Source organism: Dipodomys spectabilis, unplaced genomic scaffold (assembly GCF_019054845.1).
Source record: "Dipodomys spectabilis isolate Male_0828 unplaced genomic scaffold, ASM1905484v1 ptg000210l, whole genome shotgun sequence".
NCBI classification, from domain to species: Eukaryota; Metazoa; Chordata; class Mammalia; order Rodentia; family Heteromyidae; genus Dipodomys; species Dipodomys spectabilis.
Genome location: NW_024870887.1, coordinates 6931087 through 7003175, shown reverse-complemented (window position 1 = coordinate 7003175; position 72089 = coordinate 6931087). Strand labels below are relative to the sequence as shown.

General features: G+C 44.6%; 1 protein-coding gene across 1 annotated transcript; it reads right to left on the bottom strand.

Annotated features, from left to right (window-relative positions):
• Window positions 1–24527: 24527 nt before the first annotated feature.
• Window positions 24528–55174, bottom strand: Ehd3 (EH domain containing 3). The gene is made up of 6 exons (XM_042696691.1): window positions 54615–55174; window positions 42999–43175; window positions 40566–40663; window positions 30076–30488; window positions 29366–29530; window positions 24528–26672 (listed from the first exon to the last, which is right to left on the bottom strand). The coding sequence occupies exons 1-6, from the start codon at window positions 54839–54841 to the stop codon at window positions 26145–26147; spliced, it is 1608 nt and encodes a 535-aa protein (XP_042552625.1). The 5' UTR covers window positions 54842–55174; the 3' UTR covers window positions 24528–26144.
• Between the last annotated feature and the right edge of the window lie 16915 nt (window positions 55175–72089).

Genomic DNA, 72089 nt, shown 5'->3' with positions numbered 1-72089 from the left:
ATAAGATCACGATGACAAGGTCATGGGCAAAAGGCAAATCTTGGTCACAGTAGCCCACTTTACCCTGATTGGATTACTTGGAAGCAAGTGGAGAAAACCAAGGGTATAAATGATGTATTAATTCCAGAGAAAAACTGATATTGAAACTGATCTCGCCACATTGGGGCTGCTTTTACAAGTTTGTCCCTGGTTTCCTCACTATCAGTCATATGGGGAGGGAGCTATCTTACTTTCACAGGTGAAGGATGTGGATTCAGAAACCTATGTCTAGAAAAGTTAGCTTGCAGCACGTAAACAGGCCATGAGAGAGACAGAGAGAGGGAGGAAGGGAGAGAGAGAAAGTGAGAGAGAGAGAGAGGAGAGAGAATGTGGATCTTGGTTCCATCTTAGAATATTTTTGTATCTCCATCATTTATATCAAGCTGCTACCTATCAGTAATACCCAAGGAATGGAGAAAAGGACTTCAAGTTTTAAGGCCAGTAATTATAAGAAGAGATCCTAGGAATGAATGGGGAAGGAGAGAAAGTGGGTGCTAAGGATGGAGTCAAAGAAGTAGAAACTTTGGAATTCAATTCAAATTCCAAATTCCAACTTCAGTCCAAGTTGCTATGAAGTTCAGAGGTTATAACTAACTCTTTTGAACTTCTACTATTTCCTTGTCTATATCAGAAAGATAGTTATATCCCTCTCCCTCTCCACATGTGATTATTACAAATACTGAATAAATAGGATGTATAAAATGTTTATTAGAACATTTTTTCTCTTGTTTGGTAGCCATAGTTCCAATCATTTGGTTCTCTGGATCTTATCTCTCGCTGACTTTATAATAGCTCTTAGCCATGGCTGGGCAACTTACAGAATAGTTCCAAGCTATACATGAACTTACTAGCATATAAATCAGGAAGAGAACAAATAGCCATTTAATCAGCTAAAACCTCAAACAATCCTTTCACACATGCCAACAGTTCTTTCCCATTCAGCTTCTCCAGAAAGCCAAGTTCTCCATCTAATACTGGAGGGGGGAGCCAGTGTGGGACCTTTTGTCCTCAAGTCAGAGATGTTTGTTCTGAGGAGGTCTCATTTTATCTTTTCCTCAGGACATCTTGGCTTTTATAACATATAGTACCACGCCTGGGTGGGTTCCTGTGGACAGTGATTGTCTTGGTATCTTGGATCTGATGGCATTGTCCAACCTCAGTAGGTCACACAGATGCCAAACCCACGTAAATCCTATATATGTACTAGGGGAGAGGTGAAGGGAAATATGAAACAAAAGAGAGCAGAGATTATCTAGACACACAGAGTGAGTGAAAGGAATGCCAGATCTAATGCAGAAGGAAAAGTGGAGGAAGTAGTAGCCAAGGCAGAGTTAACACTAGAGTCTCCCCACAAGCAGCGAGTTCAGGAAAACTATCTCTGTTCTCCTGGGAAACATTCCCACCCCAATATAAGACACTGGGACCTGTGAGGTTTTGGAAGCTATTATTATTATTATGAGCAGCAGCATCCCTCCTCCTCCTCCTCCCCCTACCCCTCCTCCTCCTCCCCCTCCCCTTCCTCCTTCTCCCTCTCCCCCTCCTCCTCCTCCTCAGCAGCATCTTCATCATTCACCTCTAAAGAGGATATTGCCTCATGTGGATGCAAGAGCTGGGTTCAGGAAGAGCGCCTCTACTCCAGCCACAGAGAGCAGCCTGGCCCAAGAAGAGACTCTGCTTGGCAGTCCAGATGTGGAGATCAGAAGATGTGAATACTAGATGGAGCCCAAATCTGCAGTTCTTTGGTGTTACTGGGTGTTTTTTTTTTGTTTGTGTTTTTCTTTTTTGGTACTGGGGATCGAACTCAACCTGTTTCACTTGCTAAGGCAAGGATGTTGGCACTGAGCAATGCCCTAGCCCTTCCTAGGTGTTTTTGAGAGAATAAAACATCCTGCTGGCAAATGATGGGAAGGGAGCTCTGGGTGATAGGTGATTGTGAGCACTTACTTAAATGAGGAAGGGAATGGAGTCAGGGAGACTCATAGGAATAAAACTGAAGAGGTGGATTTCGATGGCATCTTTGTGTTGCTTTGACCTATTTTTTATTTATCAACCTATAACATTATGAACTTACAACCTGAAGTGAAATTTGCACGGCAGATTCCACTGCTCATTTTCAAAGGCTCAATACAATAGGACTTAATGTGTTCACAGTATTGATCAACCTCCACCTCTATTTAGTTTTGCCATACAACTAAACTTCCACCCAAAAAGCATTTTCTCCCCAGTCATATCTCCTTTCATCTTCAGGTAACCGGTGATTTATCTTCTATCTTTATGGTTTTATTTTGGATAGTGCTTGTAAGTAGAGTCACACCATATCAGACATTTTTTGTCTGGAGTCTTATGCATCACTTGATATTGTTAAGGCTCATCCACAGTGTAATACACATCGATACTTCACTCATTTTCATGTCTGAATACTACTCTATCATGTGGATATACCGCATTTTGTTCATCTATCCATGATGCCTACCAAACTTGTGCTTTTACTGCTAATTCAGCCATCTAGACATGTGGACTATTTCCACCTTTTGGCTATTGCAAATAGTATGAATATAGGTATGTAGTATTGGTAATCTGTCTTTTTTCTCCTTCAAAGGATTAAGCATCTGTGTTTCTTTGTTCAAACTTATACTTGAAGCTGGGTGCCAGTGGCTCATGCTTCTAATCCTAGCTACTCAGGAGGCTAAGATCTGAAGATCATGGTTCAAAGCCATCCAGGGCAGGAAAGCCTGTGAGATTCTTATCTCTAATAAACTACTCAGAAAAAGCCAGAAGTAGTGCTGTGGCTCAAGTGGTAAAGTGCTAGCCTTGAATAAAAGAAACCCAAGGACAGATCCTAGGCCCAGAGTTCAAGCCCCAGGATTAATTAATTAATTAAAAAAGAAAGAAACAAAGAAAATTATGCTTGGTTAATATGTAATCTTGGTAACATTTTAAAGATGAATATAAATGTTTTCATGTGTTCTCTTAGATACTATGGCATGCTAGATTTTCTAAAACATATTGAAGAAGACCCCAACTTTAGTTAGTGGTGAGCCATGAGCCTCCATAGGCAGCGGAGCCTAAAGACTGGTTGACCCGCCTCCTGGGAAATAGACCTGACTCAGCACCAGTGGTGTGAATGGCAGTGTGGTGTGATGGTAGGCCAACCTAGGTGGGAGTCATAAGACAGAACTGAGTTGAAGTGATGGCTCTGTTGTGCTCAGGCTACAGAGCAGGTATCTGAATCTCATTCCTCTAAAGGGATCATGCTGGCTGCTTGCCTTCCTCATGGAGCTATAAAAAGTCCAAGGCACTGGAAACAGATCACACATTGTGCAATGACTATTATTTCAGTTACACACACAAACACACGCACACACACAGACACACACACACACACACACACACACACAAGGTAACACTTCTGACTCACTGTTGAGAGCATTTGGTGTTAGCTGCAATTACTTGCAAGTGTTAGAAAACAGAGAATGACCAGAAAGGCTCCTGGGGAATGAGAGGGAAATGAATAGTTGGGCTCCAAGGGGCAGGAGCCAGACAAGGTCTGGGGACCGGGGCCAGGAGATGATGACCAGGGTGAGTCAACAATGGTGTTTTTCTGATGTTATGGCATTCCACTCAAAGTTCAAAATCCCATGAGAGGGGCTTACTGATGTGTTGGCTTTGATCAAGGGATGGTGAGAATTCTTCACTGACCATTCTGCTCGGTTGCATACTGGGGAAGAGATGACTCTCCAAGTTGAAATCAGGGAGCTGTTGGCAGAAGCAGGGGGGATATTAGGAGGCCTCCTCAAGCCTCAGCTGCCCAGTGGAAATGGGCCTTTGGACCTCTTCTGCATCTTGGGACTATTCTTGGAGCAGAGTACCAGATGGGGTAGCTAGGGAGATGGGTGAAGTCTAAGAGCTGGCACTGTGTGTCTGTCTGTGCCATTCATTTTATGTCCAATAACCCAGGCCTCAGAAGCCTGCACCAAATTGCATCCAGCAACTAAAAATACCCAGACCTCAGGGAGAGAGAGCATTTCTAAAGCCAGTCAAGGTCTTCAATGTATGTAGGAAATTATTCATCACACCCTGTGGATGAGCTGTCTTTACACTTTAAAAATAAGCAAATGTGAGCCAAGACCCACACAGCCCCTCCTTTCCTTGATTCTTCGTCTCGGAAATAGTTGGTAACCCCCCACCGTCCATGCCCCTCACTTAGAGATTGCCCCACTCCCTGGAAAAAAACAGGAATTTCTTATCAGATCAACAGGAAATTCTATTTTTACATGATGTTCAAATTAAAAATATCACACACAGAGAAAAACCTCTTCCATATCGAAGCCAGGCACTGAAATTATCCCCCAGCTGAGAAGCTCTGTTCCCCAAATCTTACGTCTGGGATCTCTTAAGACTAGCTTTTGACAGCAGAGGAGACAGAGACACCCCAGCTTAGTTTCTTCCTAAGCCCATGTGGCAGCCCTGCTGTGACAAGCATTAGGGGAATCTAAAAGGGGAAATGCTCTCTGTTGAGCTGTGGGTGGGTTTAGAAAACATGGCCCCTAAACTAGGTGATCAGAAATGATGCCAAAGTTGATTGAGGCCTGCTGAGTGTCAGGTATTGACTAAACTGGGCCCGACTAGTAGATTTCTTTTTTAAAAATTAAAAAAATAATGGGGCTGGGAAGGTGGTTCAGTGGTAGAGTGCTTGCCTCGCATGCATGAGGCCCTGGGTTCAATTTCTCAGCACTAGAAGTGGTGCTGTGGCTCAAGAGGTAGAGCACTAGCCTTGAGCTGAAGAGCTGAGGGACAGTACCCAGGCCCAGAGTTCAGGCCCCACGACCGACAAAAAAATAAAAAATTAAAAAAATTTTAAAAAGTCTTTAAGTGGTTGTACAAAAGAGGTGCCAGCCGGGTGCTGGTGGCTCACACCTGTAATCCTAGCTACTCAGGAGGCTGAGATCTGAGGATCGCGGTTCAAAGCCAGCCCGGGCAGGAGAGACCGTGAGACTCCTATCTCCAATAAACCACCAGAAAACCAGAAGTGGTGCTGTAGCTCAAGTGGTAGAGTGCTCGCCTTGAGCTGAAGAGCTGAGGGACAGCACCCAGGCCCAGAGTTCAAGCCCCACGACCGACAAAAAACAAAACAAAACAAAAAGAGGTGCCATATCACAAAGCAGTTTATGAACACCATGCATCTCGATCAGTTTCATCCTCTTCAACATTCTTCCCTCCTTTGACCCACTCCTTCCCTTCGTTTCTTTTTTTTAATTTTGTGGTTTATACAATGAATTCTTTTAAAATTCTATCTTTTTTTATTATTGTGGAAACAGCATACAGAGGGGTTACAATTACATGGGCAAGATAGTGAGTACATTTCTTATCAAGCATTGTTGCCTCCTCCTTTGTTTCCCCTTCCCATCCCTTCCCCTCTCCACTCCCCTACCCCCCCACCCCGCCAAAGTTGTAAAGTTCGTTTTTCGACATAATGTCTTGTACATCTCATTGTTGTAATGGATCCACCTGTATCCCTATCATTTATTTTTATTTATTTGAATATTTTTATTTTCCTTAAGTAGCCATACAATAAGTTGCCATTAAGCAGAGCAATTTATGAATGCACTCACTGCTTCTTGATCAATGTCAGCGCTTTTGATTTTCTTACCCACTCCTCCTGCCTCACCCCTCCCCTCCCTTTTCTTAAGTTTTAGGTTATGCATGGACTTTATTTTGGCCATTTAACAAAGCAATTTATGTAGCAATACATCTTGATCTGTGTCATCCCTTCAATATCATCACGCCCCACCCCGCACCCCGACTCACCTCTTCCCTTATTTTCCTCAATTATGTGGAACATACAATGCATTCTTGCCTGTGTTCTACTCCTTTCCCCAGTTTACAATGAATTCTTGAGTGTGCTGCTCTCTCCCACTTCCCCCCTTCATTTGTCTAGTCTTCTCCCCTTGGCTCTTAGCCTCTCACTTACATGTGCACATTTTCTGGTGTTGATTTTGCTGGGCTTTGGTCCAGTCTTGTACTATTTGAGCCCTCCATAGAGTCTATTATATTTCAGTTAATTCATTTGCAACTGCTTGCCTATCACCCAACCTAACATATTTACTTATAGATTTATAGGAATATTCTATCTACCACAAATGAAGAAAGCCGTGTAACCTTTGTTTCTCTGAATCTGTCTTACTTCACTTAATATAATTTTTCCAAGTCTTTCCCTTCCTTATGAATGCTACAATATCATTCTTTCTAATAGATGAGTAAAATTCCATATATATATATATATATATATATGTATATATGTATATATCACATTTGTTAGATCCATTCATCCATTGAGGGAAGCCACCAATGCACAATATCATCAACTCTTCAGCATCATCCCTAGTTTAGAAAGAAGAGTGCAGAAGTTGAGAGAATCTGGATACCAGGTCAACTTGATTCTAGAGTTCATGTTCTTTCTCCTAACCACAAGTATTTTGTTCAGTATCTTGTCTAAGTTGGAAACAAAGCTAATGGTCCCCCAGTGGCTAGTGTGGTCACTATCAGTTAGATTATGGGTAGCCTTCTGGGAATCCTCTCCTGAAGAGAGAATGTCTATATTTATAAGGGCAACTGCTTTTGCTGGATGTTAGCACAAAGGAATACCTTTCTCACAGAGCAGCAAGAGATGCTCAGCTTGCTTGAACTTGCCAGTCACATGATACCTGTTTTAACCTTGGTAATGTACCTTTTGGCCTTTGTCTGGGATACCTTATTTTCTGAGTGTTTTCTGTTTTCCTTCTATCCCTTTCTGTCCCCTTCCCTCCCTCACTTCTCCTCCCCTCCCTTTTTGTCCCCTTCCTCCTTTCTTTTCCTTCTCCTTCCCTCTCCCCCTTTTCCCTCCCCTCATCTCCCCTTCCATCCCTTCCCTTCTCCCTTATCTCCTCTCCTCTCCTTTTGAGTGGCAGTAGGGAAAATGGGACATGTGCAAGAGAGCTTTTGTTTGAAAAGTCTTAGCACCTTAGACAAATGGCTTGTGGTTGGTGACAATTGATGGTATTGCCTGATGAAAGATGAGGGACGATGAAGACAAACAGGAAGCAGTGAGTGCTAATGACAGGAAGAAGTGGGTGCCATCTACTGAAATGGGTGGAGATATGGAGCTGGTTTGGAGAGATGAAGGAGCCTCAGGTCTAGAGATGGGAAGTGAGTCTTTCTACTCCCTTTCCTGGGCTCAGGGTATGGAGGCAAGGAGGATGGGCTGCTGGAGTTTGAGCTAAACAAGTCCTTCTGGATGGGAAGTTTCAAGCCAGTATCCACCCAAACCCTCACAGAAGCTGTGAGTCTGCCCTTGAGCTGTCTAACCGATATTCTCTGAGCCCGAATGGACTTATCCAGTCGTCTTGGTGTTCCAGAGGGGTGGGGTACTTTGTTTTGGATTTGCTTAGAGATACCTTGACAGATGTGTAATTTAAGTGCCTTCCTGGGAAGGAAAGAGAGTCATTTGGTCCCTCTTGTTGTCCAAGGGCAGGGGATGTAGCAGCTCCATTCTGAACCCCACTGAGAGAAGCTGGCTGAGGGAGAGGTAGGACAATCTGTCCAACCTGAAGACATGGTCAAAGGCACAGGCAACATCTAGTGCCAAACTAAGGAGATAGTGGAGGACCATAATCCTCTCTCTAAGAAGTATCTGCTCTGCATCTGAGACTTACTGCTTCTAAGAGACAAGAAGTGGCGATGACAACTAGAGGTGATGGTGAGTTTACCCCACTAGTCTCCTCCATGGGTGGTTGAAGAAACATGTGTCCATTGGGCAAAGATGGAGAGCTCTAGCTTCTAGGTGCCCAGAGCTTGTAGCTTGCCCTGACATTGAAACATTCCTCTGGCTAGGACACAAGTCTCTGTTTGTCACTGTGTGCATTCTGGCTGTTTCTGAAGCTGCATCTCTCATTCAAAATTAATCTAGAAAAGATGTTGACATGCCCTCTCAGCCCCTGCTGTTTGCAATTCTCCTTCAAGACTTTGAATATGATTATTTAAAGTAATAATGAAAAGCAAAACAGGAAATTCTTATCCGTTTGGGCAGGAAATTCTTCAGCTGTGTGGCAGGTCCTGCCCCCGGTGCATTGGGGGGTTGGGGTTGTGCCCTGAAGGAACTGTTTGGAAGTGATTTATGGTCCAAGATGGCGCCACTCCTTCCTCAACCAATGGCGTAGAGAAGGGTGGGATATTGGCACTGTGAAGCAGGATCTGCATAATCTAGGAATGTACATTTCTGTGGATAACATAGTCATTGTCTCCACTATAAGTTATGGGCCTGTTTTTTTTTTTTTGTCTTGTGTAATGGGAAATACCAAGTTAAGGTGAAATTAAGATGTTCCATTTCAGATTTGGATAGTTTTATTCTTTAGTATGTATTATTTGATGTGAATTTGTAGATAATAAGACTTAAGGGAGAGATTTATTCTCATGAAAGATATGTGTCTTCCTTAGATTAGGACTCTATTTGTATCTCACTATTTCTGTCATTATGGGTATTATTTCTTCCATGTCACAGATGTGGAAACTGAGGCTCATTGGGCTTATGTAAACTACTCAAGTCACCTGGGTAGTAAAGGGTAAAATCAGAAGAAATAAGTTTCCACAAGACAATGTGATCTGAGGGCCCTGGCTCCAGGGCTTTACTCTCTGCTGTGTTCTCTGGACCTGGTAGACTGCCTGGCTACAGTAGCTACTTGAGAAATATATATATATATATATGTATATATATATATATATACACATGCATATGTGTGTGTGTGTGTGTGTGTGTGTGTGTGTGTGTGTGTGTGTGTGTATAGTGTGTTAACCCTAGGACTAGGCACTGTCCCTGAGCTTTTTAGCTCAAGGCTAGCACTCTACTGCCATGTGAGCCACAGATCCACTCTGGATTTTGGTAGTTAATTTGGATTTTCCTGCATGGTCTGGTTTTGAACTGCAGTCCTCAGATCTCAGTCTCCTGAGTACTAGGATTGTAGATATGAGCTACCAGTACCTGGTGGAGAAATATTTTTTGAATATTTCTCATTATAGGAGTGGGGTTGCCATGTATTCCATTATCCTGTGACTTGAACCATTAGGACTTCACATTAATTTTAGAATAAATCAGAGCCCAAACTGGCATATCTCATGAAAACATCAAGAGATGGTTGGATGGCACCAAGAGCTAGTTTCTGGCAGTTTTCTCCTTCTGTTTTATTGCCTGCTGGGTGTGATGTCTTTCGGATGGCTCCTTGGCTATTACCATGCGTTCCTTACCTTCCGATTCCTTATCTCAGAATCTGACTTAGGACAAGGTCATTTTTTTTTTTTTTTTTTTTTTGGTCCAGTCGTGGGCCTGAACTCTGGGCCTCAGCTCTTCAGCTCAAGGCTAGTGCTCTACCACTTGAGCCACAGCGCCACTTCCAGCTTTTTTCTTTTTGCTTATGTCGTGCTGAGGAATTGAACCCAGGGCCTCACGCATGCAAGGAAACAAGGTAATTCTTGAGGCGGTCTAGGGCCCGGTGCTGAGCTGAGGATCTGGGTTTGAATCTTCCTTGTTCACATACCTTCCTCTCTTTCCCATCCCCCTGAGGATGTGCTTCTTAGGAGTTGGAAGATGTAGAATCCAGTAATAGGGCAGCACTAACTGGCAACCTATTTCCTTCTAAGCCAGTTTTTCCATCTGTATTTTGTTTTACTGGTAAAAGAATTTGTTGTTAACTGACTTTTTTTTCTTTTAAAAATATTTTTCCTTTTTCTTTCTTTCTTTTTTTCAAGGTAATGAGTACATTTCTTATCAAGCATTGTTGCCTCCTCCTTTGTTTCCTCTTCCCGTCCTTGCCCTCCCACCTCCCCCCTCCACCAAAGTTGTAAAGTTCATTTTTCAACATAGCATCTTGTACATTTCATTGTTGCAATGGGTCCACCCATACCCTTATTTAAACAATTTGTTTTTTCCCCCATCCCTTCCCCAAATTATGGTGGGGGAGGGACATACAAAGCAACAAAAAAAAATCACCTTATAAATATTGTTAGCTGACTTTTAAATGCCTTTATCTGAGAGGGCCTGTGATCTCTGGTTCACTCGAGTCCAGCCCTCTGGACTGACTCACATCTGTCTGCTTTACTTGTTTATAGCTGAGGTTGAGTCTTCAGACAAGGTGGCTCCTATGGCTTCTTCCAGCACCATTACTCCTGAGTTCATGAGTCTAGGACAGTTCACCGTATATGGTTGGACCTGATTTAGGAGGTTTCTTAGTAGCAGTGGGAGTTCTCCCCATCACAAGACCTTCCATGACAGCATTCTGTACCTATTGCCCTGACACCTTGCCTACATTCATGTCTATTGGATGTAAGGTATATTAAATAGGTAGGTGTCAACTTTGGAAAGAAGTATGGAGGTTCCTCAAAGGCTCCACATAGAGCTCTCCTATGACCCAGCAATCCTACTTTTGGGCATTTATCCAAATGATCACAAACAAGACCATACTAAAGCTACCAGCACAACTACGTTTATTGCAGCATTATTTACCATAGCTAAGATATGGAACCAACCCAGATGCCCCTCAGTAGATGAATGGATCAAGAAAATGTGATATATATATACAACGGAATTCTATGCCTCTATCAGAAAGAATGATATTGCCCCATTTGTTAGGAAATGGAAAGACTTGGAAAAAATTATATTCAGTGAAGTAAGCCAGGCCCAAAGAAACATAAGCCCCATGGTTTCCCTTATTTGCAATAATTAGTATATGTCTGAGATAAGCAGAAAAGGTCAGATAAGTTGATGTTAGGTAAAATGAACCCCGAGATAAGTATTCAATTTTTTTTCTTTCATGTGATTGTTTCTAACATATTTATAAGATTATTTCTTTGTTACTTTGTATGTACCTCCCCCATGGTATAACCCCTGCTTTCACTGTATTTGATGTTGTTATAATTTGTGGAGGGGAAGGGAAAAAACAAATCTTTTAAATAGGGATATAGGTGGACCCATTGTAACGAGATGTACAAGTCGTTATGTCAAAAAACAAACTTTACAACTTTGGCTGGGGGAGGGTGACGGGGACATTAGGAGGCAGGGGGTGAGGGGAGATGGGAAGGGATGGGAAGGGGAAGCAAAAGAGGGGGCCACAATGCTTGATAAGAAATGGACTCATTATCTTGCCCATGTAATTGTAACTCCTCTGTACGTTATTTTCACAATAAAAAAAAATAGGTAGGTTTCATTAGGTAGCCAATGAAGAGAACACCACGTGCTATTCAGGCAGGAAAAGAAGTTTATTTACCAAACAGCTGTCCTGGCCGTGCATGGTGTAGAGGCATGGCTGAACAAGAAAAGGGGGCCCACCCCTGGGCCAGGACTTATCTTGGCCAAGAACAGGAAGAGGTGTGGCCAGGTGGGGGAAAGGTGTGGCCACACTGGATCTGGATGTGACCTCAGGGTCTGGGACCTTCCTAAGGTCAGATGGGAGGCATGTGACCAGAGGTGGCCTAGGATGTGACCTAGCAGGAGTGGAAGATGACTGCTTCCAGGTCAGCCAGTTACCTAGTAACTGATACTGGGTGGAAACTTAGCCAAGATGTAGGGAGGTGTCCCTTTGCAGACCTTACACTGGACAGCTTCAAATTCCAAACTTGGGTCTGCTGAGCCTGATTTTTATGACTGGCTTAGTTGTTGACTGGCTCTGGTCTGACTGGGCCCAGCAATCCCATATTCATTCATTCATTCATTTATTCATTCACTTGTTCATTCATTTTTTTTTTCACTTATCCAGTAAGTAGTTGTTGCTAGTTTTCTATGTCTTTGTTTATTTGTTTGTTTTAAGGTCCGTGCTCTGAAGCCCAGGCTGGTCTTAAACTCTTGATCCTCCTGCTTCTGCCTCTTGAGTTCTGGGATTACCGACATGTACCACTCACTATCTGTGACTATGATATCTTTTTAACTCATTGGTTCATTTGGTATTCCTATCCTACTTATATATGCCTGAGAATTTGCAAATGCTTATTCCTCTGAATTTAATTCTTAGGCTAATATTTGGCTGTAGGCTTAGACAGTTCAAGCTGTTAGAACAATATACTGCATACTAGGCAGTGTATAGAACAGATTTATCTCTCACAGTTCTGGAGACTAGAAATCCAAGATCAAGGCACTGGCATAGTCAGTGCCTAGAGAGACTGTTTCCTGGTTCATGGTCTTCACATGGTTTGGCACTCTGAAGAATTCCTAAAGCTGGAGAAAAGATGCCCTCAGAAGGAATTGTGTGTCCTAATCACTGTATCCTGAGGTATCACTGGTAAAGGAAGTGGAACCAGGATGGAGGAGGCTGGGGGCAGGGGAAGGAAGCACAGCAGGAGGTTGAGAATGTGGCTTCCACAGGGATGTAGCTGGATGGAAGGAGGGGAGGATGCAGATGCTAGAAGCTAGTGCATATGCTGCATAATCAATCAATGCCTGGCAAGCACTTCCTTGAGGGACTATGGACCACTGGCAAGGGCTTGAGATTTTTAGTAAAGGTTCATAGGGGAGGATATTGCTGAGCTGGAAGCCATGGCTGTACGCACCTATTACTTGATGAAAAGGATTAGGTTTAGGGAACTTTCATCTCACAGGAGAGAATAATAACTCTGATCCAAAGCAGAAGTTCAGCTAGGGGCCTTGGCTTTAGGATTTTTCTTTTGCTTGGATTTTGGGGGGAGGGGGTAGGCAGGGATGAGAATGAGGAGAGTGATAGCTTGACCTTGGGTTGGATGATACAGAGCTTGAAGGTCAGTGACCAGAAGGCTCTAGATAGCAAGAGTGAGCTGACCATCAGCATAAAATAAGGGGGAACAGAAAGAGATGAAGACGTTAGCCCTGGGTCAAGGTTATGGAGCAACTGACAGTGTGCTGCTGTAATTTATAAATCTGTGCTTTTTGCGCCAAAATACTTTTCAGTGTAATAAAAATTGATGTGTAAAAAATATTGGTCTTCCTGTCCCAGGTTAACCTCTCTGTCTCCTTCAGGATGTAGCAATCATCTTGCTACATCCTTTCTCTGTTCTCTTTGTGTTGTGTAGAATGATCCAACTTTGGGTTGGCTTAGGACTTCACTGGTTTTAGCCCTGAAAGTCCTGTGTCCAAGGAAACCTCTAAGTTATGAACAAACAGGGACAGAGGTCATCCTGAAGGTCTTTTATTTTCTTCTTCTTAATCAGTGATCAAGTCCTTGCTGTTTCTTTGTTAACAATTTTGCTTCCCTTGAATTCCTTCCCTATTGTTTTCAATCATCCATGGATCACTAAACTTGTCTTCTCACCTTCTTCATGACTCTAGACCCTTCCCCCATCATACTTCTCCAGCCTGGGAGTTTGGTAATGGTTTTTGCACAATACATGGAGTTCTGGGACCATGTTTTCATCTCTTGGTCCCTATATGCTGCTCTCACGAACGTCCACCAAATCCTGCAAGAGTCAGATGGACAAATGCCATCTATTAGGCAGAGACTGTGGCCTCCACTTTAAGAGATTTTCACTCTGTAGCTGCCCACTCTTATTTGGGTACACAAATTTTCAGATTCAACTGCCATATTAAGTAAGTTTTCAAGAGTTCAATATCTGGGTATGGTATATTTGCACCCAAAGGTATACCAGTGAATCTAATATGTCTTAAGCAAGAATGTATTTCTTAGAGCTTCTGGAAATACCTGGTATTTAGGAGAAGAGCTCTTAGCCTCACATTGGGCTATGAAGGTATTTCCCCGACATCTGTCTTGGCACCATGCCAATCCCTTGTAAGTGATCAGCAAATTCCTGTCCCATAGGTCATCCTAGGACAGCCATGAGCTTATTGAGAACAGGTAAGGACCAGTTAGTCAAGACCTTGAGCTATTGTTGATGTGTAAATGGGAAGAAATCCTTACTAGCTGATACAAGTCTTTTCACTCATCAAAAATTCATTCTTTTTTTCCATTGTAATTAAAGGGCAGAGTATGGCAATAGCAAGCTTATGATGATAAGGAACTAGTGAACAGGTAGATAACAAGTCATTTCATACATGAGCAAGGTCAACGGCTTGAAAAGATAAGCTATTTTTACTATTTTATATCACAAGTCTAGAAAGGACTTTGAAGTTTGCTCTTTTGACCTTATATGTGTAAATAATGTCATGTTTTCTAATCACAGTTTCTATTACTTTTGTTGTAAACACCTTGTGCCCTTTGTTCCTTTAAACCAAATTCTTCCTATCATTTCTTAAGCTCTGTGTGTGTGTGTGTGTGTGTGTGTGTGTGTGTGTGTGTGTGTGTGTGTGTGAGTGTGTTGTTGTTGTTGTTGTTGGTCTAGACACTCTTCCTGAGCTCCTTTTTCTCAAGGCAAGCATTCTACCACTTTCAGCTACAGCTCAACTGCTGGTTTTCTGGTGGTTTATTGGAGAGGAGAGTCTCACAGACTTTCCTGCCTGTGCTGGCTTTGAACGGTGATCCGTGATCCTCAGACCTCAGCTTCCTGAGTAGCTAGGATTACAGGTGTGAGCCACCAGTATCCAGCGTGTGTGTGTTTGTTTTAAAGGCTATATGCCAGCTATAAAGGCAAGAAATGTGTCTCCATCCTGGAAAAGTTTTCTTTAGATATTGAAAGGCAAGATATACAATAGAATGACAATGTGCTGATGAGACCCTAGGTCTTCCACTTAACAGATGGCAACTTTGGGGAGGTGACGTTATTCCTCCTTTCTCACCTAAGCCTTTTTCAAGTTTTCCATCTGTAAAATAGGGGGCATAATAACAGAGTTTGTCTTAGAGGATTATTCCTTGGTTCAAATGGAAAGCACAAAAAGAAGCTAGACTACTATGCCTTAAGTAGTTAGCAAACTTTAATGGTGGTCACAGAAATTCCCTGATAACTTTATATTACAGGTGAAGAGAACTGGTATTTCGTCATTACTGCACAGCAGATTTAGCTACTAACTCAGCCTCATCAACTTCATGGTATAATTTCTGTTGGCTAGCTCTGCCCTGCCTTCATGGATACCAAGAGCTCCTGGAAAGCAAAATAGACTTCAGCCCTTGACGATATGGATGGCACACTGGTCTGCAAGTAAGTGCTGGATACAGAAGGTGAGGTTTTATGGGGGGCTGGGGTCTCTTGGTATTGGGGGCCCATGGTGGGAAGGGAACTTGATTGTAGACTGTTGACCTAAGGCACACTCCTGCTCAACTTCACTTGCTGCCTCAAACTTCAGAGGACAAAACAGGTTGTAACTTGGGAATGGGAAGGTTGGAGGCTCCTCTTCTAGTTGCAAGGCCAAGTCTCATCAACACTGGTGGGTGACCATACTGTCCTGCAAGGCTGGAGGTTTCTTGCTGCCCTTTAGTGACTTCTTTCACTGGGCTCGTTGACACCTGTGCAACACCAAACACCTGCAGATCACAGATTCAGGCAGGTGAGAAGAAAGATCAGGAATAGGAAACACAGGCCTGCCCTCTGGTACCTTAAACCTGGCTTCCAGACAAAATAAAAATACTTGGAATCCTTAACATCCATTTTTTTTGTATGTCATTGTGTGGTAGTGACCAAATACCAGAAAGGGAGAGGTCTTTGTAGACTAAAGGAATGAGAAATGGGGACAGCCAGAGTGGACTTGTTGACTACCTGTGTTCTGTGGGAGTGGTTGGCCTCTTTAGGAGGTATATAGACATGCCTTTACCTGAGCACCACAAATTGGGCAGAGAAGGATGGGCAAGTACCTCGTCTTTGCTAGGCTCAGCATGGACATGAGCTATCTGTGTTCACACCAGGACCCTGGAACCCTGGGTTTAACTACCTACATGGTGCAGTTGTGGTTCAAGGCAGAATGCAATCAACATCCGGATGATAGGTTGCAGAGCTATTATTGATATTGGGCTTGAAGGGTCTGAGAGAGGGTGGTTCTATAATGTGCAAACACAATCTTGAAGTTTCAAATTGCTGCACTAGAGGCATTTTTTAATATCCTTCTTCTAGAGCTGGAGTTGCTTACTAGTAGTAGGATGGGAAGATTCTGATGAAGTGTTTTCAACATTATTTTCTGGTACTTCCCAAAACTTTTACACTACTAAAGAAAGAGGCCAAGGGGCCTCATCTCTTTCATACACATCCACACATGCACATGCACACACAGATGCAGAAATCCTTAACATACTGCAGAACTAATATTTTCAGAGAAAACAGTTGAATTAAAGCCAGAAATTACCATAGCTAAAAGAGCTCTGTATGAACCATTGCAGGCAGCAGGAAGTCAGAGGAAGGACACTGGAAGGATAATTTCACTCTTTATCATTATTTAATTAATGTTCACAGAGTAACTAATCTGCCATTTTTATCTTGAAAAAATGACTATGTCTTGTAACACATGAAGGATACATTTTGTTTAGGGGGAAATTTATTTTTGCATTGGAAAAAAAGAAAGAGTTCACTCCCCTCCCAAAAAAAAATCACAAAACAAATTTATCTAGAGAGTTGCATTTCCTGAGCTGCAAAGAAAAAAACAAAATGTATCTTTTCCTTCTTGTGACTTATCTCCTTTTCTTTCAACAATAAGTTATCCTGGGTTATTTTTTCCCCATGCACAGACAGAATGAGATCAACAGCAAAAGGAGATAAGAGAATGTGATGATCTTCGGGTTCATTCAGGCTCTCAGCAAAAGAACTGAAGTGGGGTGCAGAGGAGACTGGTGGGCAAGGAAACAGAGTTCTCCCCATCTAAGTTACAGTTGTAACAATGAATAAATTGCTGATAATTAAATGACCAGAGCCCAAGACCAAACCCACAGCACAGACAACCTGGCAGCAATTTATATAGGTTGATATATCATCAAAATGAGTTGGACCAAGAAGGTACCAGAAGATCTATCTCCATTGACCACAGGGCGTTCCTTTCTTCCCTCCCTCCCTCCCTCCTTCTCCTTCATCCTCTCTTCCTTCCTCCCTTTCTTTCTCTTTTCTCTCTTTCTTTCTTTCTTTCTCTTCCTTCTTCCTTCTTCCTTCCTTCCTTTCCTTTCCCTTTCCCTTTCTTTTCTCTTTTCTTTTCTGTTTCTTTCTTAGCAATTTAAGATAGTAGAGTTGAGTGGAAAGTGCAGAGTTTCCATGTAACCTTCTCCTCATGTTCCCACAACTTCCACTATCAATATTTGGCACTCCAAGAACATTTTTTTATAGTTGATAAACCAACACTGACACATCATTATCACCAGAAGCTCATTGTTTACACCAGGGTTCACTTGGAATTGCATTCAATGGGTTTTGTCAGAGGTCAGTGAATCTAGACTCTAATTCTTCTCAAGTGCAGCTCAATGTGCACATTTCAAAGTGATTCTATTAATGGGTCCTATTAATCAAATAGTCACTGCTGGAAGTTTGGTGTGGTCTGTGGGTGAATAGGGAACCACATTGGTAGGTATCTGAGGCTGGGTTGATATGATGATTTCCAAGGTACTAAGGTTCTGTAATCTAGGACCCACTCAGAAACAGAGGTATGTTCTAGAAGGATCCAATGCAAACATTCCTCTCTACCTCTCTTGGTGATCTCATCACAAAGGTCAATCAAGATTTACCCCCAGGTTGCTACTATTTTAAGTAGCTGAAGAAGATTTATTCTTTCAACTTCTAAGGATAGCAAAATGTTTGAGACTGTGATAAGATTTGCATGGATCACCAGATTAACAATTAGGTATAACAGATAATTATTCATATAATAAACTATGTATGACTTACAATATGGTTTTGGCATTAAGTGTAATTCCTCTTTACTGACAATGTGGCAAAACTTTATTCTAAGAGGTCCGGGCCACAGCTCCTTTATTCAGAACCAGAAAAGAGTTAGCTTGATCCTGGAGCCAAGCTTGGTCTCAGACTCTCACCAAGCAGTGATTCAGGCAGTTGCTAGCAACCTGTGGGTACTTGGACTTTGAAACCAACCAGAGCTTTCTTGGTTGCTCAGTTCTCTGTCACCTATTGATCTTTCAGTCCTACAAGGTTGTTTTTTTATATATTTTTTTTAAAAATTGGTTGTGGGGCCTGGTCTGGGCCTGGGCACTGTCCCTCAGCTCAAGGCTAGCACTCTACCACTTGAGCCACAGCACCACTTCTGGCTTTTTCTGCTTATGTGGTGCTAAGGAACTGAACCCTGGGCCTCATGCATGCAAAGCAAGCACTCTACCAGTGGGCCACTTTCCTAGCCCCTCAATCCTACAAGTTTTTATTTAAAAAACTTTATCATGATCATGGGAACTTTCTTCAAATACCAAAAAGTCTCAGCCTTTCTAAGCAGTTATTTTAGACAGCTGCCTAATTATGGTATCAGCATTCATTTTATTCCCAAGAAAATATCCTTTGCTCTAATGCCAATTAGTGGATGTGATTTTTTTTAGATAAGTGGGGGCTGGAGCTGCACCCCAGGAAAGGATGCTTGTTCTATCTCACCCATGGACTTCTGTCTCTCTCATATCTGAACATGTCTCAGAGCAGGAGGGACTTGCTTTTCTAAGGAAAGAGGAAAACCTCATCATTTGCTCATAACTACCCTTTGGCTGGAGCTGCTCACGTTGGGACTCTGGGACCATACTAAGCTCCAGCTTCTCCCAGTAATTCACAGCAGTCTGCCAAACAGAATCTGATGCCGTGTGTGGCACTTGTCTACTGGTAAGGCCACTGCACCTATTTGCATGGTCAGCTAACTATCCCCACGAGGTCATCCTTGGATTGGATTCTTACCGAGCAATTGACTACTCAATTATGCAAACAAGTATTTATTGAGCGGTTCGTATTTGCCAGACACTCGGAGCAGTTTGAGTCACCACCTGGCAAGAACAGACTGTGAGATAGAGCTTTGCACACAGGAACTAGAGCAGGAAACAAGCTTGAGCAGAGGGACCACCAGACTTCACTGTAGCCACAGGGCTCAGCTGACCCCAGGGAAGTTCGGAGGCTGGCCTCGTCTTACCACACTGAGGCAAGGAGTCCAGGCCTCCTCTATGCCGCTTTCCCTGGGAAAGTGTGGCAAGGACCAGCAAAAGCAGGTCTCTGCAGTGGAGGGAAATTTCTAGAGACAGTTTGAAGCTGAGGGCTGGTAGCTGGCAGTACTAGCAGCAGTGAAGAGGGATCTGGTGGCATCGTGAAGTATCCATTGCTTGGAGTGAAGCACATTCTGTATCCATAGGCACGTAGTTTTTGGATGGGTAGAACTAAACAAGTATGGAAATGAAAATGTGTGTGGTGTCAGCTGGCAGGTGGTGCTCCCAAAGCCCAAAGGCATTGTAGGCACAGTGGTGGTGGTGGGCATTGGAGTGTCACATTTGAGGGAGTATTTGCATTGTGTCTTGGAAAAGCCTGGCTTGAAGACTTGTCATTATCCAGGCAAAGAGTCAGAATGAAATCCTTGGTGGGTACAGCAGGGCTTCTTTTACATAAATTGTCAGATCAGGATGACAGGCGAGGCACTGAGCCTGTCCCTGTGGCTGAGACGTGACATCTGGCCAAGGGCTACAGCTCAGAGTTAAGTTTGCTTGTTTTCTCTTCATCTCAAGAAGTTCCAGGAAATGTTGCTGGAGAGGTCAGGGCCATCATTATCGCAGGCCTTGGTTCCTGTGGCTCTGGACACACTGGGGTATCTAGAGGACAAGCTACAGCTGCTCTGGGACTGAAATGGTCACTCTGTTCAGGGCAAGAAGCACCCACTGCTTTCTTTGCAGTGAGTTGCATCTCTTCATTTCATTGCAGATTTTTCTGGGATGAGGAAAATTGCCCCCTAGGCCAAGAAAGCTATGGAGGCATTCATCAAGCACATGAGGTCTAGTGAGGAATTCTGCATAGAAGCAGGTGTTCACATAGTGCTGTGACCAGATGCCTGCCAGATTGACAGGAACGTCTCTTCCTGGGCTAACCAGGCTTTCTTGTTAAACTCAGACTTGAGTGACCAGAGCCAGAGTGGCAGCATCTGAAACCCATGGTGATACACGCAGTCTCTTTGTTCTTCTGATCAGCTAATGGTCTCATAGTAAGACCCTGTTCTGGATATGCAGTAACATGGAGGGTGGCAAGAGGAGAGTATGTGAGTGTGTGAGTGTGTGTGTGTGGGGGGGCCTACCAAGGACAGAAAACCCAATCCGAGGAAGAGGGTGATGCATTCCTTAGATGGGATGAGCAGGAAAGAAGACAGGAAAGGAGAAGGACACCTGGACTGGAGTCCGATTTCATTCCTATCATTGTGACACTTACAAGCTTGATTCTTTCAATGGTGAACCAAATCCCAATCCTAGCCTGTGATGGGATTAGGAGGAGGCAATGAAGGTCACCTCTCCATAGTAAGCACTTGAAGTTTTAAGAAATTGGCAGAAAGGAGACTTGACTCACAAAGCAGTGTGGTCCAGACACTTTCTGTGAAAATAAGTATTCCCCATTGGTGTCATATATTTACCATTTTGGAGGACCTGCCTTCATCGCCTCTCAAGTTCCTATGTGGTCTTTATTAGAGCCAGGATGTCTTATCAACCTGTACTGGACCCACCTCAATGAGTCATCCAGATCTTCACAAGCTTCTGTCAGCACTCTGTCAAGGTGTCTGGGAGGCCAGGCAGAAAACTCCAGACTCTGTATTTACTTGGGCAACAGTAGTCCGCAAGTAGTCCAGGACCACAGGTAACTTCTAGCTCATGTTTAGATCTCTGAGAACCTTTCAGGTATTAACATTGAGCATGGCTCTTCCCAGACCCTCCCCACACATTTCCTGACTCTCCTCCTCCTCTGTACCTTTCCGTCTTTGCTGTAGACAGGATTGCCACCTCTTGCTGACACCTGCCTCTTCTAGCATCTGCCAACAGAAGAATGTACCTGTGTAGGGTGTTGATGTTAATGGTGAGCTCTTCTACCTGTTAATTCCTGTATTCTCACAATAGCTCCAAAACACTGACATGACCTCAATTTTCCTCATAGTCATAGGGAAAGAATATATGAAATTACAGAGCATCTTGTGGTTTGTGTCAATGCTGGGACTCAGATCACCTGCTATCCCAGGGCCTACTCCTTCCTGTATATGTTTGTATTTATGTGCCAAACCATCCCCAGGCCATGGCTGCCACCCTGATGTGTTAGTGATACTGTCTGGGGTAGGGTGAGGGGCTCTGCCCCTCATGAAATGCTGATGGATGCAGATAGAATTACTACTTCTAACATGCCCTCATTTTGCGTCCTTGAGGGTCCTAAGTATACTCATCATCCTTGTGGATTCTTAGAAAGTTATTATTGCTTTGAAATTCCCCAGGGTCATCTTCTGTTTTTGGAAAGAAAGAGAAACAAGCTTTTCCCAGCAAGTATCATTTCAGTATAACTCCTCCATCTGGCCCAGCCCCCAGCCCTGCACAATCTAGTAATTCTTCCTGTGGGCCCAGGTTCCCACTGTGTATTTTTTTTTTTTTTGGGTCCGGTAGTGGGGCCTGAACTCTGGGCCTGGACGCTGTCCCTCAGCTCTTCAGCTCAAGGCTAGCGCTCTACCACTTGAGCCACAGTGCCACTTCCGGCTTTTTTCTTATGTGGTGCTGAGGAATCGAACCCAGGGCCTCATGCATTACAAGCCAAGCGCTCTACCACTGAGCCACCTTCCCAGCCCCCCACTGTGTATTTTAACAATACTGTCTCCCTGGACAAGCACACGTGGTAGATAACTATTTCTAGTGCTATGTGGTCTCCCATGAGTGTGTCTGATAGGCAAGATCTAAAGTCACATCCTGAACCTGGCTGCAAGGATGTTTGGGGATTGTAGTTTTATGTATTCCAACCTATATACTTGTCCCTTGGTAGCCCTAAGCAGACACATGCTTATTTCCTACTGCCTAGATTCCTAGAGAGGGCAAAGCTTATCCATGTTTGACACTGTAAATGCAATTTTTTTCTGGTACAGGAGTGATGATGAAGAGTCAGGCTCTGGGACATGGCAGAATATGGCTCAGGTACTGGAAGACCTGACACAAACCATCCATTCCTTCAGTTTCAGGTAGCCTCAGTGCTTAAGGAGGCAGGAACTCTGTTCTAAGAAAGAGCTTACCAAGTCTCCAGGTCATGATGGGAAAGGTTATGGTTGGAAATAAATAGCCTATGACCATCAGTGACTTAAAATGACTAGAGCAGGTATCTTATTCATGACACCTGTCCCTGTAGGTCAGGAGAAGATTTTAGAGAAATTGAGGACTCATCCTCACTAGGCCACATCCTCACTTTTGCGCTCATGGACATTGCCGATGAGGCAGGAAAACCAGAATATGGTAAAGGCCTTCTTGCAAGACAGGGAAAAGTGGCTTATTATCCTTGTCTCACTGGTCCAAACAAGTCACATAGCCCATATAACTTCAAATGTGGGGAGTCACTCAATCCCCCCTGGGTGGCAGAGGACAGGAAAACCACAACTTGGTAAACAGCCCTCATTAGGAGGATCATAGCTCTCCAACTGCTCCCTCATTGCTGGGATAGCTGACATTCTTCCATCACCATTTCTATTTTTTCTCTGGGCACTGAATTCAACCTTGAAGATACGGACAAAAAATTTCACTTGAAAATGATCTGTGAAAAACTAGCAAAGTCCCCAAAGGCAAAATTCTAATCATTCTTTTCCTCAAATATATCAGTGGTTCTGAGTTTGCCATGACTTGTTAAGTTAGGAAGGCTGTATTTAGTTTTGTATAATTGCCCCTTCCCTCCCCCCCGCCATCTTCTTTCAGTGATGGAGGAAAGAAGTTATGTCCAAAAATTTATCCCTGTTATTCCTCTGTCCCAGTTCTCTAGCGTCCTCTGATCATCATCCCTCCAGTTGGAAGCCACCGTCACTCTCATGAGTCTCCATGTTGCCTGTACCCTTTTTTTCACATCTTTCCTTGCATTACCAATCTTTGTATAAATACCTCATTCCCCACTAGCATTTGAGCTCTCTGATCTTCTAGGAAGTCGTTTGGATGTATCTAAGATTGTCCACACCACCCAAGTAGATTTTCATTAAGTGTTCTTAAGGAATGCGTCTCTAGATTTTCCTCAAGAGTCTTTTCTATGATTGCTCAGTGTCTTTTGACTGATGGATGGATGGGTGGATAGATGGACAAATTAATTATAGCTTCCAAATGGGTAAATGGACAAATTAATTATAGCTTCCAAATATGTATAGTTAATTAGCATCTCATATTGAATGAACAAGCCTGCTTGCTCCCCCAGATAGTTCTGAGTGTTCTTCTGACCTAGCTCAGTTATAGGTTTTTGGAACAGAGAAAACCAAATGGGTGGGGGAATGACTCAAGGTTACCCCTCACCACTTGGCAAACATGTCCTATTATACCACACAGTGCCACATGCATGACTGTTCTCGGATTATGATTTAACTCTGCAAAAGGGCAGCCTTGATTGGGTTGGTAGTATGGAGTTTTTGCCTCATCAATCAACTTCATGGTCCAGGTTGATAGTATGGTGGAGAGAGGAACAGAATGACTTTCCTAGAGGTTCTTGTATATGGGACAGTTATGACATGGCTCCACTTTCCATGTAAAGTATTACCCAGGTTGAGATATCCCCAGCCCTCAGAACCAGGAAGGGGTCAGTAGGCCAAGGCAGCTGGAGCAAAAACCTCAGTCATCAGCCTCTTTTTCCAGGGAGGGGGGAACAGAATAAACATGGAATCCCATTGCCTCACAGATCCTTCTTGGATAGTTTTAGATGAAGGGGAAGAGAAAGGGAGATGTTGAAGAGCAGTAATGCAGTGTGTCCAAGGGAATGCTGGGAAGAGGAATTCACATTCCTTCTCCTCTCCTCCTTTTTGGCAGTACTGGAGTTTGAACTCAGGGCTTTCTTCTTACTAAACAGGAACTCTACCACTGTTGGAGCCATTCCACCAGCCCTTGCTTTGTGTTGGTTGTCAAGATATGGTCTTACTTTATACTTGGACTTCGATTGTCCTATTTGTGCTTCTCTTTGTTGCTGGGATGACAGGTGTGTACCACAGCGCCCAGTGTTTGTGTCTCCCTTGTAGTTTGGACGATAGGCACATGCCACTATACCCAGACATGAGTTATGATGGAGTTCCATGCCTTGGCTAGACTTGAATGGCAATCCTCTGATCTCACCTCTTGTCTTTACCTTCCTCTGCTATTTCTTTCCTATTTTATAGAAAAATGGTACCTCTGCTAAGGTTGACACTTTGGGGCTCTTCAGAGAGTATGACCTTTATACCTTGGCCTTCCTTCATTTCACATGAAAGAGAAATGTATTTGTAGAAGGAAACCCACAGGTTCAGAGACCATTTCCAACATAGCGGGGCTGGGAGTGGAGGCATCGTCAGTTTGGTTTAGGCCATTTACCAGACAAGGAGGAAATGGGCCAATGAACCACTATAAATGCTGGCCTTTGAGTAGCCACAGTGAGCGTTTCCTTCCAAAGACATCACCTGACATTGCAAGGAAGAACCCAGCCCGTGGAATGATGCTCTATGACCAAATGGGTACTAAAGGATAAATGTGCTGTATTACCATGGATACTAATGACAAACACTGCAGTAGTAACCACCTCATAGATACATAGAATATTTTCTATATAATCTGAACATAGATATAAAATAAGTTATATTTGTTTTGTTTTCCATCCTGGTAGGTGCATAGCAGACAAAGCCACCTTATCAGTGGCCACAAAGCAAGCCAAGGGAAAGGCCACGAAGGAGGGCATAGGGCATTGAGTATGGTGGGGATTTCACCAAGGATATAGCAGTCTCCAAGACCCTGGAGGGAACTGCAACACAAACTTCTCAAGTTAGCCTTCTGACAATGAGCACAGTTACTATTTGATGAGAGCCAGTGGCTGCATTCGAGCTGGGCTGGTTCAAGCTAATGATGAGTGGGAGGCCAAGAAGGGACTGGCACAAACAGCACCCAGCAGGACAGCCCACTCTCCTGCTGGCATGTTGGACTCCTGTGATGCTAAGAACATGAGGTGCAGAGCCAGAAGGCACAGTTTGCTTCTTGGAGGTGACAGATGGGCAAACTGATTGCCCACCAAATGTTAGCTGGCCCTTCTCCTTCACCTGCCTGCTCTCAGAGGCTAAGAGGGAGCCTACATGCTCAGCTTGTTCTCTGTGGCTCATTACCGGGAAGCAATGCTGGGGTCCTGCACATATCACGGCACAGGGGCAGTCTGCAGGTCTGAGGCCCTGGTTCCCAATTCTCTCTTGTGCATTCTGGTTTGCATTTTGAAGACCACCCAAACTCTTCTGCATCGTAGGTTCTTTATATGCTAGGAGATGGGTGGGCAATACCTGGAGCTTTATTGAAGGATAATGTCTATGAAGTACCTAATACAACTCCTGGCACATCGGAGGGACTGGGTACATGTGAGTCAAGTATGACCTTCCAAATATCACAGCCCAGGAGGAACATGAACCCAGACAAAACTCATGGCCCGGAAATCACCAAGTGTTTCAAGAAGACCACAGTGTGGCTTCCTTGCTTTTTCCTACCAAGTTTCTCTCTTCTCTTTCCCCTCTGGAATTCTTTAAAATGAAGTGCAGGCAGAGCTCAAAGCCAGGCTTACTGAGGAAGACACAGCCTTAGGTTTGGAGAGAGCACAGAACACCGGCCAATGGATCCTCAGGTCTGGGACCCAGGGCCCTGGAAGATGCTCCTCAGCTCAACCCTCCTTCCCACAGCTGCCCCTTCCCTCACATCTCCCAGCCCCTGAGTAGATTTCTTATTAGGAAGCCAAAGAGGGAACAATACAAGCTCAGTAAAGAAAGTAAATTGCCTTTGAAATGAAAAGCCCATCTGCTCAGAGCTCAGGCGTGGGGACATTGCGGGGCTGGGTGGGCCATTTATCAGCCAGTGAATGGCCTCAGGACTCTGGGGTTACTGCTGTCTTTCTACCAATCCTGAGCACTCAAGAGAGCTGTCCAAACAAGGTGCAGCCTGGAAATATGGGGTTCGCTGTCCATTCTCAGCTACAGTGTAACTGTCAAGGGTGTGTGTGTGTGTGTGCGCGCGTGCGTGTGTGTGTGTGTGTGTGTGTGTGTGTGTGCGTGCGCACGCGCGCATGCGGTCACCACGCCAGTCTCCTTCTGTCTGCAGCCCCCATCACTCAGCCACTTTCCTCTTGGAGGGAGGCAGAAGGTGGGCGGGCAACTCATTGGGCAGCTCATGCCCCTCCAGCTTGACCTTGATGAGGTGGTTGGCCAGGGCGAATTCTTCATCATCCAACATGCCGTCCTTGTCGATGTCGGCCAGCTTCCAGATCTTGCCCAGAACACTGTTGGGCAGTTTGGAGCGCACCATCTCCTTCTTGGCATTAGCGCCTGTGATCTTGCCATCCACAGGGGACAGGGTGTAGAAGATCTCGTCGTACATGGGCTTGTCACGGGCCACCACCCACTCAGCGTCGTCAATGCCCTCGCCAGCTCCCTCTCCATAGCCATGCCCAAAAGGGCCGTGCAGGGTACCCTCGAATGCTCCACCCTTCACCATCTGGACTGGCCGCTGGGTCTCCTCCTGGCGCACCAGCACCATGAGCTGGGCGATATCATGTGCCAGCATGTCATCTACCACCTCTAGTAGCTTGCTCTTCAATGGCTGAAATTTGCTAAAGTCTTGAGCTTGCAGCTGGTCCTGGAAAAAGAGAGATAAGAAAGTAGGAAGAGAATACAATGGAATGAGAGCTTCCGTGTGTGGAGAGTATGCCGCCTGTTAATGCTGGATCATAGAAATCTTCACATACAAGCTCCTTCCCAGTGAAAGGACTTGGACCTAGAGGCTACGTTGATCTACATCACAAACCCTTCAAAGATCTGAGAGGGGAGGAGGACAGAGGTTTTCAGACAAGAAGAGAACAGGTACAGGGGGTGGAGAAGAAAGAATTTTAACAACTACTGGTTTCATCTATTCATTTGGATTCCTTTTAAAGTTAGCTTTGGCTATGGAATGGTGCCTAATTATTTAGGCTGGGCCCCTTTGAGTCTTGAGTGTTATGGGTCTCTGTAGACTTGAAAAATAGAGTAAGTTCTTTTGCTATCTGCTTTCCTTGTTTACTTCCTTATTCCCCCACCCCAAGCCCTCTGAGGTAGGGAAGTTACATTCTACCCACAGTTTGGAAAGAAACAACCATGACAACTAAAACTAAATCCTAATAAAAGCCAAAGGTCAATTCTAAATCAGTGGTTCATCAGCATTGTTCATTCGTTGGCATTGCTAGGAGAGAGTTTTCCAAAGATGGACCCTCTATACCCTTCCCCGACCCCAGGGGAGAGGATGACATACAGGCATAGGCAGGCTTGTGGATTTCATAAAAGCTGCTTAACTTGCCTTCAAATGGCCATTCAATACATGCCATGAGCGGTGCTCTACTTTGCCTGACCTTGAGATTTTAGAACTAAACATTAAGCTTTTCCTTGAGCCCTAAAGAGTGACAGCAAAAAGCTGTTGCTCCTGCCCTGGTCTGGCCACAGCAGTCTCAGCATGCTGGGAAGAGGCCAATGCACAAGCACATCAGGTTCATTGCAGAAAAATTCAGAAGACCTTTATAGCTACATTTCAAGGGCAAGGGTTAGCTAGATACTTCTCACCTCCCATGCTAGGGCTGGGCCAGGGAGGTGATAGGGGCTGTGGATATAGCTGTCAATGGCCTTTAGAATAATTCTTCCTGTCTTTCAACCTGTTCACCTCTAGTGGGCTCCCATACAGTGGTCTCAGTGTCTTCTGGAGGGGTGGGATGGGGGCAATGGGCAACTCTCCACTGTTTACAGTGATACTTAACTACAGAACAGATGATGAGACGTAAATAAAGAAGGCGAAATTCTGTAAGTTAAAAAACAACAAGGATTTCCCACACTAAAATAGGGGTTGTTGGGTCCCTTTCAAATGCTGCCTTCCCAAATGACTGCTTACAGACTGATGAATTCCCAACAGAACAAGTAAAGGTGCTGAAGTGTTCTGAGCCACGGCAGTTGACAAACCCACATTATGTTAAAGCCATCGGAAACGCATGCCGGCTTCATGAATGAATGGCTCCATGGAAAGTGCATGCTTGGAATGTCTTTTTTCTTTTTTATCAGACAGGAAACTAGACTCCAGTGATGTTCTAAAATCCTACACTAAGAAACTTGTTCCCAGCTTAAAGATCAAAAGAAGAGCAACAATAACATCGACTGCTAATGCTTCTACAGCTCTTATTTTGCTTTCTAATTCTCTGATTTAAAACTGTTTTACTTTTGAAAAAGTATAGAATTTCAAGAAGTTGTCAGAATCATTCAGTCCTTTGTGCTTACCAGCCAGGCTTGCCATTGTGTAACTGCTCTGTCCTATGCTCCTTGTAGACTGGACACAGAGCTCCCAGGATTTGTGTACAAGGAACTTTTTTTTTTTTTTTTGCCAGTCCTGGGGCTTGAACTCTGGGCCTGGGTGCTGTCCCTGAGCGTCTTTGGCTCAGGTCAGAAGTCTACCACTTGAGCCACAGCGCCACTTCTAGTTTTTTTCTGAGTAGTTTATTGGAGATAAGAGTCTCCTGGACTTTCTAGCCTGGGCTGGCTTTGAAACACAATTCTCAGATCTCGACCTCTTTAGTAGCTAGGATTATGGGTGTGAGCCAACAGTAGCCCCTGTTTTACAGATGAAGAGAGGGAGCCTGAGAGAGGATCCAGTTGGTTTGGCACAGTGGCTACTTGCTTGGATCTTGGGGACAGCTCCTGGCTTTTCTACTTGAAATGTATGTAAATGCTACAGCTAGGAAAACACTGAGCCCTCGGTTTTCTCTTCTATTAAGGGCAGATAAAAATGCCTTCCTAGGAGGACTGCCTTGGGGAAAAGCATGATAGATAGCAACTAATGGCTCCTGCCCAGGAGAGGGACTTACGGTAAGCCTCAAAGATACAAGTTCCCTGCCTGTCCACGATGTATGTCCTCATCTGCTCCTAAGGGAGAGCTCAGAGATAAACTTAGGCACTCAAGGACCTGGAGAAGCTTGGTCAGGTGACTTGTCCCATGACACAGGTGAGGGTAAGGATGTCAAGCCTGCAGGGGCTTTAACAGTTGGAGGCCTTAAACTTCAAGTGTCAGTCCCTCCCCCCAAAAAACACACACATGCACCCCTTGGGAACACTGGCTCCGTATGTCCCCCCAGGCTTGGATATGATTGAACAGTAACAGTCCAGCAGAAAGGATAGGTTTAGAGTCACCTCCCTGCCTTCTAATTCTAGATTGTTCCCTCCCCTTCCCACCCCCACCCGCAAGCTCTGAAGGCAGCCTCTGCCATTTTCTGCCAGCCTGGGTGTCATTGTCCCTGATCCTAGAGCCCTGACCCTCATCACCTGCATCCGCTTCAGGTTGGGAAAGTCCCCAGGAGAGATCTGGTGTTCCCGCTCGATCCGGCCATAGATATCTGCCAGGTTGTTCACCAGCTCCTTCTTCTTGTTGTCCTTCCCAAACACTGAGGGCATTTCCTTCTTCAGAGAGCTGATGATGTAGGCATGGACCTGACAAATGGGCCAGAGGACAACCTTCGAATCAAGACTCCGGACTCGCCCCCGTGTAATGATTGTTTTTGCCCCACTTCCTCCAAGATCCCCCCCCTCCTTGCTTTCAAAACCCATTCCTCTTTCTACCCACTGGCAAGGTGTGAATGTGGGGAGGGAAGGCCCGATGGTTATGGGGATGGTGATACTGCTGCTTCTTACAGACAGCAGCGTCGTCTGCTGAGAACCCGAGGTACCACATCATCTTTCAATAGTCATTTCATTACATAGACACGGAAAAAGGCACTGGGAGACCAAAGGCATGACAGGGGCTGGGATCACTCAGGCAGTAAACTGTTGGCTTAGGCCATCTGACCCAGAGCCTGCAACCACAGCTACCACATTCTCTTGCCCCCAGGGGCTGAATTGGCACGGCTGATACTTGTGATGCAGCAGCTATAGGACACTCATGCAAGCAGGCACCAGCCTATGGTTGAAAGTTAATAACCCTCAGCTCTTGCAGCTAACCCCAAAACTTGTGACCCGGCTTTCTCTGCCGACTTTACCTTGGCCAGCCTGGCTCTCTTGATGAGGTCATTGAGCTTGCGCAAGGCTGCATTTCGGGGCAGACTCTGGATGTCTCTGAACAGGTCCTGTTCCTCAGCCTCAAAGAGCTTCCGGTTGTCAGGGATGAGGAGGGGGTGGGACCAGAAGGAACCGATATAGACCCTGATCACTTCTGGGGTGTTCACGATCTTCCCCAGGGACCACATGAGGGCCCCATACACCCTCATCAGCTGCTGTGTTTCAATCTGGTCAGCCTTGTTCAGCACCACCCGCATCTTGTCCTCGTGGTTCTTGAGGGCCTTGATGACCTCTGAAAACTCGTCAGAGATGTCCAGTTTGTGGGCATCGAAAAGTAGGATAATGCGGTCTACCCGCTCCGCAAACCACTCTAGGACGGCTGCAAAGTCATACCCTGCCGGCAGAAGGACAATCAGTGGGAGGGGTCTTTGGGGTGTGGGGTTTGGAAGAAGAGGAGCCAAGTGCAGTAAAAAAAGACATTTTCTTTTAAGTATTAGGGATAGAACCCAGGATCTGATGCATGTTAGGCAAGGGTACTACCACTGAGCGACATCCCTAGCTCTCCTTAGTGGGGTATTTTTTTCCCCCATCTAAAAGAAACTGGCATTGTATAGTGTCTAATTAACATGAGGGCTAGGATTAATCACCTACAGCCCAATACTTAGGCTCTCCGTAAATTCTAGACTTTATTATAAACATCCTATTCCTAATAAGCACAGCCACTCTGCAGCTTTTCTTCTTGCTTATTCAAATTAGCAGCCAGCCACCTTCAATGCTGGCTACCTAATTTGATGCTCAGGAATTCTTGATGATATCCACAAACAACAGGACAGAAAATGCAAGTTACTGATGGATGGCTCCGACCATGCTCACCCTGTGGTTTGGAGCTCTTGCTATAAATACACACTACTTGTTCACACTTAGGCTGCCTCCCTTCCTTCTGCCCTCCTTCCTTCCCTCCCGCCCTTATCTGCTGCAGCCCAGAATCCCCAATTCTTAATCCACGAGGGGGTTCTTAGGATGTGACTGAGGATGGCCACATTTTGATAATGCAGGACTGAGCTGCTTCAAGTCTGGCTGGCTCTGGAGCCCCTTGCTCTGTTCAACCCGAAGAAATGGTGGAGATGTTGGAGGGGGAGGAGTCCCAATAATATGTAGCTCACCAAGGCTTAGAGCTGGTAATGGCCTTAGCTTTGCCTGCCTCAGCATCCTCTTCCACAAAACAGGCAACACTAAGAGGAAAGGAGCTCAGAGAGGTAAGGGGACTGGTTCAAGGGCCTACCATCCTCAATGAGAATAGAGGTTTCAGGCTTTCCCAGCCTGCATCTGAGCAGAACTCCTAGGATCCCCTTTCTGCCACTTCCCTATTTTGTACACCTCTGGCACCAAAACGAGTACTCTTTCTTGGGCTCTGGCATGACCCACAGCCTTGGCTCCCCATAACACAAGGTGATATACTCGGGACCCCCAAAGCTGTTGTTACTATCAACTGGGAAAACCAAGCCTTCAGGGGAAAGCCCTGCCTCACAGATTGAATCTAGACACCAGGCAAGGTCATTTGGTAACTGCTTTGTGGCCAAGTGAGACTTGGGAAGCTCTGCCTCTAACGGGGATCTCGGCTGCAGCCTGGTCTGACTCTCCTGCAGGGCTTGTTCAAACCCAGGAAGCTGGAGCCTACTCCCCAACTTTCTGATGCAGAGGGAATAGGGTGGAAATTTCTAACAAGCTCCCAGGAGATGCTGCAGCTACTGGTTCTCAGACCACACTGAGGACCACTGGACCACCATAATAATAAAGGCTAATGACCAGCATTAGCAGCATTCACTAGGTGCCCAGAACTACTCAGATCACTAATTGGATTAGATTAACTCATCGTGGTTATAATCATTAATTCCTTAATCCTCACAATGACGTTGTGAAGTGGAATCTAGTAGTAGCCAGAGACTCAAGGAGGTAGGTGGTAGGGCTGGGTTTGAGAACCAGGAAGGTGGCTCTGGAGCCAGAGCTGTTAGCTGTCAGTGGGCCTGGCTTTTGAAGGGTTAATCACAGACTTAGACTGGGTGGTGGTGGTGGTGGTGGTGAGGATAGAGGGGGTAAGCCAGAGAGATGGCCATCTTCTCAGTACCTGGAGATCCATTTATAACCGTGTCACAGCAGCATCTTCAGGGGAGGGGATGGGCTTAGCGTGAACAGGACAGTCTTCTGCCACAGAGTTCCCCAAAGGATCCTTTAGTGCTTCCCAGCACCAAAAGAGAGCCCTGACCAACAAAGAAATCTAACAGCCCTCCTGTATTACTCTCCCGTGGATGAAGGGCTTCTGGGCATTATCGCCAATGATTTCCTCCTTGTTGTTGGCTACTTAATTAACCCAGGTTTTTTCTCTACTACTCAGGTGGGGCAGAGTCCTGAGGCCAGGAGATCTTAGAGAGAGAGTGTATAGAGCCCATTATCAGTCCCAATCAGAGATGGTCAGTCAAGACTATCCTGCTAAGAGACATGATCTCATCAAGATCAATGTGGGCAAGTGCCCTCCATGACTTCATTTCACCCCTATCATATCCTTAGAGGTAGGCAGCAGGAGAAGCAGCATGCTCAGGTCTACAGGAGAGATGAGACTCTGAGAGTGGGGAGTTAAACAGCAGGCAAGTAACAGCTGGTCTGCAGTGGAGCCTTGTGCGCCCTTGCCCACAGTGACCTATGCGGCAGCCTTAGGGTACCTGCTGTCCATCCTGCTGGCACCTCCCTCCCAGCATGCGGTGTCCAGGAGGCCAAGCCTTCCTGCTCCAGGTGGGCTGCTGTCTGCTCCCCTCTCCTCTCTCCTCCCCACTGCAGGGACAGCTCCAGCCCCAAAGCAGGGTGTTCCCAAAGGCTGGAAAGAGGTCACAGGGCTCCAAAAACCAGGACAACCTCCACTCTCTGCCCCATCCTTGAAAACAGGTCACAGTTTTGCTGCTCTCATGTCTGGAGCAGAAAGATTTGCCACCGTAGGCTGGAGATGCAAGCCATGGGGTTGGGGTGGTATGTGTGTGTGAGGGGGAGGGCGTACACGTGTGTAAACTGGGAAGTGAATGCTGTTCCCTTTCACCTATGCAGCAAACCTATGCAGCTGGCCATACTTGGGCTCAGCAGCACATACACGGCCAGGGTGGCCAGACTGACAAGAACGTGGAGTTTACAGAGGGTTGAGAAGCAGGTCCAGGCCATGCAGTTGTCTGAAGAAGATGCTTGACCTCTGCTCTCTGGCCCTGCTAATTTTGAGTATTGGTTGAAGAGGAGTAAAACAGGAACCCTGTTCTTCACGGTACAGCTGAGAGAGAGCAAAGGAGTCGTCTCTGTTCTCTAACTTAGAACCCATCAGTATTCGGGTCACAGGGTTGCTGCAAAGATCAAACCCAAGGAAAGGATGTAGGTGAAATAGCTCAGTTGTGACCTTGGCTGCTCTCACTGCCTCACTAGCTTTATAACGTGTTCTTCTCTGCACTAGTTGCCATGAGAGGAACCACTCCCTAAAGCAGTTCTTGAAGAAGCACTGGCCTCGGGTGAGTCCCTCTCTAGTTTCTTGCCAGCCAGTATCTTGCTGAGTGTCCTTGGGCAAGTAGCCTCTCCTCTCTGAGCCTTCACCTCTTTGCTTGCCAAGTTATAGAACCAGGATGCTTCTATGAGCTTCCTTTCTTGGTCCACAAATCCTAGGACAGAATGTATGATGTTGGAGAATGCAGCAGGATGGATATGGATGGATATTTGATAGGAGGATGCTTTTGCTGCCCAGTGAAGAAGGAAGACTGGAGACTGCTTTTTTAGATGCCTTGGACATGTGTATGTGAAGTTTGCTCCTATCTGCAGACAGACAGATGCCTTCTGGGAACCTTTTCTATAATTTCATAAGCACAGAGGCCTCTTGGTCATCCACCTACTTTTGCAAATTCTGCAAGCTCTGGTAAGCTGCTATCAAATGGTGGGCTATCATGGTAGAAGCCTTCTCCCTCAATGGCTGAGAAGGCCATGAGAATAAAACAGCTCTGTGGGTTCTTTTGATGCCTCTCTACTCCGGCTAAGCCAGAGCCTATGGAACCTCTAGGCTGGACATAAATCTGCTTCTGTGGCTTAGACTTGTGTGCATGCCCAGGAATGGAGGCATCTGAAAGGTCTACATAAAGAAAAGCAGATTGAGTTAGCTCTCCTGTTTGTTTCCTGTGGCCTGTGCAGTTTCCTCAGGTGAGAAATGGAAATAATGGCTGGCTGAATGAGGGAGTCTATGGTGGAGCCACGGAAACAGCAGACAATTCAGATGAGCGGACTCAGTATAGCTACTGCCCTAATGTCCAGGATTAATGGCATGCCAGGTAATGGGGCCTCTTCCCTTCCTTGGACCCAGGAACGGCTCTGAAGACAGGAAATAAGCACTTTAAAGCACCTGCTGAGCAGCCACCCCAAGTTCCTAAATCAAGAAGCAGAGGGAGCATAGACTGTGTGCATTAGCTGCCTTTCCTGGAATCCCTCCCAGCACATCTGCTGGCTCCAAGGGATCCGGCGACTAGCTCCACATTGGAGCCTGGGCGGCCGGTGGCCTTTAGCTCCCATCCCTGCTCCGGGGGGAGGGAGGGTGGTGGGAAGACAGTGTGTCTAAGCAATGCTGCCTAGGAGGAAATCAATGAGACAAACCTAATAAGCAAAGGCACTCCTTAATCACCCAGCAGCTTCCTTCAGTCTGAATGTGGTACAGGGCACTGATGATGGAGGCAGCATGACCAACCTGATTTGATCCTCTCCCATAATGCCCCAGGAGCCAGAAGCAGAATAGGGCACACACCTTACAGGCAGCAAGCAGGGACACAGAGAGGGTAAGGGGCTAACCCAAGCTCATACTGTTTAGTGGTCACAAATTGGGCCTAGAAACCAGGTCCATATTCTCTTCTTAGCTCACTGTCCTGCATGAGCTGGAACTCAAAGACTGAGTTCACAAAGCAAGCACCAACTATCCCTCTCCCCTAAATCTCTGTGAGGATTTGAAAGCAAGTTAGCTGAAGAGAAGGATTTGACTGGCCATGAGGAACAAATGCCACACTGGATGCCACAGTGGCCAGCAGACTCATCACTGGCCTCCAGTCAACCAGAGCTGCCAGTGAGGCCTACAGAAAGATGTCAGGGCTTGGCTGCTCTGCCCAGGCATGTCAGTACCCACACGGGCATTTGCTGACCAGCACATAGACCAGTGGACTCCAGGGACCCCTACATGCCAGCCCAGCTGCAGTGAATGTGCCAGGGGTAGACCAATGATGTAAGGCCCTGAGGAGCAGCAAAACCCTCTAAGGTCTGAGTCCCAAAGCCTCCAGAGGACACTCATAGATGAGAGGTCTGCTCTCTCTAGGGGTGGGAGGCTTGGATGTTGGTAAGTTCCACCCAATGAGCAAAGCATCAGGTACCAAGTTCGAGGTCTGCTCTCAGGCTTAGCCATTGTGATTTCCTGGGCAGGTGATGATATTGGACTGAAAAGTTGCTGAATGGGACTGGGCATGTCTGTTACCTGCTCTGAGCCTACAGGGCACCTGTAATAGAAAGGATTTGCCAGCTGTGCAATCTGGGAAGCAGCCACAAAGCTCCAGGGTGGCTTTCCTCGGGTGGGGTTGGTGGGGATTTCTAGCTGACAAGCAGCCAGGAAATGTGCTTCCCAAGTGAAAGGACTCAGTCCTTCTGGAGCCTCCCATGGCTGCAACCTTGCTCTTTCCCAGCACTCAGCCCGCCCTGGTACATCCTGGCTCTTCCAGGAACTGCCTCCTTGCCCGCCTCTCCTGTCTATTCCAATGCATCATCATCCAGAGACAAGTGCTGGCCTGGGACCTCCTAGTCCTGACTTCCCACACCCGTGGCCTCCCTATGCAAGACACACACACACACACACACACACACACACACACACACACAGCCCCACACAGCATGCCATTTGAGCAGGGACCTTACTTTGTTGGGCTCTAGTGTGGGGTCGGAGTACTTCTCACCATGACGTCTCGGGTCCTGGGGGCTCTTGGGAACAGCTCACTTTGCAGAAGGGGCAAGCTAGCACGGCAGCATGGTGCCTCTGTGCTGACTTCTCTGGTGAGAAAACAGTCCTGTGGCAGGCATGAGGCTCAGGGAGTAGAATGCAGTCTGAGTTTTTGGTCAGAGATAGTTCTCAATTAGTGCCCTGTGCATAGCATGATCTGTGGGGCTGTTCACAGGGGACCTAGACTGTCCTGAAGCTGGAAGAAAGTAAAAAGTACCGTGTGTGTGTGTGTGTGTGTGTGTGTGTGTGTGTGTGTGGTCTGAGATGGAATGTGGGCTAAGCTCCTCATTTGGGGTCCCCCTCACAGTGTCCAACGTCCAGATTCTCCTGTTCTCAGAGGGCTGTGGCCAGCACTGTCCCAGGCTAGTACTGCAGGCTCCTGGTTCCCAGCTTCTTGTTTGTATCACAGTCTGCTCTGCCAGCAGCTACATTAGTCTGGACTGGGAAGGGCAGAGAACACACAGGGCCGTCGCTTTGCCCAGACAGAGGCAGGGCCTGGGGCTTGGTGAGTGTGGGGAGGAAGTGGCAGGAAGAACAGGCAAAAACACCAACACCTGGTATGTGCAGGGCAGCCACAGAAGACCAAAGCCACAGGTATGAAAGGAAGTAGAGAACTGGGAAAAGGATGGAATGGTATAGGAACTGAATAGGGCAGGAGTCTCTGGGGACAAAACTGCCCCATACAGTAGCATGGGCCAAGCACTCCACAACTTCAAGGGAGATGACACACACCAATACTCTGAGGATGTATAACATGCAGCCCTGGATGGCAGATAAGGAGGGAAGAAGGGAGCCTGCCATCATCCAGACCCAGCCTCAAAGTCTGAATTCCCATAGTATTCAGAGGACCTCACCAGAAGGCTAAATCACACATTACATTATCTACTTCCTTGTTACATACAGGGAAATGGAGGCTCAGGTAAAAAGTAACCGGTTCAGATCCACAGAGTGCTGGGTTCTGAAGTCCAGGACTCTGAAATCCTATGCCTTTAGAAATCTCAGGCTGGATGCCACTGTCACGTGGCATTGGCCTGGCAGGGGCACATGCGCACACCTCCCTTCTGCTGGCTGGAGAGGTTCTGGCTCTCTCAGTCCTCTCTGTGAGATTCTAAATCTCCTTGGGCCTAACTGAGGATTGCTCAGATGAACCACTTTGGACGGCAGCAGTAAGGAGGGAAGTGGAGACCTAGGACCCCAAAGCCGCCCTCCACAGGAACCTGAGCAGGAAGCCAAGTGATAGAGACAAGAGAGGGCCAGAATGAAGACACCTTTTTTTCAGGTCCTAGGGTTCTACAGCTTCAGACTGGCCCCTACCCCTTACCTTCACCACAGCCTTGACGTAGGGCGCTGGTAGACTCAGGTTCCCCAGACTTCTCCCAGGAGTCACCAATTATAAAAATTATGAACACAGTTTCCCGAACCCCCTCCTGACTCAGCTGCTTCCTTCCTCTTTGCTACCCAGGTTTCACGTCTTGGGAGGAGGAGAAGTTCCTGTTCAGGATCTTAGCAGCCCCACATGCTCCAGGAAAGATGGTCTGGGGTCAGTAGGCCTCAAGCAGGCTGCTTGCTACTTGACGGGTCACCCCCAGAGAGCCAATCTGAGCCTCTAGCCCTACGCCTGCTATTGGTTGGAAGAGAGGTGCTGCTTCCAGAAAGATACAGGACCCAGCTCTGGCTCGAAAGGCCTCACCTGGGCTGAGGGCCCTCACTGCCGAGCCTCCATTTTCCACAGCCACAAGAGAACTTGTCTACTGTCCTGTGATGTCCCTCTGGGGTGAGTGGGAGCTGGACTGAGCAGGCTATGCCCTTGGAGGAAGGAGTTCCTGGGCCTCCACTTCAACAGCACAGACGTGGGCAGGACAGATCTGGGTCTGCCCCAGCTGAAGCTATAGAACACAGAGGGTTGAAGCACATGCCACAGAGAGGCAGATGTAACAGATGTGACCCGAGGTCAGCTCAGGAAACAGTCCCAGAGAAAGCTGCCAGTCCAAAGCCGCCCCTTCCCGGAGGCTGACTTCCAAGTGCTGATTTGGCTCTGGGCCCAGCTCCCAGCTCCAGGATCGAGGTGGGTGCGGCTCATCTGATTTCTCGCCAGAGATATAACACATGGCACAAAAAAGGGTGGGGAGCCACTCAGGGTACACAGAAAATGTGGCAGGAGAGGCAAGAGGTGGGGATCCTGGAGCAGTTGCTTTTAGCTTTCTACAGGATCAGCCTAGTGTCTTAAAAAGCTAAAAAAGAACAAAAACAAATCATGGTGATGATGCTAGTGATAACGGTGGTAGAGGTGATGATGGTGGTGGTGGTGGTGATGATGGTAGTGATAACGGTGGTAGAGGTGATGATGGTGGTGGTGGTGATGATGGTAGTGATAACGGTGGTAGAGGTGATGATGGTGGTGGTGGTGGTGATGATGGTAGTGATAACGGTGGTAGAGGTGATGATGGTGGTGGTGGTGGTGATGATGGTAGTGATAACGGTGGTAGAGGTGATGATGGTGGTGGTGGTGGTGATGATGGTAGTGATAACGGTGGTAGAGGTGATGATGGTGGTGGTGGTGGTGATGATGGTAGTGATGCGGGTGATGATGGATGATTGCAATGAGGACCTATGACACTTCATATTCCTTGCACATTTGTGATTTGCCTAACAGAATACATTTTGACCTATATTTTGTTTTTTTCTTCATGTTTTTTAAATTGTTACTGTACATGAGATGTACAGAAGGGTTATAGTTATACAAGTCAAGTAGTGAGTATATTTCTTTTTGGACAATGTCGCTGCTTCCCTCGCTCTCTTTCCGTTTTTCCCTCCCATCCCCAACTACAAGTTGCATAGTTCATTTTCAACAGTGTCTAGTGAGTACCATGGCTGCATTTGTTCACCCTTTGTCCTTCCATTTCTGTGACACTTCCCCCCTACTGCCCTTCCAAGGACAGATAAACATACAAACAGGACAAAGGAAAAGAAAACCAAAACAGCAACAAAGAAAAAACCTCTTGTTTCCATTTCCTGGGGCCTATTTTGATACTATTATTTTATATCATCACATGCACATAAGAAGTGTACCTTTGTATTCGTCTCCTAAGAATATACTCCTCTGTTCTCACTGTCTGTGAATGCCTAGAGACCTGTATCATTTACCATGTCCCTTTTTCCTTGTTTTACTATCCAATGTGTTGGCCTGTGGATTTATAGGCACGTTTTAGCTACCACAAATAAGGGTCTGGCTTACTTCACTTAATATAATTTTCCCAAGTCTTCCCATTTCCTTATAAATGGAACAACAACCCAATTAATAAATGGGCTAAGACTTCTCAGAAGAAGAAGGAAGAATGATCAATAGACACATGAAGAAATGTTCAACGTATCTGGCCTTAAAAGAAATGCAACTCAAAACACCACTGAAATTCTACCTCACCTCAGTTAGAATGGCCATTATCAATAAAACTAACATGAACAAATGCTAGCATAGATGTGGACAAAAGGGAACTCTATTACACTGTTGGTGGGAATGTAAACAATACAGAGATTCCTCAAAAGATGAAACATAGAGCTTCCCTATGACCCAGCAATGCCCTATGACCCTGGGCATTTATCTGATAGACCACAAACCAGGCCATACTAAAGCTACTAGCACAACCATATTCACTGTAGTATTATTTACCATAGCCAAAATATGGAATCTTCCCAGATGCCCCTCAGTGGACGAATGTGTTGATCAAGAAATTGTGGTATATTTACAAAATGGAATTTTAGCAAGAAAGATATATTATTTCTTTTAATCCTCAAGCAACTCTACACTCTACAAGATGAACTGAAGTAAAGCTAAGGGAAACTCTCCAGGGAGTCCTCTTTTAGGAAAGGGCAGAGATTGGTCTAGAACCTGTCAGCTGGCTCCAGAGTTCTGTCTCCTAATGGCCTGGCCGGTGACCTCTTTTAGTGAGCAATTTTCCTGAATTTGTTTGGAGCAAACAATTTTCAATGTGTCCTTAGATGCCTGGTTCCCTTGCTGTATGACCCAAGCACATTATTACCTTGGCCAAGAGCACTCTTTCCACTTGTTGAACACTGTCTCTTTATGTATTTTCCTTCCCCACAGAGCTGCAGGCCCCAGCTCTGGATGGCAGGAACTTAAGTAGCCAGGCTACAGACCTCTTGGAGGATGAGTAAACTCTATGAGTAAGGCAGACTTCAGTGTCCCATTTTACAGATGACCAGATTGAAACAAGTATCTTGAGTTCATTTGTTGGTCCCAGCCTAGAAATATCCTCCCACAAAATGGCCCCACACAGCACAGGAGAGCCAGCTTACCATGGGACACAAGACCCTGGGTGCATCTCTTCTGACACAAAGGAACATATGATCCCAGCCCCTATCAAAAGGAAGCATGAAGACTGAGCCAACACACTCCCATATTATGATGCTTACCTCGGCTGATCCTCTGCTTCTCCCCAGAGAGGATTCCAGGCGTATCAATGACACTGATGCTCTCCAGCACAGCATTGGGCAGCTGGGCACACACAAACCTGCATGGAAATCAAAGCCATGGTAAACCATTCATGCTCCCCTGGTTTCTCACATTTCTTTTCCTGGGGAACAGGGGTGAGCTTTGGACAGGTATATTCCTACCTATGCTGCCCAAAACAGCTGGAACTCACATACATGAATCACTATATCCAGCTTCTTTGTTGAGATGGAATCCTGAGAACATTTTTTCCTGAAGGTAACCTTGAACTGAAATCCTCCTGACTTCTGCCTTTCCAAGTAGCTGGGATTCTAGGTATGAGCCAACTTACCTGACTCTCAGATTTCCTTTATGCTATATTTACAGGAAGAGATTGGGATACAGAGAATTTGTAGTTTTCATTCTATCATTTTTATAGATGATGATATTAATATGCAAAGAGGTTAGCTGTCTTCACTCAGGATTAACTGTCTTCCCTGTCTCATTAAGACACTCCTTAGGTTTCAAAACCTCTAACTATGCAGAAATCGAGACCTGATGGGTTTGGTGAACAATACAATGACTCTCTCCTCTGGGAACTGCTCTGGCTATGACAGCAGTGACACATATCCTGTTGTTATAACAGACTATCTGCTCCTTGTATAATACAATCTATCATTATCATCATGCGCGCAGCTATCCCAAGTGAGTTAACCACTAAGCTTGCAATCCTCCCTTCCCATGATGCCATATTGCCCCTCGCTTGACCCAGGCTTTTCTCTCCTCTCTCCTGGGCCAGCTCCTCCTCTCTGCCTCAGAGATGCCCACCTTAGCTGACTGATAGTTATCCAAGGCCAACTGGACATGTCTAACATGTCATCACCCCTCCCCAGCTGCTTCTGCTCCATGTACTGTGCTGACTCATTCTTCTCCAGCAGGCTCATCCTGCTCATCTCAGTTCTATGTTTCAGCATTCTGGGTGCTGTTAACCCCACTCACCATGAGCCAGCCCCAGTACTATAGATGCTGCAAGACTTCAGGACCCTTGTCACAGTACACCTATATACCTATATACCACCAGTTCTTCCACTGCTGATGCTGATTCAACTTACGCTGATTCAGCTGCCTTCTGTATATACACCTAGCACCCTTCCCCTTCCCCCACCTCCCAACCCCACTGTGCCAAGCCAACTCTCCTCAAAACATTCCCTTCCTCCAATTCCTGCTCTGGAAGCACACTCTGCCAGCTCACAGTTCTACATTGTTCACAGGGACCCCCACCCAAGCCTGTCCCAGAGCATTTGACTCCATGTCACTTTAAGAATGATCTCCCCCTTCCTAAAAGAAGTAAGAAGAGAAGTTGAGCAGCTTTTGGGCAATGAGCTTCAACTTCTACAACTGCAAAATGACAATGGCAGAGGCCCATTTTCCTCACTGAATAATAAAAAAAGCACATGCTAATAATGCTATCAGAACTTAACATTTCCTATTGGTCACTACATGCTGGACACTAAGTGCTTTCTGTTCAGAATCTTATTTACATCTCCTTGAGAAAAGTCATTACTCTTATCCTACTTTAAGATGGGTAAATACAAGGAAATTTGGTAACTTATCCAAGATCCACACGAGAAGGCACAATTTGAGCCCATATCTACTTGAAGCCAAAGCCCATATTCTTTACCTTTACTCTAAATACTTCCAATTAGAAAAAAATTTAAATTATTAAGTGCAATATACATGGAAAAAATAGGATTTTTAGGTACAGCTAGTATCATCAGGGATCAGCCTGCATTCTAGTTATGCAGAATAAAGAATATTTCAGATTAGCTTGCTAAGTACTCTTTAGGGCTGTGTCCACTTAAATTCTCATGATGACCTTGGTTATCTGCAAGTCTGATCTTATCCCAGCAGGAGGACAGGAAGGTGACCTGTTCAAAATCACGAAGGGAGTTTAGCAGGAAGAGTCAATGCTCAAACCCATGGCTTCTCCCTTAAATCCAGAGTTCTTTGCACCAAGTGGAAGAAATACTCAGGAATAGGAACAAGGAGAAGAGGAAAGAACCTCCCATTCCCTTCCAGTTGAGTGCAAATCCCAGAAATGGTATAGGCAAATATTGGGAAACATACAGCATCCTTCTCCACGGTTCCTGCAGGAAGGGGTAGGTTACAGTCATGTGTTCCAGAGTCATGGTCATACCCTTCCCCATTCCTTGAGCATGAGCAGTCAAGCCCATCATTTGCACTTCCCACATCCCACTATGGAGACTGACTTAGCTATAGTCCTAACAAGTTAAGGAGGATCAAGAGGCTCCAATATGGGAAAAGCATGGAGTCTCCCAAGACCATATCACTGTCACTCTACCCTTTACACACGCCAAGAAGCAAGGAGAAAATGACATGTGACCCCATCCACTCACCTGTTCAAGAAGGCATTGCCAAAGGCATTGAGTTTCCTGAAGGGTTTCTTGGGATCGACTACCAGGGCATTCCCAGGTATGATCCCCTCTACATCCCCTTGCATCACCGCAATGAAGGAGTCAGTGGTTGGCTCAGGCCCAATCCTCATGCCCGGGAAATCCTGTTCCAGCAGGTACCTGGGTAGAAAGGAGCACAGTGCTACTACAGGGATTCTGCTTGGAGATCACTGCTGCATGCCCAGCTCACAGCTGGCAATGCACGAGTCACAGGAGAAGGAAAGGTCCACAGCAGAGATTTCATGAATCCCAAGAACATCGGCAAGGAGGTAGAACTTCAGAGCTGTTTACTTGTCTTTTTCTTTTTCCTCCTCCCCAAATCAGCACGGAGGTGGAGGAAAGCAAAGTTGGCCTTTCAAAAATTGTAAATAAAGCTTGTATTGAAAATGAGTCCTACCTAGAGTATTGAAGAGCATAGCTGAAGGTAACCAGCTGAAAGTCCTATATAAAAGCATAGAATTGTGCTATCCATAGATTCTGCTGGCCTTCATAGATCAGTACTTAGGTGTATGTATATGTTTGATAATTACATATCAAATAGCTTGCATAAGATACAAAGGGAAAACAGTGCGATGGAGAAAACTATGAAAAAAATGAATCTTTGAGCCACCATAGACTTCTAATATCTATACTCTGACCCCTGTATCCTTCTAGAAATGTCCCATGTAGGCATGTACTATGCATTATGAGCTCATACTTAGAGAGAGATGACTGCATTTTTAAGCATGGAAGCAGTTTGCATACACTCCCTACTTTCCTGGCATTATCTATTTGATCCAAACTTTCAAGGACGAGACTATATTTAAAATGCATCACTCAGCCCTTGGCTTGGATTATTTAAGCCCTTTTGAGTGAAAATTTACTGGTGACTTTTCTTTTCTTTTTTTTAAGTGTGCCAATTCTGGGGCTTGAACTCAGGGCCTGGACATTGTTCCTTGAGCTTATTTGCTCAAGGCAAGAACTCTACCACTTGAGCAACAGCTTTTGGCTTTATTGGTGATTACTTGGAGATAAGAGTCTCAGAGACTTTCCTTCCCAGGCTGGCTTTGAACTGCAATCCTCAGATCTCAGCATCCTGAGTAGCTAGGATTACAGATGTGAGCCACTGGCATCTAGCTTACTAATAATTTTTAACTTTCATGGCCTAGATGGAAAAAAAAATAGTGGTAAGGTTGTTACACACCACCTCCACCAGAAAGGTAAAGAGGAAGTGTGTTGATTTATTTTTTATGTTATATACATATTATTGTAAGGATACTGTCCAGGGGGGTTACAGTTACATGAATAAGGTAATGAGTACATGTTGATTTATTTTTATAGGATGATTTTCTCATGTCTTCTTCCTGTTCACCAGTATGGTCCAGGTGGTGGTGTGAGAGGTCCAAACAAGCAGACCCTTAGCTGCGTACTGGTGGCTCATGCCTATTATCCTAGCTACTCAGGAGGCTGGGATCTGAGGATCAGGTTTGAAGCCAGTCTGGGCAGGAAAGTGTGAGACTTTCATCTCCAATCAACCACTAGAAAACTGGAAGAAGAGCTGTGGCTCAAAGTAGTAGAGCACTAGCCTTGAGTGAATAAACTTCAGAAATAGCACCCAGGCCCCAAGTTCAAGCCCCATGACCGATTTTTTAAAAAAGAAGACCCTTCTTCTTCTTCTTCTTCTTCTTCTTATTTTGCCTCCTTTCTTCTCCGTAGACTGGTTGATGTAATCTCCAGGGTTCCTCTGTTCCCTGAGCCACAGTATGAGAATGGTGTTATCTGTAGTCATGTTCCCCAACCCACTCCTGTCCATCGATGACAGGTGCTCCCGAGGGAGCAGGAAAATAAAGAGGTGACTGCCTCTGAACCTCGGGTTGAGGCCTGAGGCAGCAGGTTCCTTTCCGCTCCTCTCTATGCCTGGACAGTGAGTGCTTTTCTCCACAGTCTCTTCCAGAGGCCAAGAGAAATGGCACATGGTAAGCCAGGGAACAATGCTAAAGACAGAGCAGGAAGCTAGACAGCAGGCAGGAGTGTGGAGTAGCTGAAGATACTCAGGAGTATCTTCCAAGGCCCTAGTGGATAGAATAGGAACTAAGGGACATTGCCCAAGAAACACAGACCCATGGGGTGAACTCTCAGTAGCACTGAAAATCTTCCCCCTCATTACAACCCAAGAGCCTATGAACACTGTTGCATTGGAAAGGAAACGTGGAGGTCTTGATCAGAAGTGCTCAGTGTCCCGACCCGCAGGACTTCAACGAGGGCAATGAACCTAAACGAGAAGGAATGAAGGGGCAAGAGACACAAAGAATGACAGCAAGACAGGGATCTGATCAAGCTGCTGCTGCTGCTGCTAAATTTTATTTTTCACACAGCTGTATTTATATGCTTGGAATAAGGAAGCTTTTTCATTGGCCGAAGCAGCTGTAGGATATTTGCTTAGGGCAAGGTGAAAAGGTGGTCGTCTTTAGCAGCTGCAGGGTGTTTACTTAGGGCGTGGTGAAAAGGTGGGATTCTGTAAACTCAGCCTCAAGTTGTTCCAGTGAGATAGTTAAATCTATTATGTTGAGAGACTCAACTTTTGGCTCCCAACACTCAGTCCGGACTGCACATTCAAGGCCCATGGAGCATTACCTGATGGCACCAGAGCCTCCACCAGAAGCTCTGATATGTTTAGTCAGGAGTGAGGCTCTAGCACTTGCTCAGTTGATTTGAGCATGTGGTCAAGGTTGATAACCTGCTCTACACCAACCCTTTTATTTTCCTGATGATAGACACTTTCACATTATTCTAAATGGGTTGACAACATTACCAAACTGTCCAGAAAGAAGTCCTATAGGTAGGTAGAGGCGTTATGTGGCCTTCTTGAGTTAAACAGCGTGTCATATAGGTGGAAAACAAGCATCTCTCACCAAATCCTGGGCTTTCTCTTCTACTCTGAGGAAGCCACTGCAGAGAGCTGAGTCTGGCCCACGCCTAAGTTCCCTGCCATGCTGTCCCTCCCAGATGGTTAGCGCTTCAGAAGGCCTCCTAGGTTTCCTCTGCGTCCTGGACAAGCTACCTGTGCTTTCAGGATGTACTTTACTCATGGAGCTATGGCAGTTTAAATTGGGTTGCTATGCACTTTGTCCCCAAGGAGCCTTGACTAGGAGCTGTGGTAACCCAGTGCTAAGCAAAGGAAGCTGTTGATTTGCTTGAGCCAGATGCTGGATTACTGCAGCCCAGATGCAAGGCCCACCAGGAGCCATGTGGGAGGCCTGGACTGCTTTAGGAAGCCCCTCATGCCTCCAGGATCCCAGTCCCACAACCAGGGTGTGAAGGCAGGATTTCCCCTGGGCAGAGGGTCATTTCAAGAGCTGGTACGGGGGGCTTTGATGAGAAAGAATAAAACAATTGTTGCACCTGCTTTCTCAGTGTGTCTTCTCCTACAGGGCTCTGGAGGGAGGTAGGGAAGCTCAACAACCTGAGGCCATACCATGGGTTCTCTAATCATAACAGGGGATGCCTTCAGAAGGTACTGGGCAGCTGCAAATCTCAGTACCTACCTCTGTAACATTGGAGAGTCATGATTTAGACTTACTGTGCACCTGCAATGAGCCAAGCGTTGTTCTAAAAGCTCAGCGGATGATCTTACTTTATCTTCACCCTGTGATTTGAGTGCTATGATCCTCCTTGTTAAATGGGCCTAATAAGAAAGCCAATCTTGTGGGTGTTCTGAGGATAGCATTAGTTACAGATAGTGAGCACTTACCCAGTTCCTGGCATCTAGAAAAGCCTTCCATTACAATGAAGGGGAGGCAAAAGTTAAATGATTTGTCCAGGTTATCCATCAATCATGGCAGGGGAGGATCTGAACATAGAACTTGGATTTAAAACTTCATTCTTTCTAGTTCTTCAGTAAATGGTTCAGAAAATGAATACTTCTTTTCTTTCCCTATGGTACTTAAGTCAGTTTATAGGTCTAAGAATTGTTTACAATGTTGTCTCCTCTGTGAGTCTTCCTTATGGCTGTATGTAGCACGTTCCATTTTAAGCAGATTAACAAGCAAGTACATAATCTATGTTAGTAATGCATATTTTTTTCCTATTGGATAGAATATATTCAATGCCTAGTGTAGGAAATGGATTGGTGGAATTAAAGATTGGAATTTCAAAGTGGTAAAGGCATAATTCCAATAGTGCATGGAAAATTAGGTGTTTACAAAATAGTTTAGCCACAAATTGAAAATGAAAGAAATTGTTTAAATATAGAAAAGTGAGGGATAATGCATTATTACTTAAGAAAATGTATACTTTCTACCATTAACTAGAACAAGGTCTAAAAGAAGCAATTCTAGTTAAAAGAAGAAATATTAAAAATGCATTCTTTTAATTACTACATCCACTATCTCCTTTCCTGTTTTAGACTTCCATTTAGATAGGAATTGTCGCCATGTCTGGAGACAGGCCCAAAGGATTGAGACCTATGTGGAAATAGAATGATGAATGGCATAAGATAGGTTGCAAAAATAAAATAAAATAAAACAAAATAAAAAATAAAACCCAAACAGCCCCAAAACAAAAACCAGGGTTGGGAAGGTGGCTCAGTGGTAGAATGCTTGCCTTGCATGCATGAGGCCCTGAGTTTGATTTCTCAGCATCACATAAGCAGAAAAAGCTGGAAGTGGTACTGTGGCTCAAGTGGTAGAGCACTAGCCTTGAGCTGAAGAGCTGAGGGACAGCGCCCAGGCACAGAGTTCAGCCCCCACAAGCGACAACAAAACAAAACAAAACAAAAAACAGCAAAATGCTGGCCAGGCCTTGGAGGAAAATGAGGCTTTGGGGCTCAGAAACCCAGAAATCCACTCACCTTTGTAAACATCAGCCCCTGGGTGCACAGGTTGGCCTCAATGACTGCAGTGACACATACAAGCTGTTGCTATCAGGTGACGGGAGCCAGCCCTGTGGGAATTGGTGCTGTGATCTGGGACAATGACTGCTTGGCTGAGAAGTCCTATGCAGGCCCATGTAGAGAGTGTGACAAGGGTGGTTCAGGGTGAACTCCCATCAAAAATTCCAGAGACAGTAGAAATAGAGAAGAGTGGAAAGACCTATTCTGAAGCAGCCTCAAAAATGTCCCAAATGAAGGGGGCCAAACAGCAGTGATGCGGTATCTTCTTCACAGGGCCATCTCAGATTTCATCCCTGGGAGACATGCTGTACTCAGCAGATGAACAAAGCGCACTGCTGTCCAGCCTAGCACACTGGCTTCCTGGACAGTCCAGAGCTGCTGCTGCTGCCTGAAGAAGCTAAGCCAAGGGCCTCGGGCTACGTCTGCTGTCCTGCTATGTTGATGTGACTCCAAACTTGCTGACTGTATATGTATCTGGGGGAATCACAGACTCTAAAGAGGCCACAAGTCTAGGGGCACAGTTGGGCTAGGCAGAGAGCATGGGGCTGGATAAATTCTCAAAGATATTTGGGTATGGCTTGTAGCAATGGATACTCCTCAAACAAAGCGGTCACTGTGTCCAGAAAGGAAAATCTTCTGGGAATCTCATGCACTGCTTTTTTTTTTTTTTTTCTTTTAACAGGAGGCAAGACAGATTGCTTCTGTTGCTGGGTGAAAACGTTCCCACAGACGTGTAAAAAAAGGAAAGTTAATTGAAGCCTGGGTGGGACCAGCTGAGAAGGAATGGGCTGAGCCTCTGTCACGTGGCTACTGCTGTTCCAGTTCCTCTACCTGTCTCAATCTACTCAGTCAGCTCTATTTGCTCTGTGATATGACAGCATTTTTGTTACTTTTGCAGTTCAGTAAATTGAGGCCTAGAGTGCCCAAATTCAGGGCTAACTGAGCATATTTAGAGGTCTTAAGAGCTGAAGAGACATTAGGGTCCCCCTCCCTTGCCATGTGATGCAAAAAAATAAATCAAGGCAAAACCATAAAGTATGTGTGGCAAAGTCCAAAGCAATTCTAATTTTTCCCATGAGGACTACTTTTCTTCCCATGCGCCTTAAGTTAAACTCATTTCATAACATTTTCCTCAATTTTTTTGGTGCCCTGCTTGGCTGAAGTCTAAGTATGTGGCCTTCTTTACTGGTGACCTAAGTACCCAGGGTAAGGCATTGAGCCAAGAATCTTAACCCAGCCTGCCTTCCAAGCATCTAGTTCCATGATGGGGCAGGGCTTGGGCTGCTGCTGGAATTACACGCAGAGGAGGGGAATTGAAAACCTGGGGTCTGCAAATCCTGCTGCTGGAAGCTTCAGGCTGGTTTAAGTACCTCTGCTCACTGAAGAATATGCTCTCTTGGGAGGTTAGTCCATGGACAAGTTATCTAAAGGGCTAAGGGCCATTGCCTTTATAAAATGAGGTAATTCTTGGTTTCTAATTACTTCAGTTAGAAAGTGAAAAAGTTTGAGGTAGTATACAGGAATTTTGGAAAAGCAAGGGTTATGCCACACATTTGCCCACAATGGCACAGACAATGATTAGAGAAAATAAGCACCTGAGGGTTATCTGTGTACTTGGCACATTCCTCTATAATCGCCAACTCCAGTTCAAACATACCCCCTCAAGGAGTGTTAATGATTCTTTTCCCACCTCACCCCCAATTCAGATGTACTCACTCTCTTCTCTAAAAATCTCACAGCTCTGACTTCACATATCATTTAGGCGTCCTCTGAAAGTTGAGCTCACTGTCTGCCTGTATGACAGGTCTTTGTGTGATACTTCTGTATCTTTGGGTCACTGAGGCACAAGTACTTCAGCTTTAAAATGGGATCTGGATAATATTTTCCCCATTAGCCCCATGCGTACTGAATCTACAGACACAAAATGAGGTAAGGATGCGAGACATTTGATGACTGAGTTGAGATGAATTGTCTTTATGTTTCTGAGGAAATCCACTACTGTTCCTGGCGCACAGTATCCTCAGCAATGGATAGAAAGAAGTGATTCCAGCATGAGGGAGACCTTAGTACTTAGACTGCCCAGTCTCCTGCTAGTCTTCCCTTGTTGGCCTCACCTGAGACAGAACATCCTGCCCAGGGTACTACACTGCCTATGTGCATCATGCTTCTCCTCCAGCCCTCGGATGGGTGGAGAGTCATCTTAACTTTATCTTAACTGTGACAGGGCCAAAGAGCAGTTGCCTTTCTCCTTCTGGAGGCCAGCCTCTAAGTCTTATGTTGGAGAATCAAGCTAGAAAGAAGAAAGTGAATGGATATACCCCAAACATGGTGCCTGGAATATGAATGCTAAATTTGTTCTGTCCTCTTCCTAATTCTTATAGAAACCCTAAGAGGTGGCTATTATTCTTCACAGGATATATATAAGGAAACTGAGGGTCAGTAGACCTAGGTTAGCCTTCCTAACTTGGTCTCTTGACTATGAAATTATGGAGCCTGGGTTCTGTTTATCCAGCCTAGTGTAGAGCCTTTGTCCCATGACCAATGGGAGCAGGAAGTAGGCCTTTCTCGTGCGATTTATCTCCTCCAGTCCAGGCTGTTTCTGATGCATTCTATACACCTGACTTTCAAAGCAGCTCTTGAGTAAATGGTCAGATCATAGAAGAAGCAGATGGATTTTCATCTATTCTTGCTTTGAGACCAGCAGATCTGACCCTGACAATAAAAGGATATTCACTGATCACAGAGGGTAACAAGGGACTAAAATGATGCAGGATCTGCTGCCAATGGATTGGACTCTGTAGAAGTCAGTGGATGTCCTGGGGATGGGGTCCTTTCGGCTTCTCAGATAACCATCTTTTCACGGAGTGGTGAGGCTGTAAAGCCTGGAGTGAGGCCCAGGTAGGAATACCTCAAGAATGATGAAAGATAGAGTAGCCACAAGCAATTGCTGAGTTTTTCACCTCCGGGTACTATGCAGCAACCCTGAAGAACTGTGGAAGGCTGAGATAGCCAGCTGAGTCCATCTCACAGTAGAACCCTCCCCACCACATCTGAGTTCAGAGCCTGGCCCATATTGCAGAAGTGCCATATCGGCCTCCAGCACAGCTTAGCCCTCCCTGTTGGGGCTCAGGCAGCTTAGCCTTGTAGTCCCAGGTCCCTCCTCAACTCCAAGAGCCTACATTTCAGCCCAGGTGGGGTGAGGAAGGACAAAGGAACACTTGGGCCTTCCTCAGCTCCTGGAGATGCTGGCTCCTCACCTCTACCACCTACAGACAGAGGAACCACAGAAGAGGGGGCAGCTAGAAGAGGTGACAGCAGACGCATAGGAGGGGGGGATCCATGTCTCCATGCCAGCCAGAAGAATAGGGAAGGAGGAAAATAGCAGAGGCAAGAGGACAGGCTGCCAGGGCAAAAGGGACACAGAGCTACTGTATTACAAAGAGGCAGCTTGTGTTGGAGGAAGCAATGGCCAGGCCAATTTATTGTTTATTTTATTACTCTAGGGGCTGGGCCTTAGGCCAGGGAAGTTATTTCAGGCAGAGATCATAGCACATTAATTAGTTATTAGAAGAATGTCTTTTCTGTTTATTCTTCCTGAGACAAGAAATGGACCCTGTGGCAAGCACGCAGAACTGAAAGTGATGGTTTCTTAAGGAGGCAAAAAGCCAAGAACTGTGTGGGGAGGGGGGGGAGGGAGGAACCAAGAGGCAAGTCTTTGTTTCTGAGGAAAGGGTCCCTTACAGATTCAGGCATGGGATGGGAGATGAGAATCAGGCAAAAAAGCATAGAGGGGAGTGGGGGATGCCGAAAGCCAAGCATGAAACATTTTATTCACTCAGGGGAAGAGATGTTATGCTCATTTAACCTGTTGGGAAGCAATTGAGAAATATGGCTCTTAATTCAAACAGTAAAAAAAAGAAACAAAAATAATTAAAAACAAAAATAATTAAAAACAAAAATGCTGGACAACATTTGGTCTAGTAATTTCCCTTCTAGAGGAAAAAGCAGTCCATTTTGTGGGGAAAATGCTGTGGGCAGAGATGTTCAAGGTGGTTCTCTCATGACAGACCAATTAGAAACAAACATGAAATACTCAAAGGAAGTAGCTAGTTAAGTGGATAATTGCATCTACACTGGGAGAAGTATTACATAGCGGATAAAATGGGAAATGCTCAAGTAAAAACTAATTGTAGTATACATAATCACACAAATGGCATGATCTCAGTGAAGTATAAAACAGCTAAAAGACTGGAAAGTTAAATACATATAACACCTCAAATGTTTTCTCCTGAATGATAGGATTTTGAACAATTGTTTCTTCTTCAAATTTATTCTTTTCTATGCTTTCCAATCCAAAAAGGAAAAGAACGAAAGAAAAGAAAGAAAGGAAGGAAGAAAGAAAAAGAAATGTAGCTGCCTTCAATGATAAGGGGGAAAATGCATAATGTGGTTTGGAAGGTTCCTGTGCTACAATCCCTCTTACCCTGCTAGCTGACTCTCTGAATAAGGGAAATTGCAGGAGCTAAATTCAGTTACTGGCATGAGTAGAGAGAGGGAACTCTGGACTAGTAGGGTAAGTAAGCACAGGGCTTGGCCTCTCCTGGCCTTCTGTCTCCTTCAGATAAGGAATAACCTAGGGGGCCTCTGTCTGCCACTTTCTTAGACTCAGTATCAGTCAGTGATGACTCAGGCAAAGCCTACAGGGTGTCTCAGACCAAAGGCTTTTAAACCTATCTGCTGCCAGAGGATTCTGCCCTTGAGGTCATTCACTTTTCCTCATCTTGCTTCCCATTCTGCCAGGTATCCATTGGGAACCTCTGGTAGCTGAGACTAGCACAGCTGCTGGCTTATAAGTGCTCATGCCCTGGAAAGAAGATGCTCCAAAAATGTAAAGCCCTATGATTATATCCAAGTATGTTCAGAGAGCCAGGGAAGGCTGTGCAGGGCAGGAATAATCTGCAAATGGCCCATGTTTCCTGTGGGCCATAAACCTGGCTGGGGAAGGACAGCGATCACAAAGGAAACCATGTAGCGAACCCAGGTAGTGCTAAAGTGCCTTTGGCAGCAACGAGATACTAGGATTGGATTTGTCCTCTAAAGTCTGAGTTGGATCACCAGCACGATATGTAAACTTGAACTGTATGTGCATTTTTCTAAAGATTGGTCCGTTGGTATTAGATTTTTCAAAGGAGGTGCTAAACTTTAAAAAAGTTAGAAAGCAAATGATTAGATCCCAAAATATAAAACACACATGAGTCCACAAGCCATCATACAAACTTTAGAAATCATTTGATCTCTCAAAGCCTCTGAGGCCAAGGCTATCCATTCCACAAAGACAAACTTGACCTGGAGCTGTGTCCAGACATGACAGGTTAGCATGGCACACATCCTGCTTCTAGAGGCTTGCGTTCCAAGCTTAGCATCAGAGAAAATTAGTACCTAGAAAATGAGTAACCAGACTCTTAACTTTTCTGCTCTCCTCACCAAACATGGCTTTGCAGGTTGCAGATGCTCCAACAGCCAGTCAAGGGAAGTAAAGGACCCCTGCTTTGAAACCCTTTTGAAACCCTATGTGGGCACTGATGTCCATTCCCAGACTACAGGAGTGAAGAGGGGCAGGAGGGGGCAGGGGTCACAGGCACCCTCAACAATGAGGAAAGCCTCTAAATGAGGCCAGGGTTAGATGTCTGTCCTTACAAGCTGTGTGCACTGAGGACTGGAGAAGGAGCCTGTTCATTGAAAATAGGAAGAAGGCTTTCATTCTAGTGGACTTGTCTGAATGCAGACTGGGCAGGCTGACTTCCTGAGGATCTTTCCAGCCCGAGGTTTCTGTCATTCAAGGGAATGGCTGACTCACCCTCAAAGTTACAGGCATATAGCCAACCACCTCCTCACATGCATCCAGTACATCAATCCCAGTTCTGTGGCCTCCCAGTATATGGCTTTGGATCACTTGTTTAACTTCTCTCCAGCCTCCAGTTATCTCATCTGGAAAGTCTGGAGGAGGCAATGCCAATATTCCTTCCATATCTAAGTCTTTTGATAGTACTGTTGAACCATTATGGATGAAAGAAGATAAAACAAAAAAGATCACAAGGATTTTGTTTCTGGACTCTTCATCTGCCAAGTCTACAGGAGACACCCTTAGGAGCTCTGCCACAGAGAAGGAAAATGACAAAGGAAGGACTAAATGACCAGAGAGACCAAAGTCCCTAGCACATTACCATTTCCAGGCTTAAAGTCATCCAACAACTCACCTGCAACCATAAGCACCCACTCCCCGCCCCGACGTGTAAGTGCTGAGCGCTATTAGAAGTAAAGGGAAGTGGTCCCAGCTCTGAGCGTCAGGGCCCTGAGATGTTCGGTGGTTAAGACACCCCCACCCGCATAAGGTGTGCCAGAGACCCTAAGCCTTCCCACTTTGTGTCTTCTGGGAGTCGGTTCCATCATCCAGAAAATGGGAGAACTGAGTTGATTGTGAACTTGAACGTTTCAAACTGCCCACCCGAGCCTAGGACTACGCATCTCCGTGTAGAACCGGGAGGGGACTGGGAATGATGCTGGGGACGGGGTGGGGGGTGGTCATCTTTAGAGGCCACACCTATGGATTTCTTCAGAGCCCCGAACTGCGGGCTGCCGGCTTGTCCTCGGTCCCCGGCAGGGTGCGCGCCGCGGCGGGGAGGGCTCACCTGATGAAGGTGGTCTTCCCCGTGGAGTACTGGCCCACCAGCAGGACCATGGGCTTGTTGTCGAAATCGGCATCCTCCAGGGCCGGCGAGTGGAACTCATGGAAGCGGTAATGCTCTTCCAGGGGCAGCAGCTTGCTCTTGTAGAGTTTCTTCAGCCCCTCGCTGACCGTCTGGAAGACCTCGGGGTCCTTCCTCCGGCGATCGTCGCTACCCAGCCAGCTGAACATCGCGGCTCCTGGGGAAGGCGCCCGCCGGGGCTCCCGTCTCACCCGAGCGCGGGGCTCAGCCGCACCATGGCCCGGGCGCGCGCAGTCCCTGCGGCTGGACCCAGCCCAGCCCCGGCTTCATCCGGCAGCCGGGCCGCGCGCGCGAGGAAGGGGATCGGGACTGCAGGAGAAAGGCTGCCACCTTAGAAATCAAAGCTGAACCTGCAACGAAACTGACCAGACACCAGGTCGGGAGCGAGGGTTGGGGGGGGAGGTCCCCGATCTCCCCCCCACAGGGCGCGGCTAAAGGATGCTCAGGCTCCGCGCTTGCCCCAGCGCACGGCTCCGCACCGACAGATGCAACCAGCAGCCCCAGGCGCACGTTTAAATGCCAGCCGTGCAGGAAGCCGGCGCGGGCCGGAAGTCCCCGAGTACTGGCAAGGCCTGGCCGGCCCCGCGGTCCCGGCGGCGCGAAGCCGAGCAGGGCGCCGCCATGTTTATGGGCAGGTGCTCTGCGGGCGCCACTGGGCGGCCTGGGAAGGGACGCTGGCCACGTCCTGTGGGAAAGCTCTGGCATTTCAGTCCCCGTCCCTGGGGATTTGCTTTAAGAACAGCGCCCTCTCTGCCATGGCTGAGAAGACACCGTTGACCCACTCATCCCTTCCCCACAGTGGCATTTCCTGTTCTTTAGCTGTTGAGTTCCATTCCCTAGGAACACAGGTATGGTAGTGTTGGATAATATAGTCCCCCCACCCGCCGTGGGACCTGGAAAGAAAGGTTTAAAACCAGGTTATAAAAGACTTCACATAGAGCTCCCCTATGACCCAGCAATCCCACTTTGGGCATTTACCCTAATGTTTACAAACAAGACCACACTAAAGCTACCAGCACAACTATGTTTATTGCAGCATTATTTACCATAGCTAAGATATGGAACCAACCCAGATGCCCCTCAGTAGATGAATGGATCAAGAAGATGTGGTATATATACACAATGGAATTCTATGCCTCCATCAGAAAGAATGACATTGCCCCATTTGTTAGGAAATGGAAAAACTTGGAAAAAATTATATTAAGTGAAGTAAGCCAGGCCCAAAGAAACGTAGGTCCCATGGTTTCCCTTATTTGTAATATCTAGTATATGTATGAGTCAAGCGGAAAAGGTCAGATAATGTGATGTCAGGAAAATGAACCCTTAGATGTGTATTTTAATGTTTTTTTTTCTTTCATGCATGTGTTTCTAACACATTTATAAGACTATCTCTTTGTTGCTTTGTATGTCCCTCCCCCACAGTATAACCCCTGCTTTCACTATATTTGATGTCAGTATAACTTGTGGAGGAGATGGGGAAAAACCAGTTGTTTAAGGATACAGGTGGACCTGTTGCAACAATGAGAAGTACAAGTTGTCATGTCCAAAACGAGCTTTACAACGTTGGTGGGGGGGGGGGGGGGAGAAGGAGAAGGATTGGGATTGGGGGGGGAGGGGGGAGGCTGGGAAGGGATGTGAAGGATAAACAAAGGAGGAGGCTGCAATGCTTGGTAAGAAATGTACGCATTATCCTGCCCATGTAACTGTAACTCCTCTGTACAGTATGTTCACAAATAAAATTAAATTAAATTAAAAAAAAAAAACCAGGTTATAAAATAACCTAAAATGTTACTAGCTAAACTGACTATTCCCCTTCATTCCCATTAAACAAAGCAAACTGAGTTCCTAGTTGCGCACCTCTGTAGTCCCTGATACTTGGGAGGGAGGCCTCGAATGGGAGGATCACAGTTGCAGGCCAACTTGGCAGAAAAGTCTGGGAGAGATCAGCATGGGTGAAGCTGGATGTGTGGATGTGGTGGCCTGCTTGAAAGAGGAGGATCCTGGTCCAGGTACATGCCTGGGGAAAGAAGGAGATGCTATTAAAAAAACAAACACCAAAGCTGAAACAATACAACAGTGAAAATGTGGCAGCATCAAGATCTGAGTTCAAACTCCAGGCCCAACTCCTGCTATTACTGTAAGAATGGGTGATTGAATCCAAAAGTGAGTAGTATTTGAAATCTCCCTTCCAGAGGCTTTAGAGAGGAAGCAAGAACAGTAAGTCAGGAAATCTTCCTGGAAGACTGAGGAAGATGGACAGAAAGCACGGCTGTGAACTGACTCTTCAGTGATGGATTCACTGAGAGGAAAGAAAGCCAGGCCAAGGCAAGGACCTTGCAAAGACCTGGGGATGTGGAAGACCTTGGGGTGTCTGAGGCAGAATAAACACACTGGCATGCCTACAAAGCCAGATAAGGTCCAAACAAGGGGTTAGAAACCAATGCAGTATTATTAAGATAGTCATCGTGTTAGCAAAATGCTCACCATGTGCAGATGGCTGGACTGGGATCTCTGCACACTGTTCTGTCTAAACTTTATAGCAACTATATCATCTCCGGCATGTAGGAGAATGGGTGTCATACTGGCTAGGTGTAGGCAAAAGGGGGTTCGTTGTTCATAGAGAATTCAAATGCAATGATAAACCAAAGCAATTATTAGCACCATTCTAAAAAGTGTGGTGATGTTACTCCTTCCTGCTAGGGCAGAAGGTTCCTAGTGTCCTTCCTTCTGCAGAGAGGAGGCAAGCAGCTAATGGATGGGGAAGGACTGATGATGCTTGTAGCCAGGAAGGGAGGAATTGTAGTAGTAAGAGGCTGGAGGCCAAGAGAAAGGCTAGAAAACTACTGGAAGAAGCAGAGGATAGCAACAATGGGAATGGAGAAGAGGTTTTTGAGGCATAGAACTGATGGATCTTGATAAGCAATAAAAGAGGAGTTTAGGATGAGGTATGGCAAAAGGAGCTTACAAATTTTCTCCTGCTGAAGAAGTTGGAGAAATTCTTCCACTAATGAGGGAAGTCAGGAAAAGAGCAGATTTAGCTGGCAGACATGTTCAGTGTGTTGCACTTGCTGGGCCCGTGGGAACTGCAGGTGGAGTGCTCCTCTGAAGCCTTGGGGGGTCACCGGAGGTAAGTGCCAAATGGAATCTCCTCAGTTACAGCTCAGCTTACCAGACTCCTTCCATCTTTGAACCCCAAAGCTGATCACATCTTTCTGAGCTCTCTGAAGCTTGAACTGAGAAACCACAGATTCATACTAAACACTTGATGTTTACCTTAGCACCAACATGGTGCTCTTTGGGGACAAAACAGGTCAGCGGAATCAGGGAGGCAGGCAAACAATTTCAACTATATTTACAATGTTTTCTTTCTTATTACAATTTCCTCCCCCTCTTCCTCCTCCTCCTCCTCCTCCTCCTCCTCCTTCTCCTCCTTCTCTTCCTCCGTCCTTCTCCTTCCCTGACGATTGCTCAAAATTGGCTGTTTTACTGTTTTCACAATTGTAGACAAATGCACACTATTGCTGAGGTTGTGTGTGTGTGTGTTCTTTTCTAACATATTTTACCATCATATAATGAATCCCTGGTGAACCCATTATCCAGTCCAAGGGCAAGCAAATGTACAGTTTACATGTACATGATATAAACAATAATTTACATATCAATTTATATGTCAATTAGTTATATGTGTGATTAATTTGTAATGATTACATATACTTACTCATATATGTAATTAATGTGTTCCTCTCTTATCTAGTCCCCTGCCCTTTCTCTACTCCTGGAGAGGGGCCTCATCCTGAATTTAGTGCATATTTACTGCCTTACTTTTAAATTAACTGTATTCTATACATGATATATAATATCATTAATAAGATATACATGATATATAATGTCATCTATATGAAAGTCTGAAGAACATCTTGTTCTGTTTCTGTTTTGACACTTCATAAAACACACATTGTTTTATGTTCCCTGGAACTCGGCTTCGCTTCAGTCAATTAATTTTGTCATTGGCATTTATGTCTAAGCTTCCTCTGGCTTCCCTAGTCCTCTCTCCTGGCAGATGCCCCTCCCAACCCAGCACATGGCCCCTGTGCTCTGTCCTGAGTGTGTGGCCCAGTCAGCCTTTGTTAGGCAGAGTGCTGTACCCTAACATATCTCCAAAATCAAGCCTCAGCTCCCTAGTCTCTGCTAAGGAGATAGTGACAGCATATTATCAGGATGAGAGACAATGTATACAGCAAGTGTAATGCAGCTCCTGGTCCACTAAGAGTACTCAATGGGAAATTTAATCAACTCTTTATATTATAATCACGGTCACTTGTATTCATTACATGCTGCTGCCAAGGATCTTAGTTAATAAGCTATTTAATAGGCCACTGAATAAAGCTAATACTTAATAACTTTAATATTTAATAAGCTACTTAATAGGCCGCCTGCACCTAATAAGCTACTGAGTAGCACCCTTCGGTTCATTTGTTTCCTAGCTGAGGATGGTTCATTGGCCCAAAGGAGCACAGTTACTGATAGTGAGATCTGTGGCATTCATCATAGCCCTTTGGGGTATCACCATGAAACAGGGCCTTTCTCTCCTTTTCCCCTTTCTCTTCTTTTTCTCACTAGGATCAAGGCCAGGACAGAGGTAAAGAGCAAAGATAGAAACTGCAATGACAACGTGGAATTACAGCTTGAGCCTGGAGGGGAGGTTAGAGGAACCAGAAAGTACTGTTAAAGCAGGTCCAACCTTCCACAACCAGGACAATTTCAGGCCTCCCAGCCTGGTCCCCACCTGCCACTGTAACCCAGGGAGCCTCCCTCATACTTTCATGCCTGAAACTCCAGAAGATGGCCTGTCTCCTCCCACTCAGGTCTCCTGGGCAACCTGTCCTCCATGGTTCTGCCTTCCTTTCCCCCGGTCTTCATGCTGCCAGACACTCAGTCACTTCTTCAGGCTCACCTCCACTCCATGACTTCTGTTCTGAAGAGTTGAATGAGCAGCTCATTGTAGGAGTAAGCTACTCCCTTCTTACCACCTCAGAGCTACCTCTCATGAACCTCTAGGGCTCCATTTACCCCCATTTTATTGTGATTATATGCTGTAACTATCTGCTTCCCAAGTAGATAGTGCATGTCTTCTGCCTGGTACCATATTTTATTCATTTTTGTTGACTTCAGTTGGAGGCAAAGGGATCAGCTAATTCCTACTGTTGGGAATTAGGCAGTTATTGCTTAATCTGCTTTGAACTACTTTAACAGAATACCTTTGGCAGGGGAATTTATAATGGACAGAATTTCATAGGTTCACAGTTCAGGAGATTGGCAAGTTCAGGATCAAGAGGCAGCCCTGTGCCAATGGCCCATGCTACTTCAGGCCATGGCAAGAGGACATTGAGAGGCTGAGAGCAAGAGGTAAAATGTCTAGCCTCCAATGCGCTCTCTCTCTCTCTCTCTCTTTCTTGGTTGTGGGTCTTGAACTCTGGGCCTGGTTGCTGTCCTTGAGTTCTTCAGCTCAAGGTGAGTGCTCTACCACTTGAGCTACGGCACACTACTTCCAGCTCTTTTATAATCAGCCTTAATCCATTCATTAGGGTGGAGCCTTCAGGAGCCAAAACACCTGCTACTGTGCACCCACTATTCACCCCTTCACATGGTACATCAAGTTACCAACACACGTTTGGAGACCACATTCAATCCATAGACCTTGTTTAGACCTTTTTATGAGACTAAATTACATGTGTTAGATCAAGATCTGAATGCGTTTTCATGTATCTATGGCAAATCCTTAATAAATAGCAATTCACTTCCCCATCAGATGAATATGCACAAGAGAAGGGAAGTTGGGAATAAAACCAAGGTGGTGGGGAAATTATCCTCGGGAGATGTATGTGGGTCAGCTTAAGTCATCATCTGTCCAGTTATCTGGCATTCTCCAGTCACATTATAAGTACCACATCTCCTTGATCTCCTATGTAGCCGCTCTTCTAGGCAGAGAGGAGACAGTGTCATCCCCAGGTGCAGTAGCAGAGGTTTCTCACCTGAGAAACCCCCACATCAAGGAAGAAACCACCCATGCAAAACCATGGTGTGTGTCTGTCTTTGAAATTCCTGCTTGCTGAACTCAGATTTCCTAAGACCGTGAACCTTGGAGAGACAGCTTACCATCACTTCCATCATTAATCTCTGCTTTTGTGGCACATGCATTTCTAGAGGGTGGCATTGTCATTGCATCACAGGTCCTCACAGCCATCTGACAGGAGAGGGAAAGAATGTTCCCTGGGGAAATTTCAAGGCCCGAGAGTCTGAAGGTGTTTGAACGATCTATCATCCTGCCTACATTCCCCTTCAAGCTGTAAAAGGCACCATGGGCAGTTTACCAAAAGCTATGGAATTCTAAAAAATAAATTTGCCCTTGAAGCAGCAGCTGTGAGAGGAATGGGCAGGTGGTCAGTGCTGGACAATGTCAGAGGGAGGCGACCACTGAATCCTCCCTAGACAAGAGCATCATGTGCGGATCCGAGCACAAGTCTTCTTGATCAAAGCAAAACAAGCTCTCCATTCCCAGAATGAGTATCTCAGTCTGCCCTCACAACTAGATCTTGATTGTGAGAGAAACATCAAAAGCACGAATAGCTGAAGCTGAAGGACCAGAAGCCAGTATGAAATTTCTGAGCATCCTTGCTGGGTGGTAATTGCATGTGTCTGTCCCCCACTAGAAGGAGCTAGTAGGCGCTCCTAGGGGAGGAAAACTTCTAAAGCTGGGCATCTAGCCAATGCAGCCACCCAAATTTGATTCATTATTAATGGGGCTCTTGTTAAGCAAACAGGAAGACTGGAAATGTGAATTGCCTGTTGTTAGCCAATGATTACAATAACAGTGCCATGACCATCATAAAAATATATATAAGAACAGAGAATCTGATCAAGGCAGAAGATAAGAGGATGGATTATTTACAAAGAAGACAAGATGGCACTTGCAGTCCTTCCCACTGGCTTTTGTGTATTTTCCTCAGCAGCCACCTTTGCTTTTTCTCTGAGTCAAAGTTGCACTTAGTTTTGCTTTGTTTCATTTGTATTCTGCTCTGTGTGTGTGTGTGTGTGTGTGTGTGTGTGTGTGTGTGTGTTAGAGCTAGGGCTTTAACACAGGGCTTGGGTGTTGTTCCTTAACTTTTTTGCTCAAGGGTAGTACTCTATCACTTAAGCTATACCTCTGGCTTTTTGCTGGTTAATTAGAGATAAAGGTCTCTTGGCTTTGTCTGCTAGGGTTGGCTTTGAACCACAATCCTCAGATCCCAGTCTCCTGAGTAGCTAGTATTACAAGTGTGAGCCACTGGTGCCCAGCTTGATTTTATTGTTTATGATTTTTTATGTTGTTACATCAAACTTAATTTCCCTGCTCAGAAATTTAGGAAGTTATTTTTTCCTGTTTTTTTTTTCTTTGTAATTTGTGGCTTAAGACTTTTAGATTTGGCTTTGAGGTTAATATATCTTTGCATAAAGTTGTGAATTGACAATCTTTTGAAAAGTATTTCTAGAATTATTTTTAGTACCATAGATTGAACTCATGGCACTCTACTACTTGAGCCACATCCTCAGTCCTTGTTTTTATTTTGTTTTTGAGATAGAGTCTTGCATCATTCATCAGGCTTGCTTCAAACTTAAAATCCTCTGGGCTCTGCCACTAGAGTAGCTGAGATCAAGGCATGGTGCCATTACACCCAATTTCCATATTCTTTATCCAGTTTCTCTTGTTTTGTCAGATTGTCTTAAAGATAAAATATTATAAATTATTACATAAGAGTTGTCTCTTTAGAGTTGACTATTTCAGAGTTTTTTTTGTTTCAGTGAGCTCTTTTCTAATTTTAGTAACACACTTTTTAAATTACTGTAACTTTATAATACTGTAGCTTTATTACAAGCCACTCTTCCTAATGGCTATGTTTAAATTTTTTCTCAAGCTCACTTTCTTCCTGTTGTCTTCCTATTCATTCTTCTATCTCAGCTTTTCATTTTTCTAATTAAAAAGTAATTATGAAAATTTGTGGTAATTTTGCTTCATTCTGTTTTCTATGCACACATATCTACTTACCATCTGTTCTTTTCTCCCAACTGGCTTCATGCCATGGATATTTTCACATATCATGGAAAAATATTCAAACAATTAAGTTGGAATGAATGCTAATATTCAACTATGGAAATTCCTTGATTTAATTAACCATATGAAATGGTACACATATAAATCACCTGCAAAATTATTCCCAAGAATAGTTTTTAAAAAAACTCTCTCCTTTAAAGAGTTATATATACAGACTCTGGGATTACCATTGGAAGATGAACATTTTTGTACATAAATTTTCATACAGGGTTTTACTTGCTAGTAGATACTTTATAAATGAAATCACTGGGAACCTTGTTCATGCTTTTGATATTTACCACCAAATTACTTTTGAAATAAATATATCAATTTATAGCCTTACCACAATCATATGAGAGTTTCTAGGATGTCCCTGCCCAGCACTGTTTTAGTTAAAAATTATTTTTGCCTAGGCACAGTGGTATGCATTTGTAACCCCAGAACTCAGGAAGTGGAGGAAGAGGAGGATCAAGGGTTTCAGAAAAGCCTAAGTAACAAAGTAAGAGCTAGTCTCAAAAAACCCAGAGCTGGGGCCCAGTGTTAGAGAGCTTGCTTTATATGCTTAAGACCCTGGGTTTGATCCCTAACACTACTAAAAAGATTTTTAAAAATAAATATAAACAAACATAAAAATACAAATATGTATATATGTGTGTATAAATATGTGTGCATTTATGTTTTAAATACTTTTCTCTCATAAACATTTTGTTTCACTTCATAACCAGAAAGCTCTTATTTAAAATACTCAGCAATGTGGGAAATTTATAATATTCATTTGTCTATTAGTCATTAATGTATTTCTCCTGACTGTCTCCTTCTTACCTATTATTTTCTAAACATATTTACTGTTCATCTTATTGTCTTGCAGAACTTTTTATATTTACAGTAGTAGCACTAATCATTCATCTGCATCTAATCTAGGTTAATTATAAATAAATTTTGCCAATTATTTTCTCTTTGTCTCTTCTCATCTCTTCAAAACAAGATCATTAGAATGTTTTAATCAGAATCTCATTAGAACTATAAATGAACTGTAGGAGTAGTGACATCTTTAACCCTTAATCTTTCTACCCAGAAATATGGTGAAACTCTATTTTTAATTTTTATTTTGCTGATCACAAGGCTTGAACTCTGGGCCTGGGCACTCTTCTTGAGTTCCTTTTGCTCAAGACTAGCACTCTATCACTTGAGCCACAGCTCCACTTTTGGCTTTTTCTGCGATTAGTTGGAGGAAATAATAGTCTCATGAACTTTCCTGCCCTGAATGGCTTTGAACTGCCATCCTCAGATCTCAGCTTCCTGAGTAGCTAGGATTACAGGTATGAGCCACTGACATCCAGAAAACTCTATTTTTTAATACTTTTTTTTGGTGCCAACCCTGGTGGTTTATGCTTGTAATCCTAGCTACTCAGGAGGCTGGGATCTGAGGATGAGAGTTTGAAGCCATCCTGGGCAGGAAAGTCCCTGAGACTTTTATCTCTAACTACAGAAAGCCAGAAATGGCTCAAGTGTTATATAATGCTATCCTTGAGCAAAAACTCCTCAGAGACAGTGTTCAGGCCCTGAGTTCAAGCCCTATGACTGGCAAAAAGTTTTATCTCTTTATAGATCTCAAATATATAAAGCACATTTTCTTTAAGACAATTCCCAATTATTCCTCATTTTTGTATTGTATTTTACTAGGAACTCTTTCTATTATGATAACTCCTATTTATTATTATATAGAAAACTACCATTATTTAAAGACTGTTGATCTTATTTTGTTTACTGATACTTTAATAATTTTTAGTTCACCCTTAAAATTTCTAGTTATACAAGGAGCATCAGTTAATGTTCTTTCTCTTTATTCTAGTTTGGCTTATAATGTGTATTTCATCTTTTGGTCAGAATTTTCAGATATTATAATTGAATAAGGGAAATTAAGTATTAAAAGTAAAAAGGGAATGAAAATAAAAAAATAAAAGAGGAACTTGTTTTGTTCCAGATTTTAATGCTATTCTGATGCTCCTCTGGATTTTCTTTTTCTTCCAACATACATTTGCCTGGAAGTTGTGATCTCTTCCAGTGCTTAGTTATTTTATTTATTTTTTGTCTATTTTGTAAAACTAAAAAGCTGGGAACAAGTGGCTCACCTCTGAAGTCTTAGCTACTTAGGAGGCTGAAATCTGAGGATCATGATTTGAAGCCAACCTGGACAGGAAAGTCTGTGAGACTGTTATCTCTAATTAACCAGTAAGAAGCTGGAAATGGAGCTGTGGTTCAAGTGGTAGAGTATTAGCCTTGAGCAAAAGAGCTCAGGAACAGTACCCAGCCCCTGAATTCAGTCCCAGGATTGGTACGCATGCGCGCGCGCGCGCGCGCGCGCGCGCGCGCGCGCGCGCACACACACACACACGTGCGGTATGTGTGTATATGAACAGAGCATGTGGCTTGTAGAGTCTTCTCAAATCTAGCAGATATACACATTTGTATATGTGTGTGTGTGTGTGTGTGTGTGTGTGTGTGTGTGTGTGTGTGTGTATATATATATAGCTTATATACTTAACATATATGTTCTTTCTTGGAAGACTGGCAGCATAATTAATAGAACCTGGTCTATAGGTGGACAGGAGGGTGGAGGCATGGCCTTCTGAGAACCTCTAAGTAACAAAATTACGGAACTTAAATCTTACCAGTTCTTTCTTGATGGGACAAATTCACATGTTCATGAGACTTGAGATTTGACCACAGGATGCACCTGTGGTCCCAGCTACAAGGGAGGATCAGTATCTGAGGCTGGCCTAGGCAACCAGATCCTATCTGAAAAATGTTCTAAAGACAAAAGAATTGTGTCAATCATAGTATAAGGAAATTTATTCATCTTGTTTTTAATTGTATTAAAACATCATATTTAGTTTATAAGACTCTCCACCTTGCTTACTGTTAAATGAGTTAGTATAACTATAATTTTGTGATTTCATTTTTAAAATATGTATCAATTCAGATTTTCACATTTCTAAGTCAATATTGTTTCCATAACTCAAGTGGTAGAGTCCCTGCTTAGCAAGCTCAAGGTCCCGAGTTCAAACCTCAGTACCTTAAAAAAATAAAATAATAAAGATGAGATTTACTGGCAGCGAATTCAGTGAGCATCAACACTGAGATGCAACTGCCAAAGTGATTATGATGTTCTGTCTACACGATCACAAATGTAGGAAATAACCATCAGTGTTGTCAGAGAGCCAGCCTCATACAGGCATTACCAAGGGACTCTCATGATTTTGTCCTTACAACAGCTCTATTTGCCATCATTCTCTCAGATGAAGAAACGAGAGCTTACAACCGAGCAGGAGAGGATCCTGTTTGCCTTAGCTGACGGGAGGTTCTGGATGTGGTCTGCTGTGGCATGTTTGATAGTCACTCAAATGTGTTGCAAACTTTAGAGATCTAAGAATTCAACAGGGCTATTTGAAGGGGTGTCACACAGGAGGACAAAAACTGGATGATTGGTGAGTGATCCAAAAACAATCCATCTCCTATTGTGGCATTGCCCACTAGCTAGATTTCAAGGGCTGTCTGCATGCTGATAGCCTTGAACATTCCCAACTTCTGCTTCCTTTATTGTATTCATCAGCCTGGGATTCTGTAACAGACTGGGTGGTTCATAAGCAGAAGTTGATCTTTTTTTTTTTTTTTGTTAGTTGTGGGGCTTGAACTCTGGGCCTGGGCGCTGTCCCTTAGCTCTTTAGCTCAAGGAGAGCGCTCTACCACTTGAGCTACAGCGCCACTTCCGGTTTTCTAGTGGTTTTTTGGAGATAAGAGTTTCACGGACTTTCCTGCCTGGGCTGGTTTTGAACCAAGATCCTCAGATCTCAGCCTCCTGAGTAGCTAGGATTACAGGAGTGAGCCACCGGCACCTGGCTTAGAAGTTGATCTTTTACAGCCCCAGAGGCTGAAGATCTGGGCACCAGTGCAGCATGTTTGGGTAAGGGCTTTCTTTGTGGTTGCAGACTGGCAGCTTTTAGCCTCCTATGGTAGTAGAAAGTTGTCTGGACAGCTCTCAGAAGTCTATATTATAAGGACACTAGTCTTATTTATAATGGCTTCCTCCACCCTCTCCATCTATTCATCTCCCAAAGGCCTCACCTGCTAAATACCACCACATTGGTAGAATGTAAGATTTATTTAGAAGATCAAATATGAAGCTTTCTGTCTGTAGCACCTTTAATCTCAGATCTGATGCCTTCACTTAAAGGTCCTGTTGGAAAAATCATACTACTCTTATTTCCCAGGAGTTAAAAATCCCCCTCCCCAAACACTCAGTAAGTACCAAATCCATCATTAAGGACTAATAATTTTGTCATTTTAACAAAATGTGTGCAGTGTTTATTACAAACTAGCTCCTGAGTTAGATGTTTGATAGGTATTATAAAATGAGTGACTGATTCTTTTTCCATGAATCATACCAAGTGCCTTTGGTTCCCATTTTGTAGATGGTAACTCTGGGGCTATTAGAGGAGAGGTTGTGGCATGAGGCTATCCAATCGACAAGGACACTGTGGGGGATCCAAGTCCAGGTTTACTAATGGTGAGCTCTCACTGGGGCAGATTTCAGTGTTAAGCACCTTGTGTGGGAGTAACTTGGGAAAGTACTATTTTCTTTCTTTTTTTCTTTTCTTAAAATATTTTATTGTGAAAATACTGTACAGGGGTTATAATTACATGGGCAAGGTAATGAGTACATTTCTTATTTTTATTGTGAAAATACTGTACAGAGGGGTTACAATTACATGGGCAAGATAGTGAGTACATTTCTTATCAAGCATTGTAGCCTCCTCCTTTGTTTACCCTTCCCATCCCTTCCCATCCTCCCTCCCCCCCACCCAATCCTCCCCCCCCCCCCAAGTTGTAAAGTTCGTTTTTGACATGACAACTTGTACTTGGGAAAGTACTATTTTCAAACCTGCTTCCCTCATTCCTGAAAGCCCCCAGACTCAAGGACTTGTCGGAGAATATGATTTTCTGTTAAAGGTATGTTTGATCTTTTATGCTTTGAAAGGCACGATCTTTTCCATGAAACTTCAGGAAGAAAACACCTCACCATAAATCCCTGTTATGTTCCTGTTGAAAATTTGAAATCACACCATTGCTTTGAAACATCTGATCATTTTCTGGATATAGAGAAGTCTTTTACAGTCAAAGACAAGCTTTTAGATAGCCATTTGACATAGTGGTTCAGGTGAAGACTTTCTTTGGCTGGCAGACCCACGTTATATGTGGCAAGGGGCTCAGGAATCAGTCTACATCCTGGCATCTCGATAGAACTCATCACAGTGGCTAGAAGGCTTGAACTTCAGAACTCCCTGAACCTCCTTCCTTGTCTCTTCTGAGCATCAGGCACAGTGTCCACTCACTCCTTCACCCTTGAAATTCTTCATGGGTTTATGAATGGGGCTTCTTTCCTAACTGAACCTCCACTGGCAGGAAGCAAATCCTGCCTCCACCTTACCAAGACAAAATGAACTTGGTCTCTATCCATTGCAACCAATTTTCCCTGTCATGAGCACCATAATGGCAAATCAACTTTCTGCCAGGAAAGACAGGCCTGGTTACAAGTCAAAAAGGAAATAAGAAATAATAAATGAACAAAAGAAGATAGGAAAATAGAAGCAAAACTGTGAGATACTGGTGTGTGTATGTGTGTGTGTGTGTGTGTGTGTGTGTGTGTGTGTGTATAACTTAGGGCCTTATGACTTGCTAGTGAAGTGCTCTACCACTTAAGCCACACCTTTTTTTGCTTCAGTTTATTTTTTATAAAGGTCTTATATGCTAGCCTTAAGCCCAAGTACTCCTTTCTCTACCTCCCATGTAGCTGGTATTATAGGCATGAGCCACGGTCCACCCAAAATTTAGAGGCCCAATCTAGTTCATGACTGTGTAAGAACATAAATCCATTTTAGATATTTTGTAGGACATTGAGGGTTTGTTCTTTCTAATTTCTTATAATGGAGTGGAGAATACCACTCCACTCAGGGCTCTCTGTCTAGTACTGTTTGCTGTAAGACAGATGCCAGACATACCTTTCTCATCGCTCTAGGAATCTAGCCATGCTTTTTATCCAGGCCACCACAGCTGATTCAGATCCTATCTGATGTTGTCTTCCTGTCTACCCCAACCTCAGCCTTGGTGTATTTCTTCATCTTCTTCCTCAGATGATCTTGCTCCTTGTTTGGTGTTTTCATCTGCCGCTTTGCCTGCCTTGCCTCCTTCAGTGTTCTCATTGCTGGCCTGGCCACCCTTCCTGTGTAAGGTGTACTGACTCAATTTAAGTTCACTCTGATTATAGATGTCCTGGACATACTAATTAGCTCCTTGATAATTTAGGAACAATGTCCATTCCCTCTCCTGACCCCCACTGAGAAAATAGTTCATCTGTTTTTATTTCCAAACCTCACAAATAATTTCTTTCTTTTTTGTTGATCGTGGGGCTTGAACTCTGGGTCTGGGCGCTGTCCCTCAGTTCTTCAGCTCAAGGCTAGCACTCTACCACTTGAGCCACAGAGCCACTTCCCACAAATAATTTCTTCCTATGGCATTCTGAAATATTTTGACTGTGTTGGAATTAATAACTTCAGAACCTTGGAGATGACTTTTAATTTATGAGCTAGCCCACAAAGCCTCTTTTTATTACCTTGGTTTTTGGATAGATTTCTAATGCTTGAAAGGTATATAAGGAACCATCTATTTTTCTTTTCATTCTTCTGAATTTATTATTATCTTTTTTTTCCTACTCATAAATCAAAGCCCTTTTCTTTTCCTTGTTGGATTTGGGATTTAAGAACTTATAACCAAGTGAACCCAAATCAAGAGAAGAAAAAAAAAACATCAAAGAGCTATATAAGCTGTCCGTTGATTTTATAATATTTGGATGCTATGCAATTCACCAGCCTAAGTCTTGTACAACAACCCTTGCAGAGCAATGATGTCCCATGATTTTCTTGTTTTATTTTTATTGCTGCAAAAAGTGGGAGAGGGGAATGGATGCTTGTACTTACCCATATGTCAGTAGTTTTGCCCATATACAATTGTATTGAACAAATGCAGTTTTACTTGATTTTTACATATGAGTTTAATAAATAACAGTGTGAGCAAGAATGAGTACTTTTGAGCAGTTATTATTTTCTACACTGGATTCCATCATTAATTCCTCAACTGGACCTTTTCAAAAAAAAATCTCACTTCACTCTTCAAAATTCCAACAATAGGGTGTTGACTTGGATGAGTTTTCTGTTTTTTTTTTTTTTTTTTTCCAAAGCAGATTTATGGTAAGGCTTAGGACTTGTGAACTTCACACACATTTTTGAGAACTGGTTCATCAGATTGCTTCCCAGTGCCACAAAAGAATGAGGATTTGGACTAGAGGAACAGGAAGGAAATATGTTGGAGTACATACTTTTATTGGTGGGAAGCAGCTTATTCAGGATACTAGAACTTTCTTAGAGGAGAAGACCAGGCACAGGAAATCAGAGGTTAGAGGGTACTACAAACAGATTTCACCTCCTTTGAATGTTTGCTCAATGGTGGTTCCAAACAGAGTCATAACATCTAGTGTCATCTTCTAGGCTCAACAGGGCAAGGGTATTTTTGACTTTCTAGAATTAGTGGACCATTTGAGCACCAGCCATTGACCATAGTATGATATTCCAGCCATTGCACTCTTAGAGGGGCTCCCTGCTCTTCACTCCATAGTAAAAAGTGAGGCACTCTATTAGTGTAAGCCCAGCTACTGGACTGTGTCTTCCTATGGGTAGAAATTCTGTCTTACTCTTCCTTCCTGTATCCCTTCCATCTAGGCCTGGGAAGTCACTCAATAAAGCTTTGTTTAAGCAAATTGAATCTACAGCTTTCCAAATTCCCTTGTAAATCTCTCTCCTGACCATCAAAACAATCAATAGGAAAAGAATAAAATTGATTTAACTATTAGTGGAATAATTGGTTGGGTGATAAATCACTTTACTTCTACAGTAACCACTAAGCTGATTTTTAACACATAGATTGGTTTTGCCATTTTTTAAAAGTTGTGTAAATGTAATCATGGTTTCTGTGTCTGGATTTCATCACTCAGTATTGTGACTCCCACTGGCCCTCAGCCTGTAGTTCTTGTTTGTTCATTCTCAGTGATACATGTTGTTATTCTCTTATATGGGTGTACCTCAATATGATTTACCCACAATCATGGGCATTGGAGTGGATTTCAGTTGGGATCTATTTTGAGTACTTGTGTTATGAGTATTCCACATGTCTTTTGTGCAAAAAAAAATCTAAGCATTTGTCAGGCAATACTCAGGAATAGAATTATTGTGTCACAGAGTGTTATATATATGATTAGCTTTAATATTTGCTGGCAGTCTCTTTTCCTAAGAAATGTTTCTGGTGGATGTAAGTCTTCCAGTTTTCAGATTTCTAGCTGCATCACTAGAAATTTGGAGAAACACAATCCCAGGCTAGGAAGAAAGGCATAGAGTTAGCCCATGAATGAGCTTCAGAGAAATAGAGATAGTAGATAGACTCTCTTCAGTTCACAAGCTTAAACTGGGGGCATGTCAGATTCAGGATGTTTTCTTCATGGTAGCTCCTTTTTTTGCTGATTGTGGGGCCTGAACTCTGGGCCTGGGCACTGTCCCTCAGTCCTTCAGAGCTCAAGGCTAGCGCTCTACCACTTGAGCCACAGTGCCACTTCCGGCTTTTTCTGCTTATATGGTGCTGAGGAATCGAACCCAGGATCTCATGCCTGTAAGGCAAACACTCTACCACTGAGCCACCTTCCCAGCCCCAATGGTGGATTCTTTTATATCAGGCCCCCAACCATTAAAGAAACTCACAAGTCCCTTCAGTATCTTTGCTGAGGTAAAAATAATCTGAGTGGTAGTAAGGTGACTTTGAAAAGAAGATAAGTAATCAGAGAAGGTTTTGAGGGAGATAGGAAATTGTGCTGAGCCTTGAAGGATGAGTGTGATACAGACAGAGGAGTCAATTCTTTCTTGTCCAGATGTGTTTTCTGTCCAAATGTTTTAGCAAAGTGGAAGGGATGGGTATGTTTGAGCTGTTTACACCAATAACCTGGCTAAATGGACTATAGGCCATGAAATGCTGCGGTTCAGAGCAATGATGTGAAAGGCCAATCAGGTGGAAGATGATGGATTAGGACGATGAATCTGGTTAGGGTGGGAAGAAAAGTGACCTGTGTCTGAGCACTTAATGGAGCTCAAATACTGTGACTCATTTAAGGT

Coding starts and splice junctions, on each gene's coding strand:
- Ehd3 (XM_042696691.1), bottom strand. CDS start 54,841: ATGTTCAGCTGGCTGGGTAGCGACGATCGCCGGAGGAAGGACCCCGAG. Junction 40,664..42,998: donor GGCAATGCCTTCTTGAACAG/GTGAGTGGATGG, acceptor ATTTCCATGCAG/GTTTGTGTGTGCCCAGCTGC. Junction 29,531..30,075: donor AGAGAGCCAGGCTGGCCAAG/GTAAAGTCGGCA, acceptor CCCATTTGTCAG/GTCCATGCCTACATCATCAG.